The 61,094-nt window shown below is 40.0% G+C and overlaps 5 protein-coding genes and 1 long non-coding RNA gene across 6 annotated transcripts; 5 read left to right on the top strand and 1 right to left on the bottom strand.

Moving 5' to 3' along the window:
• Positions 1–2,280: 2,280 nt before the first annotated feature.
• On the top strand, positions 2,281–10,215 carry vps33a (VPS33A core subunit of CORVET and HOPS complexes). The gene is made up of 13 exons (XM_037778736.1): positions 2,281–2,456; positions 2,660–2,725; positions 3,414–3,541; positions 3,653–3,839; positions 4,067–4,183; positions 4,320–4,494; positions 4,981–5,174; positions 5,982–6,108; positions 6,486–6,553; positions 6,728–6,865; positions 7,606–7,743; positions 7,838–8,006; positions 9,277–10,215. Exons 1-13 carry the CDS (start codon positions 2,355–2,357, stop codon positions 9,468–9,470), a joined length of 1,803 nt encoding a protein of 600 aa, XP_037634664.1. The 5' UTR covers positions 2,281–2,354; the 3' UTR covers positions 9,471–10,215.
• A 99-nt stretch (positions 10,216–10,314) lies between these two features.
• On the top strand, positions 10,315–12,463 carry LOC119493362. The gene is made up of 2 exons (XR_005207951.1): positions 10,315–10,957; positions 11,761–12,463. It is a non-coding gene; the product is annotated as an uncharacterized LOC119493362 (long non-coding RNA).
• Positions 12,464–15,905: 3,442 nt separating this feature from the next.
• On the top strand, positions 15,906–26,614 carry ppp2r2aa (protein phosphatase 2, regulatory subunit B, alpha a). The gene is made up of 10 exons (XM_037778143.1): positions 15,906–16,321; positions 17,273–17,356; positions 19,448–19,545; positions 19,822–19,987; positions 20,170–20,282; positions 21,060–21,237; positions 22,167–22,331; positions 22,770–22,939; positions 23,111–23,202; positions 23,582–26,614. The coding sequence occupies exons 1-10, from the start codon at positions 16,315–16,317 to the stop codon at positions 23,859–23,861; spliced, it is 1,353 nt and encodes a 450-aa protein (XP_037634071.1). The 5' UTR covers positions 15,906–16,314; the 3' UTR covers positions 23,862–26,614.
• A 3,074-nt stretch (positions 26,615–29,688) lies between these two features.
• Positions 29,689–34,314, top strand: bnip3la (BCL2 interacting protein 3 like a). The gene is given in 7 exon segments (XM_037777477.1): positions 29,689–29,727; positions 29,729–29,789; positions 30,928–31,198; positions 31,288–31,369; positions 31,451–31,557; positions 31,649–31,798; positions 32,619–34,314. Coding segments are annotated over 7 exon segments (744 nt in total). The 5' UTR covers positions 29,689–29,703; the 3' UTR covers positions 32,668–34,314.
• Positions 34,315–35,949: 1,635 nt separating this feature from the next.
• Positions 35,950–46,629, top strand: dpysl2a (dihydropyrimidinase like 2a). The gene is made up of 14 exons (XM_037777474.1): positions 35,950–36,296; positions 39,790–39,878; positions 40,032–40,216; positions 40,381–40,545; positions 40,795–40,856; positions 40,991–41,071; positions 41,611–41,679; positions 41,810–41,930; positions 42,035–42,191; positions 42,332–42,473; positions 42,602–42,772; positions 44,170–44,349; positions 44,451–44,649; positions 44,739–46,629. Exons 1-14 carry the CDS (start codon positions 36,255–36,257, stop codon positions 44,828–44,830), a joined length of 1,755 nt encoding a protein of 584 aa, XP_037633402.1. The 5' UTR covers positions 35,950–36,254; the 3' UTR covers positions 44,831–46,629.
• A 2,673-nt stretch (positions 46,630–49,302) lies between these two features.
• adra1aa (adrenoceptor alpha 1Aa) lies at positions 49,303–57,602 on the bottom strand. Its single transcript, XM_037777475.1, has 2 exons — positions 56,520–57,602; positions 49,303–50,163 (listed from the first exon to the last, which is right to left on the bottom strand). Exons 1-2 carry the CDS (start codon positions 57,415–57,417, stop codon positions 49,604–49,606), a joined length of 1,458 nt encoding a protein of 485 aa, XP_037633403.1. The 5' UTR covers positions 57,418–57,602; the 3' UTR covers positions 49,303–49,603.
• Between the last annotated feature and the right edge of the window lie 3,492 nt (positions 57,603–61,094).

The raw sequence follows: 61,094 nt of genomic DNA, 5'->3' as shown, positions 1-61,094 counted from the left end.
TCAGAATCAGTGTTTATTGCCAGGTGTAAAAGGTATACACTAGGAATTTGCTTTGGTTTTGTTGGTGCAAATAAGCAGTATAATAACAAAAGTATAGATAAAAACGTTAGAATAAAATAAGAATAAAAAAAAATGAAAGTCTACCAATATACAATATAAGCTATAAACAAAAATAAACATGATATAAACAGATATTACAAATATTGTTGTTTGCAAACAATCAATACATACACATTACAATAATATATTATTGTTGTTCAAAGTTTTACTGGCATATGAATGCATATGTTTTATGATATTTTCTACTTATTTTTTCTTTTTCAATATTTTAAGAAATATTCTACAATTTGGCAGCAAACACATATAGGCCCACATACCTTTATGTTTCCTATACAATGATAACATTTTGCTGGCAATTCCCTTCCAGTAATATGAGTTGGGTTAATATATTGTTATGTTGCAATTATTTAATTTCCCCCAAAATAACCACTGATATTCTATGCAGCCCTATTGAATCATTTTTTCATAAGATTATGTAGCCTATATTGGCTGTGGTGATTTGTAAATACCATTTATGGCAATTTAACATACACACTACAATAATATATTATTGTTGTTCAAAGTTTTATTGGCATATGAATGCATATGTTTTATGATATTTTCATCTCCTTTTTTCTTTTTCAATAATTTAAGAAATATTTTACTATTTGGCAGCAAACACATATATGCCTACATCTTTATATTTCCTGCATGATAACATTTTGCACTTTCCTTCCAGTAACATGCGTTGGGTTAATATATTGTTTTGTTGCAAATGATTTCATTTCCCAAAAAGAACCACTGATATTCTAACATCAGTGTCTCAATCATGAGAGCATACCTCTCATATCTCCACTTTGATTCTTACTGTGCAGACATTGCGCCATCTAATGGATTGAGTGTTCATTGCACAAAAGAAAGGATGACATGCGCACATTTTGCTTTATTACATCATATATATTTCTGTGTAATATGAGTGGAATCGGTAGATAAAATGCAAACAACACGCTCACTGTCAAAATAATTAGGATTATATATCATTATAGGCAGAGTTTGTAGCTATAGTTATACTGTATGGTTGCCACACCTACACACACAGGAAAAGACTACAGGCGAAGCAAGATGTTAATCCCCTTCTTACTTCCGTATTCGCGTAACGAGCACCCAATACGCATGCGTAGCACGAATTAGCTGCTGCAAGTCAAATGTGGATAGCTAACCTGTTAGTTACTTATAGTTATTAAGTATTTATGATGATTTCGACTGTTGTAAAATAGTGCAAACTTTTTTTTTTTATTGAGAAATTGACATTACAATATGGCATCGTACAGAACAGTCCACAACTACAAGGGAACAAACAAGTCTGGAAATTGGCATACAGTGCATAAGAGTGTGGATGAAGAGAGAGAAAAACAAAACAAACAAACAAACAAACTAAAGTAAGGGAATGTGGGAATAGTGCTAATAAATATATGTATATAAATATGTAAAATTATACATGAAAATAATGATAAATTAAATTAAGGGCTAAAGGGCTGTACCTGCAATTCATATTATTCTGTTACACTAAGAAGTTTTAATGCATTTTTGTTTTATATAAGAAATAAACTCAGAATGAAACACATTAAACCTATAGGTTTCACTTTCATATACTTGGATTTGTGGAAATAACATTTTCCAAGAATGAGAATGTTATTCACCAGAAAGTCATCTTTGTTATTGTCCATGACAAGTCCATAAACAATGTCCTTTTGAGAGAAGTTTCCCAGATGAGAAACTTTTGGGAAAAGCCAGTCATGTATATCAGAAGCCATAAAGCTCCAGAATACATACAATGAAAAAATAAATGATCAGTAGTTTCCGTATCATCACAAGGTCCTTAACTAACATTGAAAGCTTTATAGCATAATTTTTCTTCGTATGTTTCAGACATGAAAAGTAAAAACACAGTTCCTTATGAAAAACATGTAGATTTCAGGAATCTATTTTTTTTATGTATAAAAAACTTTCCAAGAATGATTATGGAATTGATTGCAAGGTCATGTAATGGGATCTTTCACAATTGTACCAAATATAACATTTTTCTTTGTTGGATTAGAAAAAATTACAAATTTAGTGGTCAACCAATAATGCAAATCATCCCAGAAAGCATTAGCAAAAATAGTGCAAACTAACAGGGAGGAAGTGGAAGGATTGGGTTGTATTATGGGGTGGTGAACTATCTTGTTAATGTATCTTCTTTGGTCACGTGATTGAGCTTCAGAGCTGTGGTCACCTGATCTGTTGTGTTGTTAGCTGCTAGTTGATACAGAAACATGGCTGCACATCTGTCCTACGGTAGAGTTAATCTAAACATTTTGAGAGAAGCAGCACGAAAAGAGCTTCGGGAATTTCTGGACAAATGTGCGGGAAGCAAGGTAATAAAACACAAACATAAACATGTAAAACACATGACTGAAACAGCTAGCAGTTAGCTCTACAGACCCATGAATCTGACTGTTCAGCTAACTAGTCTCTGGGAGCTATATCACTGACAGCTAACATTTCTACATATAGATGATTTTCTTTTTTACAAGTCTTGCTACTGATATGCATAACTTTATGTGCCCTTGCTCTTCAGGCCATAGTTTGGGATGAATATCTGACAGGACCTTTTGGACTGATAGCTCAGTACTCTCTACTGAAGGTAAGTACTTTTTCCTGTGCAGTTTTTGTAACTTAAAGGTCCCATATCGTGCTCATTTTCAGGTTCATACTTGTATTTTGTGTTTCTACTAGAACATGTTTACATGCTGTAATGTTAAAAAAACAACTTTATTTTCCTCATACTGCCTGCCTGAATATGCCTGTATTTACCTTCTGTCTGAAACGCTCCGTTTTAGCACATTTTGACGGAATTGCAACAGGATTGCGTTGCTAGGCCACAGCTTGGGTCCATGTGTACTTCCTGTCAGCTGATGACATTCCCATACACTGCAACCAGGAATAAACTGGGACATATTTAAAAATGTTTACGTTTAAAATTGTGTCAAGGGTCTAAATGTTGTATATTTGTGACATCACGAATGGGCAGAAATCCTGACAGCTTGTTTCAAATACAGAGTTTCTGAATACGGGCTGTGTGTATTTCCCTGTGGATTGAGTGTTTTAATACTTTCACAGTATTTATATAGGACTTAAGCCTGCTTTATAATAAAAAAATGAAAATCTCACTTTTTATAATATGGGACCTTTAAAGTAAACCTATAGACAAGACCTAGATAATATCTCAGACGTCAAAGACACAGTAATGTACCATATATTTAACATAGCTTAGATTTTTGTTAATCGTAGATATCAAACACATGTTGTATGTTTATTACTGTGGTTTTCAGGAACATGAAGTGGAAAAGATGTTCACCCTCAAGAGTGGCAGGCTCCCCTCTGCTGACGTCAAAAATATCATCTTCTTTGTTCGTCCCAGGCTGGAGCTCATGGACATCATTGCTGAGAATGTATTCAGGTCTGTTTTATGTGTCTCATTTTCAAGCCCAACAGTTTAAACAGCGTTAAAGGTATTTTGCAAAGCTGTCCACAGTATTTAAAACTTTTGTCCTGCATTGTGCGCCTTCAGCGAGGACAAGATGCATTCGTCTCGAGACTTCCACATTTTGTTCGTGCCTCGGCGGAGCTTGCTGTGTGAGCAGCGGCTGAAGGAGCAGGGTGTGTTGGCCTCTTTCACCAACATCGACGAGTACATCCTGGACCTGATCCCCTATGATGGCGACCTGCTCTCCATGGAGTATGAAAGTGCTTTCAGGGTGTGTGCATCCCAGATACATATCAACCACTCTGCTGCTCTATGACTGAAGTATCTATGTGTTGTTTTGAAGTGAAGATTAGATTTCAAATCACCAGCAGTTCAACCAATATAATGACATTATGATGCTTGTTCTAATTTGTAAGATCTCTTGAATTAAAATGTTCACACTTCATCCAGGTTTATAGCTGTGGTGTATTTCTAAATGTCATGATGTGTCTCTTACAGGAGTGCTACTTAGAAAATGACCAAACAAGCCTTTACCACACCGCCAAAGGCCTCATGACGTTACAGGCGCTGTATGGCACCATTCCACAGATATACGGGAAAGGAGAATGTGCACGGGTGAGTATGGTGCGAGGTGGAATCATTTTTATATGAAAACTGATGATCAGAAAACTGCTAACTTCACATGAACAGGCTCAGCAGTAGCCAGGTGAATGAGTTTGTTTGAGAAAGGAAATCCTCTGCTTGTTCTCAGCATGTTGCCAACATGATGCTGAGGATGAAGAGGGAGTTTGCCGGAAGTCAGAATCAGATCCTGCCTGTGTTCGATACTCTGCTCCTGCTGGACCGTAACGTTGACCTGCTCACCCCGCTGGCCACACAGCTCACCTACGAGGGTCTCATTGACGAGATCTACGGAATCACTAACGGTCAGAATAAACCTTTTTCACTCTTTCTCATTATGTGTGAACGTCAGTCTGATGTGAATGCAGTGATATTTTTATCTTAAGTCTGTATATATTTGTGTTTCTTGAATGTCTGCTTCTTTTCTACAACTACTGATTATTTTCACTGTCGATTATTTACCTGATTAATCGATTAGTTGTTTGGTCTATAAAACGTCAGAAAATTGGGAAAAATGTCCATCAGTGTTTCCCAAAGCCCAAGACGACGTCCTCAAATGTCTTGTTTTGTCCACAACTCAAAGATATTCAGTTTACTGTCATAGAGGAGTAAAGAAACCAGAAAATATTCACATTTAAGAAGCTGGAATCAGAGAATTTTGACTTTTTTTATTTAACTGATTAATCAATTATCAAACCAGTTGGTGATTAATTTAATAACTGACAACTAATCGATTAATCGTTGCAGCTGTAATCTCCCTTCCTTGTTTTTTTTCTCCCTCTGACTCACAGGTTATGTCAAGTTGCCTCCGGAGAAGTTTGCGCAGAAGAAGCAAGGCGAAGCGAGTAAAGATTTACCCACGGAGTCCAAGAAGTTACAGCTCAACTCGGCAGAGGAGCTGTATGCAGAAATACGGGACAAAAACTTCAACGCTGTCGGAGCGGCGCTCAGCAAGAAGGCCAAAATAATTTCCGCAGCCTTTGAGGTTGGTCTTGCCTCATCTTTGTTGCTCTAGCATATTTGCCTGCTCTAAAATGATAAAAGTGTAATGTTTGTTACAAGAAAAAAATGTATGTTGCAATGCCTGGTGCTTCCAGGGAGCTGCATTGGATCACCTCCAGACATCCCAGCTGATCTGATTTTAATCTCTATGGCATTTTACTACAAAGGTCATAACAGAAATCCATGATGTTAGGGAAGTGATGACGATCACCAAGAGATAAGATAAAGTACTAATTGTTCAAGTGGAAAGCTCAACAAGGCCAAACGTATTACCCTTCTCTCATCAGCTCAGAACTCCGGTATATTGACTGCAATACAAACTACATTAAACTACATTACATAGATTGTTGATAAGCAAAAACGTGCACCATCAGAGGTGTTTTAATCCTGAAAAGCAGTGAGCATGAGCAGGCTGCTCATCGCTCCTGTAGACGCTTCCTATTAGAAATGTTTTCAGGAACATAATTGTTTGTGTGTGTATCGTCATGGTTTGGTCTGAAGGGAATTTAAACTAAAATAGTTTGTGTCTGATTTATTTATAGAAAATGATGCTAAACAGTTTTGTCTATTAATATAATTAGATAAAGGAGCAACATCTTCTTAACCTTGTTTTTTGGTACACTTTAATTTAACCTGCTTTACATCTACTTCCATCTACTGATGTGCTGTATGAATGACTTTTTGTGGAAATGAAATTGGATTCCATCATTTCAGTTTTGTTTTTCTGAGCTGCGGGATCAAACATGTTAACGGCTCGGCAAGTAAAGTGATATTTTTTTGTCTTTTTCAGGAGCGCCATAATGCTAAAACCGTGGGAGAAATAAAGCAGTTTGTGTCTCAGTTGCCTCACATGCAGGCAGCTCGAAGCTCGCTGGCCAACCACACTTCTATAGCCGAGCTGATCAAGGACATCACCAGTGCGTAAATAACCCCTTTCTTTCCCACTTAAACTACTTTTCATTTTATTCTGTTTGCATTTTGGCCTGATTCTCACACCGTATTTTCATAATGGCGAAATAAAGCCTAAAACCTACACACAATCTGCATTTTTAATTATCCACCAACTCAAAGTACTGTTTGTAGTGATCATTTAAATCACCCAAAATGACTTACAATGTTTTGGTTGTCTGGAACAGCGTCATAAAACCTACTTTTATCTTTTATTTCTCTTGGTTTTGAGGACTATAGAATCCCACATTGCCCTGTTCTTACAGCATTGTATCTTTAAGGTGTCTTCTAGGTTTGTTAATACATATAATGTGATAAAAAATCTAACTAATGTCTCTTGTTTCAGCCTCTGAGGCCTTCTTTGATAATCTAACAGTGGAGCAGGAGTTTATGACTGGAGTCGACACAGACAAGGTATTGTTCGTCATTTATAATGAGTCTCACATCCCTATGTACAGAGATGTACTGTGGTTTCATCAAATTTTACTACTGCCTTATTGCATTTGTTATTGTTGTTTTGTACCTGGTGCTGATTTTGAATGAGAATTGCTTCACTATAGTTCTGATGAATGTTATTTTTCTATCCAGGTGAACACATATATAGAAGACTGCATTGCCCAAAAGGATCCGCTGATCAAGATTCTGCGTCTGGTGTGTATGCAGTCAGTCTGCAACAACGGCCTCAAGCAGAAAGTGTTTGACTACTACAAGAGGGAGATTCTCCAGGTAAAGTCAGAGACACAAAGATGTGTTTTTGGTTGGTGGTGTCTTCATTGTGCCCATAGAGACAGAGTGCAATGCGTCATATTCTCAAAACCACACCCACCAGAGGGGAAACAATTGGCAGATTTCAGCATGGCAGAGGATTATTTTAGCACCCTGTGTCTTCCAGGGGTGCAGCTGATAACTAAAACATTGATGGATGATGATAAAGATGATGAAGTTAGCTCTTAGCAAGCTATTGTAGTTGCATACTGTCAAAATGCTTTAGCTCAACTTGCAGAAATTGGCCTATAACTGACATTTGGAAAAAAAATGCTTGCTGCATACTGAGTGTCAGGATCCCCCCGTTTTCCCCATTCATCCTGCTCATGCCTAATTTTTGTCTTCTTAAAGGCTCAGTTTGTTTTGGTTCAGCAGCTTATAAAAACACAATTCTGGGTTCTTTACCCTGTTGGTAGTTCATCCCACCACATAGCGGCTTTTAGGCATTTCTCTGCTGTTTGCTAGCAGACAGAATTGACAAGGAGGCACCTTCACGCAATACTAAGTCAATGGAGAGCGACGAGATGTTTTCCCCTCCGGTGTGGGCGGGACTTAAATGCATTCTGTCTCTATACTGTACATTCCTTCTGCATCAACAACAACAAAAAATACAAAGGCTTTTTTCTTCCACTCAATTGTATTAAAAGAAACTTGTAGCTGACTGATTTTTTTTAATAATGCCTTTTTTGTCTTTTGTGAAGACCTATGGTTATGAACACATACTAACCCTGAACAACCTAGAGAAGGCGGGTCTCTTGAAGCCACAGACAAACTCAAGGAATAACTACCCCACTATAAGAAAAACCCTCAAACTGTGGATGGAGGACGCCAATGAACAGGTGCAATATTTATTAAATGAAAAAGTAACTTGAAGGATTAAACCCACTTTTGAGGAGGACCTTGACCTTGATGTGTGTTTTTTGATTCCCTCAGAACCCCAACGACATCTCCTATGTGTACAGCGGCTACGCTCCACTTAGCATCCGACTGACCCAGGTCTTGGCCAGGCCCGGGTGGCGTAGCATCGAAGAGGTGCTGAAGATGCTTCCGGGCCCACACTTTGAGGAGAGACAACAGCTGCCTGCCGGGCTTCACAAGAAACGTAAGGGCCAATGAAAACCACTGTTTACCCTGCTGCTCGCTAAACAGAATAAACGTAAATGACCTCCTGCCTGCTGCGTGTAGATAAGACACAGGCTTTGTTTCTGTTGAGCCAAATGCTGAACAGCAGCAGATTGATGGGACAAAGCTGACAATACCACAGAGCCGCTGTCAGTGTCTGTGTTGGAGAGAAGGCTAGATAAAAAAAACAAAAAACATGCTGTGCTTCATTTGTCAGTGCTTTCCGTCAGTTTTCATCCATCTTTTCATACTGGCAGTAGGAGGCGTTACACCGATGTGAATAATGAATTTCATTACACTCAATTTGAAATGTGCTAATTAGACCAGTGAGTTTGGGCATTAGACACTTGTTTCTACATGCCTGCCTTACATTGGATTTTAAAGGTGATAATAGAGGACTCTAATCTAGGGGGAGGGTGACGGATATATGAGTGTTTTCACGTTTCAAAATATTGTGCTTTAGCAGAATGGTCCTCTTTTGCATTCAGTTGTATTTTGTTAAAGTGAGCGATGGCAGAAGTTTGATGGATTTACCATGTCCGAGTGAAATAAAGGAAAAACAAAATTGTCATGCTCCAAATATCCCTTAATACGATGGCTGAGACCAACGAATTCAAAAGCCACAACGCAAATGCAAAAGCCGGATGTTAACAATGAAACAGGCTGACTATTAATGCTGGCGAACGATTATTAGGCCCGTTGGAGATGAGTCAGGCCTGCGCAGAATCGATCACCGGCGATGCATTCCGGTTAGATTTGTGTCTGACTTGATCCCAACTTGCTCTGACGTCATGCACACACTGGGTAATGATAACCTAACAACATCGAGGCGGCCCTAGTTTTTAGAGCCATGCGCCGCAGATGCTTTCCACCGACAGCAAGAGCCAGGGCATGATGGGAAACGCTTGGCCGTCGACTGATCATAGAGTTGATTGGCTCTTAGTTTTAACCACAAACACCCGGTTTTGTTGAAAATCGTCAGAGCAAGTCGGACACAAATCTAACTAGCATGCATTGTGCGGTGATCGCCGGTGATCGATTCTGCGCAGGCCTGGCTCATCTCAAACGAGTCTAAGAACAGTAATAACAGTCGGCCCATTTCATTGTCACCATCCGTTGTTGCACACTTCCAGCTTTTGTATTCGCGTTGTGGCTTTTCATTCGTTCAACACTTCTCGGACGCCTTTGCTTTTTAGTTAATTTATCTATGACATTTTGTTTGAGACATGCATCTCCTTTTACTTTTACAGGTCAGCAAGGGGAGAACCGAACAACGCTGGTGTTCTTCCTCGGTGGAGTGTCGTATGCAGAAATAGCCGCTCTTCGTTTCCTCTCTCAAATGGAAGACAGCGGGATGGAGTATATTATAGCCACCACAAAACTCCTTAACGGCACTACTTGGGTCAAATCCCTCATGGACCGGCCTGAATCCCAGACCTCCTGAGTCACCTGCATGTACACCTGGCCACATCAAACACCCCATCCATCCATCCATCAGAAAACCTCAGCTGCTGTTTTTTTTATGTCCATTTCGGTGAACTGCAGGTGTTTCATTGATGTCTGTGCAACAACAGGCTCTTTAAAGGTGCCCCGTGGAGTTTTCTTTTCTTCATTCGATGTTACTGACCTGAGCCCTGACAAACATGTTGAATGCATCTCCTTCTTCATAACATTTGAAAAGCTGATTGATAGAATATTTTAAATTGTTCATTGTTATATCCGTGTTTTCTTGCTTGTCTCTGCTGGTGCTTTCTTTGTCCAGTACCATCACCAACTGCAGATCAGTGGAATAGAGTGAAGCCTGCAGCAGGAATGCGTATCACGTCACCTGCGGCCTCATGCATGCGCATAACACAAACAAAACGTTGACCCACTTGTAAAAACTGTGCTCCATAGTGCTTCTAGTGGTCATAACCACCACAGGGTACCTATTTCCAGTCCTTGATTTGCACCCAGACAATATAATATAAAGCTGGTTTAATACCTCTGTTTATCCCTTTGTCCTCTGGCTACATATTGCATCACTGAGGTCATTGCTCTACTGTGGAGCTACTGTAAATATGTATGTATGATTAAAATCTGTGGGATGTTTGAGATGAAGACGCACTTCTTCAGTTTTTTTTAAGGCTTTTGCAGGCAGCTTTCTGTGGCTTTTGCTGGGCTAAAAATAAAGTCTTAACTAACTGAAATCCTTTTTGAATTACTTGAAGCCATTTTGCTTATTGTTTACTAGATAATTTTTCAGAAAGACAAAGCTGATCGTGATCAGGGAGAGCAGATGAAAGGCAGGGATGGGGAGTGTATCCGTCATCAGCGGTCCAGCTCTCTGAAGGAGCAATTAGCGCAGTAACAGGCCTCCCGATCAGCCGATAATGGCCCTGTGCTGTCTGGAGAGCTCAGCCCACGGCAGCCCGTGATTTGACAGCGCAGGATACTGATTGAATTAGGAGGCCATTTGCTCCATGTTCCGGTAGAGGGTTACTGTGCTACAGGAGGGTGTTTGATCTCTGATGCGGTCAATACCGTCTCAGTGCCTTACACTATGAACATAGGGGACCTGCTGACAGCACTCAGATATGTTTGGTGAACTGTTCTTGGGTAAATATATGTCAATTTCCATGTTGATTGGCTACAAGATTTGGAAACTGCTTTGATTCAATGAATTAGAAAATACTTAATTCTGTGAATTTTTGCTTGATGGACAAAATCTTACAACTACAATGTGTTTGTTTGAGGAGCAGGTGCACTGAAGACTTAAACTCCCATTAGATCAATCCCAGGGGATTCAGATCTGTGATCAGTTATTGCTTTTGGCTCCTCCTCTGCTGTAAGGGGTTGAAACGCTCAAGGCAGAAACACACCAACTTGGACTTCAGGGCTGGAAGCACAGGAGCCCACTTTATGATCAGCTCCTGCTCCAACAACACCAAGGTACGATTGGTTTAAGTTTCTTTTACTATATACATTTTGTTTTTACTATATAAATATCTTGAGCTTGTTTGTCATTCATGCATTGATGTTTTAGTTTAGTTTAAGTCCATTAAACCTTTACCAAGAAAAGATATTAACACATTTTTAATAAAACTGACTACATTGTATTAACATAGCATTAATAATAACATTAATAATATCAGCATGATTGTATTGAATATAATGATATTTATTCTGACTCCAACACATGAGCTTGGCTGTAACTTCTTTAGCCCGAGGAATATATAATCTATAATATTTAATATTGTATATTATTCAATGTTACTCGGCAAGCTGCATGTCCTTCAGCTTCAGCATGTCTCCCTAAAAACTACCTGAAGACAGTTTAAGACATCATGGATGCTGATGTTCAATAATCTACTGTATTGTTTGTGACTGTACACAAACACAGCAGATCAATACTGAACCTCTTAGTGCAATTTACAGATAAATTATTAATAGTGGTTTGTGACTCTGCAGCCTCCTCAGCTTCTACAATGCTAGAAAAAAGTCAATTTGCACCTCTAAAATAAATAAACTTGAACACTTTTAATAATACATAAAGCACTAAAAGTATTGCATGGGAACAAAAAACATACATGTCATTTATTTTTATGTTGTCTTTTTGTCTTATTTCATTGAATTACTGAAAGTATTCATACTGTCAGTGTTGTTATGTGCAATGTATGTTTTAATGAACTTTAAGATGGGCCACCGTGGTGAACATTATCTATCTGAAATGTGACAAACGTGTGTGTTTGCAGAATGGGTCGAGGTGAGAACCTGGGACACCTGGCTCAACCTGGTCGCAGGCAGAAGACACAGCAGCAGGAGCCTCTGGACGTGGACCCCTTGTTCATCCGCTTCCTCCGGACATTCAAGGAAGTCCTCAAATTTGTCCTCTTCAGCTACACGGTGCTGTTTGGTGCTTTGCTCCTCGCCAGATGGACCACTTACTTTATGGTGGGAAAGTAAAAAAAAAGAAACTGTTGAAGAATGAGCCTGTTCTCGGACTCTGAGCTCATTAATGAAGTTGATCAGGCAGACCTTCTCTGGATTTGTGGTCTATGCACTTCCTATAAATTATTAATGCTGGAGTGATCATTATTGCTTCCTAATTTGATTCACACTCTGCAGTAGTGCTCATGGCTTATGTGCTTTTTTTTTAATAATCCAAACAGGATTTGTAGGCATATAGAGCAACTCTACAGTGAAACTTAGACAAGCCAATTTGCATCAAATGTGTCTGTTTACAGTGCTTAAATGTGCAATCTAGAACCTGTGATATCTGCGGAGTTGCAAAATGACCACAGTAAAGCTGTATAAAACATGTCTGTGTGGCCTACAAAAACAGTATTGTGTATTCTTGATTGATAAGCTTGAAATCTGCGTTTTTCCTTTGGAAGCACATATAAAAATTTACAAAAATGTTAATGTAAATAAGGAATATAAGCGGTGGCAATGTCAGCTGTTATAGTGACTAATTTGTTGTGAATGAATTGGCGAAACAAAGCTGTCCCTTCTGATGGGATCTTGTGTGTGTCTGCTGGATCTCCAGACGGGCCCCAGGCTCCCAGAGGGCCTGAAGGTTTACTCTATGGGAATTCATTCATAGTAATGTAATAAATTGCAATTTTTTTTGGCAATATTGTATGCACCACAAAAGCACATATAACAGAAATGATTTGGACCTTAAGGAAACACCTGCATCTTATCTTGATGCCCTGTCTTGAAGAGATAAAAATCGACTTTTAAGGCCTTTATTATTTCAGTTGATATTGTGTTTATGGTTTATATTCCTAAATACTTTTGTGATTAGTCAAATTATCAAAAACTGGGGTGCCCCTGCAGATTAGGGGTTAAGATAATGACCATGCCATAAAATCCCCAGTTTGTTGCATCCATCTCTCTACCTTGTTTCCTGTTATCTATCTGCTGGCACGATCTTATTACAGGCATAAAATGCCAAAAATAATTATTAATAATACACACATAATGGACAAAGAGTGGGATTGGGAGAGGGGTGTGTCAATAGACCTTCTTCATGGACATGGAAAGACATTTTGACATGTCATAGTGGGAAAAGCACGGGTGAAAATTAAATGAATTATAGCTGAATTCAGTGATGGACTCAGGCTGTCTGAGGGGCAGTAACGAGAGGTCACCAGCTGTATGCGGTGGGGCACCAGCTCACAGAAAGTTTTATAGCATGTAGGGCAGCCTATTTGGCACTGCATCGTGTTTTCTCGATTTTAAGGCCAGACTAGAGGGCACTTCATTGCATTTTTTCTACAGAAAGGGCACCCTAGAGGGGACCTTGTCATGTTTTATTTACCATGGGGGGGATCCAAAGGGCACATTTGCTGTGGTTTGTTGACATGAGGTCACCAAGGACATCTATGCCGCCTCACTGAGGCCGCCTTTTCAGAGTGGCATCCTCCAAAACGGATGTCCAGCAGGTGCAAAGAAACTGCAGCAGATCCTGAGCTCAGTGGCATTTGCAGGAGGCATCGGAAGTCCTCAGTTTTTTGGGGGTGTTTTACTGGTGCAAACATTAAATTTGATGTTTTAAAAAAGGGAAAAAGTCCAGAGTGCTCAGAAGTTCAAATCAGTGTGATGAAGGTGCTCTTTAGTGGGGTACACAAAGGTTCAAAAAAGGGGGGAGTCCAAAGCACTCTTCTGGCAAAAAATATATAAAGCCTTTATTCAATTGGCTATTTCATGATGAAATGCTAAAAACAATGCTGGTACATGTAAGATTGGGTAACAACCCAGGCGTAGCGGCACAAACAGCCTTCTTCAGGGTGTAACCCTCAGCACACAGCTTTCCCTTTTGTGAGTACACAGACAATTGATGATTGCCATCACCTGAGCAGGAGGCCAATAAACTCTCAGGTGACAAGTGCAAAATGTGGTCACTAGATGGCTCTACAGGATGTCAAGAAAGCAGAGAAAATAATGAAAATAAAATAAGAAACCATAAATATACAGATAACAAGACAGAAAAAAGTAAATAAGTAATAATATATAACCATTTATGGCAACAGTACCAGACCACTTGATGTTTTAATGTGTCAGCAGCAGCACCACAAAAAAATCTACTATATATATTATGAATTATATTTCAATTATATTTAGTTGCCACTTGAATTTAATCTTTTAAGATGTTAAAGGTCCCATATTGTAACAAGTGATATTTTCACGTCTTTTATATTATAAAGCAGGTTTAAGTGATATATAAATACTGAAAAAGTATCAAAACGCTCAATCCACAGATAAATACACACAGCCCGTATTCAGAAATTGCGCGTTTGAAACAAGCCGTTAGGATTTCTGTCCATTTGTGATGTCACAAATCTACAATATTTAGACAATTTCAAAGTTTTAAACGTAAACATTCTAAATGTGTCCCAGTTTATTTCCTGTTGCAGTGTATGTCAATGACATCAGCTGACAGGAAGTAAACATGGGCCCAAGCTGTGTCCTAGCAACACGATTCTGCTGAAATGTGCTAAAACGGAGTGTTTCAGACAGAGGGTAAATACAGGTATATTCAGGTAGACAGTACGAGGAAAATAAAGTTGTTTTTCTAACATTACAGCATGTAAACATGTTCTAGTAGAAACCCAAAATACAAGTATGAACCTGAAAATTAGCATAATATGGGACCTTTAAAAGAAAGTTTTCTAAATTAAACACTTTTGTTGTGTGTGTGTGTGTGTGTGTGTGTGTGTGTGTGTGTGTGCGTGTGTGTGTGTGAAACCCAGAACTAATGCTGTGTGCGCGGGGTTTGTTTGATTTCATTCACTGAAACAATCCATAGTAGTGCAAAGTACAAAGTACAAAAAAATATAACAGATATAAAAATACAAGGAGATGAAGAAAACTGTTAAAATTGAATATAGTGCAGGTCAACAGCTGTGATACATGACTATTTAAAAAAAGTGAATATAGTGCAGAAGAGACTGTTAAAAATTAGTATAGTGCATTATTATCTGTCCTGCAGACCGTCTTCCTTTCCTATTTAGTTGCCACTTGAATTTAATCTTTTAAATGTTAAAAGAAAGTTTTCTGAATTAAACACTTTTGTTGTGTGTGTCTGTGTTAGTGATGTGTAGTCACGAATGAGCCGGTTCTTTGAGCCGGCTCTTTTAAGTGAACGATAAGAGCCGGCTCCCATCCGAGAGAAGTTTTTTTTTTTCCATTTATTCAAGGCAGAATGATAAGATGATATTCTCCACGCCACGGGTACTCCATGCACTGACTGTGACTGAATGTTGTGTTAATGACGTCCGTGCGACCAATCAGGTGATGCCAGACAAGGATCATACGATCAAGCAGGGAGGGGCGGGGTGCACGGCGCGCTGACGGTCTACAGGTACAGAGCAGGAGGAGAGGAGGAGAGAAAGAGAGAGAGGAGTGCGGTGCGTGAATAGCAGACAAGATGAGTGACAGTCGGAAACGAAGCAGCATGTAAAATTATGGTATTCTGGAAATTATAAGGTTTAGTATAATTACATTGAATAATTTAAGTGATATATGCGCACACATACTAATCATAGGTCAAAACAGCTCTAAATTTGGCTGAATTATAAAAAGGCAGAAGTGGTAAAACGAAGAGTCGTTTGGGAGCCGAAAGAGCCGGCTCTTCTTTGGTGAGCTGAGCCAAATGATCTGGCTCACTAAAAAGAGCCGGAATTCCCATCACTAATGTGTGTGTGTGAAACCCAAAACTAACCCTGTGTGCGCGGGGTTAGTTCGATTTCATTCACTGAACCAATCCACACGGGCGGGGATTTAGACATTACAGGGGTTTTCTACAAAAAAAAACAACTTTTAAATGAAAATTAAACGCGCATTAAATCAATGAACCAATGTGGTATCCGGTGAACAGGAAAAAAAAAACAGGTCGCTGACAAATCAGGAGATTAACATGTCATGGTGCAGCCTCACTCACCGCCTCGCTGTCTGATTGCCTGCTGGCTGAAACACCGCCCGCGTTGCGCCATTTTGAAACGCTGGGGAGAGGCAGAGGCGAGGGAAATCTCAAAGTAGAGTGCAAAGTCTAAAAAAAAATCACTACTGAGGAATTATACTTCATTTGCTTTCAACTTGTTTTCGTGCTGTTTATATCAACTGGAGCCGACTGCTTGTGTTCGGTCTTCTGGAGGTACTACCAAGCAAGCACTCCTCTCCTCTCTGGTTGATTCCTCCACACTGCTGCTGCTCCTCTTCGGTCAGAACCAGACCCGGGTCAGACCTGCTCCAGTCCAGTCCAGGGTCCACTACAGAGACACCCTCTGTCTGAGCAGCTCACCATGGCAGGTAAACTACACAGCAAAGCCTGCCAGAGAGTCTGCGGGTTATACTTATTATGATTCAGCTGCTATTAGCCTCAGATGATGGCTCTTGTTGTGGTTAGCCAGAGCAGGCCATAGATGCTAAGATGCTCGCTTTACACTGTGAAAGTGAGAGTTTATCTTCATTAAACATGCTTAAACTATCTCCTGTGCTTTAGGAACATGTTAAGTAAGATACATTATGTAATAAGTAGGAAGTAGAGTGAGGCCTTGTTCTCTTAATACTGTTTTTTAAGCTAAGTTAGCTCCATGCTAACGCGTGTAAAGTTGTCTTTAGTCAAGTCACATTTATTTCTATAGCACATTTAAAACAACATGAGCTGACCAAAGTGCTTTACAGACATAGTGCAGAATAAAAACAGGTCAACAGAGCAGACAAACAATAAAATCACACACATCCACACAGAAACAAAGATAAAATCCATGAGTAACAGACTAATAATGAGCATTATATAAAAGGCCAATTAGTTAGTCATCACAATTCAAGTGCATTCAAAAGCTTAAGGAAAGAGGTGGGTCTTGATTGTGCATGCTTTTTTTTGATGTTTAGGTTTTTAATGCTACACTTTTGTGTGTTTGAGATTTCATGCCATGTTTTATATGAGTGATATGTGCTATTTTAGAGCATTAAGCCTGTTTGCACTGAAGTAAAAGTCAAGTCACATTTATTTCTATAGCACATTTAAAACATGAGCTGACCAAAGTGCTTTACAGACATAGTGCAGAATAAAAACAGATCAACAGTGCAGACAATAAAATCTCACACATCCACAGACAGAGACCAAGGTAAAATCCATGAGTAAAAGATTGTTATAATGAGCATTATATAAAAGGCCAATTAGTTAGTCATCACAATTCAAGTACATTCAAAAGCCAAAGAAAATAGATAGTGTTTTAATGTTTGTGTTGTGTTCAGGAGCCGGTGGTGGTGGTGGGAACAGTGATGTGCAGTGGTGCTTTTCCCAAGTCAAAGGAGCCATAGATGATGATGTAGCTGAAGGTAAGTAGTCCATGTGGTGAACAATTGCTAACCTTTGCTCTCTTGATTGTGCACGCTTGTTTTGTTATGTTAGCTTTTTTGTAATGCAACACCTTTTGTGTTTTGAGATTTCATGCCATGTTCTATATGAGGGATTGCTATTTAAGAGCATTAAAGGTCCCATATTATGCTCATTTTAAGGGTGAGGGGGCAAAGGCCCTGTCACCCTTACTCACCAGCCTAGACCTGGGTACAACCAGTAGAGCCAAGTCAGAGGACATCAGGTTACGCGGTGGCACATAGGGTGTAAGGAGCTCAGTGATGTAGCTTGGTGCCAAACCATGCAGAGCTTTAAAAGTTAATAATAAAATCTTAAAATCAAATTCTAAATTTGACAGGCAATGTTAGCTTTAATGCTACACTTTTGTGTTTGAGACTTCATGCCATGTTCTATGAGTGATAGCTGATTTTAGAGCATTAGCCTGTTTGCACTGAAGTAAAAAGGCTCATTGGTGTGGTACATAGTTAGCTGATAGTCCAGTAGGAGAGTATACAGACTGGTAAAACTTACAAGATTCATCTATGTTTTGCTGCAAAATGTCAGCAGTCACTACTTCTACAATTCCCCCAGAGTGCGTTTGTCCAGTGTGTGTAATGTAATGTTTGCATGCTTAGGAGTGAAATGCATATCAGAATTGAAGAGTGTCAGGTTTTTATCTCTGCAGGACAAGAGTATTTCCTTGACAAGTAGGAAGTTATTGAAGCAGTGTGAGCAGTCAGTCTGCTTTGGTTCAACTTCAAATGTGTTTCACAGTGTGCAATAAAGTCCTACTTTCAGAGGATCTGATCAGCCAAAATAAAACCGTTCCCCCTTAGCTACATCACCATCCAGCCATGCAGATGGTCTTATATTATATGAGACTAATACTGCAAGCCCAGTATAACGGAGGTGAAAGGCATTTTATTTGTGGTGCACAAAGCATCAAGAAATGACATGAAATGGAAACCTTGACAGCAAAAAAAGTTTCCAGAAACACTGTCTTGGTTGCTTAGAATAATCCACATTCATTCAGATGTCATTGCACTACTTTCTACCAAATAGTAGTTCCCACTAGAAACCACGGATGACAATGATGTCCGTGATTATCCTGACTAACCGGAACATTTTTTCTGGAAAGAGGCTTTGCTGTTGCAGAAACCACAAGGGATACATGAGAAAGTCTTTTTGTGATTAGGGTGAACTGACCCTTGCAGTGTTATGGATAACATTAACACAGCTAGAGGAGGATAATTAACGCAAATAAAGTACAACACATTCAAGCCCATGGATTAGGTGATCTTATATATACTGTAGGTTTTGCTTCCTATATGAGCAGAAAAAAGAGAGGTGGATTGTAACCGCCCCTTTTCCCATCGTCCAAAACATGTTTATACAGTACATGACGAACTTATTTGCGTGTAAAGGACGACAGAGTTGTTTACAGTAAGCTTTGCCTGAGAACAAGTATAAATGTGATCCTCTCCTTGTGTCAATACATAGCAGCGGTAAGCAGGCTAAAAACTCAATAATGTAGTAGTAGTTGCAGCTCTGTCACTCTCCCCTCTTCTGCATTATTACAGAGTTTGTATGGAGTCAGGTCGTATCAGGCACTTTGTGTGCTGTGTTAAGAGAGGAACAACACCACAGTCTATATTAAGGATTGTACTAGCTCAGAATAGTGCCAGGACAGCCTGTAAACAGGGATTGATTGTTGTAGGATCTGATGAGAATGCTTCTCTTTGAAATGCTGCAAATTGCAAAGTTAACCCTCCAAAGAGTGTTCGGTAGACTTTTAAATCCATTGCACAGTGTAGTGTGTGTGTATATACATGTATACGTCACTGCTCTGTTGTGTTTTCACCACGGTTCACATGGTTTTCAAGAATTTTGTGCATCATTGAGAGGAAATGAACAGTGGAACCAGGAAAGCCGTGCATATCAGTGCAAAAACATTTTGGCATTGAAAACATTTCAATTTTACACAACAGGCTCCCTACTACAGTAGCAAATTATACTCCTGCACTAAGTTAAAAGCAATTGATGATGTTCTAATTTCTCTACCTTCTTGACAGCTGACATCATATCTACTGTTGAGTTCAACCACTCTGGGGAGCTACTAGCCACTGGAGACAAGGGAGGTCGTGTTGTCATCTTTCAGCAGGAGCCAGAGGTACGTTTTGGTGACTCATGACTAAACTAAATGTGGATAAACAAACAGTGCAAATCTTTGTTTTTCACATTTGATAAATTCATAACTTAGTGAAGCTGGTTGTACATTTTATTGAATTCAGAATTTAAGCCGATGATACTATTTGAAATGCAAATAAACACTGTGGTTTCTGATCATTTGTGAGCTGAAATGCTGACTGTTGCTCTCAGCATAGGTCTATTTCTCACATAATGATACTTGAATTTAACTCTGATTCTGCGGCCTGTCATCGTTTAGAGTAAGAACCAGCCGCAGTGCAGGGGAGAGTACAATGTTTACAGCACCTTCCAGAGCCATGAGCCTGAGTTTGACTACCTGAAAAGCCTTGAGATCGAGGAGAAGATCAACAAGATCCGATGGTTGCCTCAGAAGAACGCAGCACAGTTCCTTCTGTCTACAAATGGTTAGTAAATCGGACTAACTCACTGTAGTAAGTTGGTGATATTTAGTTATTATAAACCATAACGTCTCCATCTGTCTTCTCGGAGACACTATTTGGCAGCAAGTAATCTAAATTTACAGTTTCTTTTTGTTACTGAAGGTGAGTTTTTCATGATGATAATCTGCATTCTCTCTCATCGGCAGACAAAACCATAAAGCTGTGGAAAATTAGTGAGCGTGACAAGAGACCAGAGGGCTACAACTTGAAGGAAGAAGATGGCCGATACAGAGATCTCAATACTGTCACAACACTACGGGTGTGTATAAATTGCTTTATCACTGTCCTAATAATGTCACATATCACATATGTATTGTGTTATTAATTGTTATTATTAATCGTGCTTTTATATGCCATAGTTGACTGTACTATTTGCATTGTAGATTGTGCCCTTAGTGAAGTGTATATACCATTGAGACCAATTGTGTTGCACTATTAAAAGCTTATTAAATTAAATTTGAATTAGTTGAAACAACGGTAGAGCACTGTAGAATTCCTTCACTGTCCGTGAGTTGTCAGTTGCTTTTGATTCATGCAGACATATTGACATGTCTTACCAGCAAAAGCGCATTACTGCACAACAGAAATTAATGTTATTAATGACACCTGTGTTTGACAAGTGAAATTGTCTGCTCTGGAAAAGGTCAATTCAGCTGAAGTTTCACTCCACATTTTCTCCCTGGTCATGTGTGCATCCTCCAGTTTGGGTCACACTGATCTATTTTATTGAATAGTTTCCAAAAATAGACTCAGTTTAACAGACTAGCCTGCTACACTGACGCTAGACTTACTTTCCTTTTGTGTCAGTATTGGTGAAACTTGTGTTTAACCCATCACACTACCAGCACAATCTCAAAAATGGACAAATATAGAATATTTTTAGACTTATCCGGCAACCAGTTTGGGACACTTTTTGTGCCTGTTGGGGGAAAAATCCTTTAAAAATCATAAAAATGTGATGTATAAAATAGAGGACAACATGATTACCACACATTTTCCCTCAAATTAAAGTGATGCTAACCCCGCTCCTCTTCAGGTACCAGTATTCAGGCCCATGGACTTGATGGTGGAAGCCAGCCCTAGACGGGTGTTTGCGAATGCTCACACCTACCATATCAACTCCATCTCAGTCAACAGTGATTGTGAGACGTACCTGTCTGCAGATGACCTGCGCATCAACCTGTGGAATCTGGAGATCACCGATCGCAGCTTCAGTATCCTTTTGGTCTTTTAATTCCATGCAGCCATCATCTGTAGGTCTTGACATAATTCCTCAAAGTTAGCTGGAATTACCTCTCCAGTGGAAGAAAGGCGTGGCATCACAAGACTAATAACAGTACTGGGAAACCTATACAAATATCACCTACGTGTTTCAAGAAAAAAGTGTCAACCCTGTGGTCAATTTTAACCTTACGTTTGCAGGGGTTTACTTTTTTTTTCTGTATATGTACAGTGTGAAATAATGAATGTTATGTCCTGGTTAGTTTATTTCTTTCCTTCGAGGTAGCTCTGACTCACTGTCAGATTGTAATACCCCGCATGCATCTTGTTCCCCTGCCCACCACGCATCAGTCAAATTGGACGCAGTAAGACTGCATCACTCAGTCCCTGTAACATCACTGAAACTCACTGCACCATTTTCTGTTCCATGATAAGTCAGTAAATTAATCAATTCTATTCATTATACAGGCCATACAAATAGTGATTTTTGTGGCTCTGTACTGATGTATTAAAAAAAGTATACCAGCATACCAGACATTAGTAAAAAATTAATTGGTGTCTACTACAGTCATATTTGATTCTACCACTAGATGTCCCCAAAGTAAGGATTTTTCAACTTCTACACAGAGAAACTACAACATATGGTAGTCTACATTTTAAAATGTCAAATTTGTACATTTGATGCCAAAGTAGTTTTAGTGTTTTATTCCTGAACCATATCAACCTCTACAAAAATCTATATTTGCTGACCCATAGCCATGCAAAACCTTTTGGGCCACTAGGAAAATAACAATGGCAGGCTACGTTTGTACTAGTTATATGATTAAAAAAAACATTTTCTTTCATTTTATTTCTTAAGGATTTCTTTTTAAGTTGTGTAAGTGTCTGTTTTGCCCTTTTGACCTTAACCGCACTTCTTCAGATATTGTTGACATTAAGCCAGCCAATATGGAGGAGTTGACGGAGGTGATCACAGCGGCGGAGTTCCACCCCAACCAATGCAACACTTTTGTCTACAGCAGCAGCAAGGGCACCATCCGCTTGTGTGACATGAGGGCGTCAGCACTGTGCGACAACCACGCCAAACGTAAGCCAGTTTCATTCATGCTGTGCCTGCAGGGGGAGCGGTTCAGTTCTGAAGTGTGCCTCTGGTACTCCTAAGGAAACTGGATGATAGACAATAAAACTAGAGTAGGTTACTGAAGTAAATTTCCATGTGCTTGCTTTAGTAGGAAGATGGTGCTTTAAAAGCATATCAAGAGCCTGAAAATCCCTGATTGACCAGTTTCAATAAGTCCAGGGCATTCTACATTTAGAGGAAGTAGGCTTGTAGAAACATGATGTGTATGCTGATATGTTTGCACAGACAGAACACGAGTGCTTCCCTACAGTGACCACACTATTAAAACTGAGTTGTATATGTTGCTGCTTTAAATTGTGTGTGTATAAAATTGTAGCCCGTCATTGCAATTAACAACAGTCAGGCAGGGTATACTAATGACATGCATCCTTTTCTTTTTTTTAGAGTTTGAAGAGCCAGAGGATCCAAACAATCGTTCGTTCTTTTCTGAAATCATCTCATCCATCTCTGATGTGAAGTTCAGCCACAGCGGACGCTACATGATGACCCGCGACTACCTGTCCGTCAAAATCTGGGATCTCAACATGGAGTCCCGGCCAGTAGAGACATATCAGGTCTGTGACGGTTGCCAAGTAATGTTGGAACATCAGTTTCCTTTTTGCAGATTGTAAGGCCTGATATTTATGCGGAAGTCATACACAAAATATTCAGGTGTCTTGCAATGTTATTTTCACTCTTGCCCAACTGTTGATAACTACAACACTTCATCTCTTCCTTTTTAACAGGTGCATGAATATCTCAGGAGTAAATTGTGTTCACTCTATGAGAACGACTGCATCTTTGACAAGTTTGAGTGCTGTTGGAATGGGAACGACAGGTGAGTGTCTAGTCTGTTATGTGTCTATTATATCGGGGTCAAAAATGCCTTTTGGACAACGGTTGTTACCATTGTGAAAGCAAAATTTGCATTTGAGAAAGTGAAAGTCATCATTTTAATATGCATGACGCATGAAAAAGTTTTGTTCTGACCCTTATTTGAGGCAACTGAGCTGGCCAACTACTGGCCTTATCGATTACTGTGGTTATCTGCTCAGTGCAGAGCATAAGGCTGCACATGATTTGGTTTGGTTGGCAGAGGGGTGCTCTTCATATGCTCCTGGTAGTGGTTCATGACATGTTTGGCTTTTTTGAATCATTACCCTTCATTATTTATAATGTGGTTTACTATCACTCACTCACACCTTGTTTCTCCGCAGCGTTGTGATGACCGGTTCCTACAACAACTTCTTCAGGATGTTCGACAGAGGATATCGGCAGGACGTGACCCTAGAGGCGTCGCGGGAGAACAGCAAGCCGCGGTCGGTCCTGAAACCTCGCAAAGTAAGCACGGGTGGGAAGCGCAAAAAGGATGAGATCAGTGTAGACAGTCTGGACTTTAACAAGAAGATCCTCCACACTGCCTGGCATCCTCTGGACAACATCATAGCCGTGGCCACCACCAACAATCTGTACATATTCCAGGAAAAACTGAACTAGCGTTTGTTGAACCACTCAGAATCCCAGTTTCCGCTTCAGCCCCACTGCTCTGATACACAAACAGTATCTGTCTTTGGCTAAGTCCCCAAGTCTTGATATGATCTGCCCTCGGTGACTTTAGTATTGAATGTGACAAGACTTACTCTGTCAACAACAAACAGTGGCATTAACACAGTACATCCAAGCAGGCCATCACATGGATATTTTCCATGTGTGTGACGAATATAAACATGCAGGGTTTGTAGATCCGAGTCCAGAATTTGGGATTTAGTTTCATGGATTTTCTCCATTAGGAGCCCTCTGATGACTAAGCTACTCCACTACATCCCAAACCAAAGGGAAAATGTGTTAAATACACGTTTGACTAGTTTGTTTCATTATTCTTTTGTGCCATTGTGACATGATTCATTTGTATGTCATAGCTACCACTTGTTAAGATTTTGTCTCTACCATGTTTTATTAGTTTGAATAGGAAATTATTTCTACTGTTTCGACGTCTTTCTGTCACCAAGTTCCTTTTCGTGCTGGCCTGAGACACCGCTCATACAAGCTGTCAACACTTCATATTTGCCCCCAAGTATTTGTCAAGTTGCCAAGTTCACCCACCACTTCTTTTCCTATTGTACAGTATGGTTATGCTGTTAAAGGACTATTCTCGTGTTTTATCATGTTTTAGCTCATTCTCTACGAATAGCGTATAATTTACATTACTGCTAACCTTTGTCCACAGCGTACCAGTATTTATTAGATGGTTTACATTACTTTCTCTACAGTATGAAAGTCAACTTATTGAAACTGTATTCCATCACAGTGAACTTGCTGTCTTTGATTAAGCCAAAATAATTGTTCGTTGATAAAATACTGTAACATCTCACATGAAAAGCCAGTTCAAATCTGCCTTTTTAATGCAGGAAACAATGAAATGAATCCATGTTTCTTCTGGAATAGAGTTTCCGATACAATAGCTTATAAATGCATTGGTTTTAAAATCAGACTAAATGTTCACTGAGATTCATCTCAAGCAAGTTTCAAGCCTGTAAGTTGGTTTTCATTGTGTATTGAAAAGGCTACATTTAGGAAAATGGTTAGCAGTAATGTATATAATTAATGGCCAAAAACATAAACACCAGTGTAGTCATTTTAACATGGTCACAGGAACTGCGTGCACACACACACAATCGTCAGGTATTGTGGTTTCGGGAGTTGAATGAGGGCTAATCATGCCAAAGTAACCAGTCCTGTACACTCTAAAGTTATATTCATTTAAAGCTGTCTTGTAGACAAGGTGTGGTTATGTGTGGACCGCCATGTAAAGCTCAGGACGAAAGCTTGTATAGGTGGAAGGGGCATAATGGCGTGATGTAGCCTAATTCTCTCGTGGTCAGTGGCACCAAAATTGAGCGCCGCTGCCAGCTCTCCCCACAAAGCCTGTCGTGTTGTTGCCGAGTGATTGATCGCTTTAATCTCTGGATCTAGTTTCTGTTTTTTTTTTATGATGTTTTGTACTGTACCTGATGATAAAAGAAGAATAATCACTATAGCTGATTTATTTTTGTATAAATTAAGGCAATAGGATTACAGTCTGATCACTGTAGTTTCTTTAGCTGTCTATCTCGGACTGATTGTAGATGGAGGGTCGCCTGATCCGGTGACCTTTTTGTCATGACTTTGGGACAGTTTGTTCATACTGGCGGGTATTTCTTTAAAAGCTAGAGACTTTTTTGTGACAGCAAGGGGAGTGTGATGCTCACATTGGATGTCCAAAGAAAAGTACTTTCAGGTGTCAGTACCTCTGTAGTCGTAAGCACTATAAGTTTTTTTTTTTGTTTTTTTTTTTATTTGGCTGACTAACTGACTGAACTTATTTGGATGATTCAGAGTTAGAGTTAATTTTAATCTTTAACGTTATGTTTTTTTGTGCCATGGTTTTTGTTCATGAATCATTTTTGCTCGCTGTGAAAGAATAGGCCCCTTGTGGGTCTAAATGGGAAAGACATTTTAATCAACATGTAATGTTAAAACTGTTAAATCCAGTTCTCTCTAAAAGCTAGTCAAGTCCGTTGACTAGGCAGAGTTACTGATTTTAAATTATTGTATGAAATGTCTTCTCTCTCTCTTGTGATGCAGGAGAATACAGACTTGATTATTGAAAAAGGAGAATTTGTGAAGCACTTGGTTTGCAGATTGATTGTTGTACAGAAGCGGTCATTAATGACTGTACTGACATGGGGGGGTAAAAAAATACTTTAAAAAAAATTAACTCTGCTGTTTCTCTGCTACACTTTCGTTTGCTCACACGCTGCCAATTCTCTTCTGGAGCAACCAGGCTGATTATAGCACAGTTTTCCACTTCATTAAAATGACATTTTGATGACAGATTAAGCCATTGAATCACTGGTCCACTGGATCATATTTATGTAAGTTAATGTGTCACTCCTACCACCAAAATAACCACCCATCTTCACACGGTGGTGTTAAGCTACTGTTGAGTGTCGCTCTCTCAGGGCCTCTGGGTAATGTCTTCTTCTAATGAGACACTTTGCTAATCTCTTTTTTTAAATTTTGCAACCTTTTTTGGAAAAAAAAAAAAATGTTTCTTTCGTGTCTGATGCAAGGTTGTGTGAGGGTCATTCAAGTTATTTGCCTCTTCATATGTATGAACCTGTATAACGTGGCACCTTTGTCCCATTCCACGGTCAAGGATGATCCAATCAACCGGAGAGTTGTCCATTCAAAATATGAGATCAGTGTTATCATATTGTCCTGTCATTCATTAAAAGAAAACATTCACTCACTCACTCTCTGTTACTCTAAACCTGCTGGAAGATGTGAGAAATGTTTGAAAGTACAAAAAAAATCTGTATAAAAATGATATTAGATAAAAAAATTGGCAAGTTTTCTTTAAAAAAAAAAACTGCAGAGGTCGTCATTTCGCAAACTGTAAGTGTGTCGGAGCGTTATTGAAACAACAGTCACTGACATTCATAAAAAATAAACAACTAACCAATAATCTTTACTTTCCCCTCATATTGTCTTCATAGCTATCGTTCACGGCTATGGTTTAAACCACAAAGACGTTGAGAACCCTAATGCCTTTCTTATAGCATTAAGAAGAAATAAGATAATCAAGTATGTTTCTTGAACTTTCTGGCGTGCCAGACAGGAGACTGCTCAGGGGAATTTACCGCTGCTCTGTGATCAAAACCTTGTACCTTCAAAAGAAAATAAAAAAATAAATAAGCAGCTTTTCAGGACTTTTATTAAAAACTGCCTTATTTACAGGTAGATCATATACACCTTTTTGAAATTCAAGTTGCTCTAATGGTTTTTGAACATGAGCCTTGGGTCAGCAAAACTCGCTCTACATACAAAGATCATGAAATCTCAAGGAAACGGCCTAAATTGGAGTTCTTAGGTTTTTCCACTTGAAGCAGCATTATATATACATGTCTAATGTATCACAGGAGTTAAAACAAAATGCACTTTTTATTTTTGTGAATTTCATTAATTTGTATGTTTTTGTTAATTTCTTTCAAGGGGGCTCTTGAATAACGATTGTAAGAGAGTTTTGGGGGAGGGGGGGGGACTACAAATGGTTCATTGTACAGCTATGTTTGTCTTTGTCAAATGGAATAAAGTACAATTTAGATGAAAAGTAATAAAGAAACCTGAATTCTGAATAAAATGACCAAACTGCTTCATGGTTTGTGTGTGGAAGAGAATGTGCTGTAAATGTGAAATGGTCACATCAATAGAGCCTTGATCAGGATGATTTGTTATTGTAGAGTTTTGCATTATGAAACTAAGCCTAACATACTGTTTTTAAATCCCCAAAAAATATTTCAAAACATGGCTAGGCTTATTTTAGGCCCATTTCATCACCGAGGCAGAGTTCCTGCAGACAAAATATTTCCAAATCCCTGCAGTGGTGCCAGACAGTGCTGCTCTTACTCAAATGATTGTCTGAAAATGTATTTACTCTGATCACGATGACTTCCATCCAATTCATAATACACTAACAAGACCCTTTAATGGAACTGAAGGAGCGGTGATGTATACTAGACCCATCATCTACAAATCTACAGGAAACACAACTAATGGAAATGCCTGCCTCCCAACATTAAAGGGACTGTTTGTAAGAATCAGAAATGCTTGTTAACAGCGACACCTGTGGCCGTTAAGTCAACGAAAGTCCGCGTCGGGCTCGAGCTTGTGCTCGCTCTACATAGACATGAACGAGCATCGCTCAAAACAGTGAGGCGACACACGTCAGCTAAAACCACAATATCACTCTATATTGCACCTGCTTGGCAGTAATGTTAGCTGACCGGACGAAAGTCTCTCCATGAATCACTGCTGATCCTAGTGTTGGCTTTTCCTGCTTCAGCCTCCCGACCGCGGTCGGAGGGAACAGGGGAGACACCGGCACCTGGTCGGAGACGATAACGTTTCTCGCTGTGGAGCCCCGTCACTTCACAAGACACGGGAAACCTCTGTTAGTCTGGAGGAGCTGCAGCATTTATTTCTGCACAAACATCCACTGTACATTCACTAGATATTCTCAGAGCTAAACTAACTCTTCTGCAGTGTGTAGTGTGCGTGCATGCACATGAGGTGGAGCGAGCTGAATGAAGGCAAGCAGGCAGAGGAGCAGAGCACAGCAGAGACTGAAGACCAAGACTACGGTCTCCCCCACGTACTCCGACCGCGACCAACACTGTTTTGCAAGACGGGCTTCACTAGATATAACTGTGGTGTTTCCGTGTAGTTAGTGTTGGAGTCTGAGTCTGAACAGCGTAGCCACACGCAAACGCGCATGGGACAACGACCTGGATTGATTTATACGTGTAAGAAGTTACAAACAGTCCCTTTAATAGTTAAGTCCAGTCACTTATTTGAAGAGCCTTAGTAGAATAGAATAGAAAGCTTTATTGTCATCGTATTAAATACAAGAGATTCACAGTGGCCACTTCTGGTTAGTGCTTTAAAACAAATACTTGACAAGACTAAACGAGGCAGATAAAACATATAACAGGTAAAACACACAGTTATAAAGCAAATAAAACAGGTAAAGTAGATGTAATAAATAAATATAAACAGAAGTGTTACAGTAGAGGTATAAAATATAAAATAGATGTAATGTAAACAGAGGTAATTGCACTTGTAAAATAGGTAGGGTAGATGTAATAAATAAAATGCAAACAAAGGTAGTTGCACTTGAGGTGTATATTGCATCAATCAATCAGCTATCCTCAAACATCAGCTAGTGATGGAGAGCATGTACTATGTTCGTTCATAAATACTATCAAACTTTGAGACTTATTTCTTTATCACATTATTATTGCATAAATGACACATAAAGATTGTTATCCAATCAAATCCAAATTTATTTATAAAGCACATTTAAAACCAACAAAAGTTGACCAAAGTGCTGTACATAAAAACATAAAAACATAAAAACAACACAATAAAACACTAAGACCAACTTAAAACCAAACACTAAAATAATAAAAAGCATTAAGACCAATAGGAAAGGAAAAGTTATAACCCAACATGTATTATAAAAATTAAAAAACAAATATTGCCCATCACTGATCTAAGGTCTGCCTATTATCATTCTGGACTTTGGACAGATAAATACTATCAAACTTTTGGACTTATTTCTTTATCACATTATAATTATTGCATAAATGACACTAAAGATTGTTATAACCCAACATGTATAATAAAAATGAAATAACAAATACTGCCCATCACTGATCTAGGGTCTGCCTCTAGTCTTTTATCTGTCTGGACTTTGGACAGATCCGCGCATGCGCATATCTTAGTCAGTCTGCGTGTCATGTTGATGAATGCTAAACCTGGTAGTCAACATGTCCACCGCTGCTGCTGCTCCACAAAACAATAACGAAGAGCCCGGGCTTCACGGTACGTACCGACACACACTTCTCCCGTGACCCACGGTACAAAGGCTACTTCAGCTATCCTTAACGAGTGTGTGTGGTTTAGAGAATTACCGTGTAATGAAGGGTTTTATTGTAAAAGTTACCATCGGGCTACAGTATTTCCTCTTCTTCTGGGAGGGGATGTTATGTCGACGTCACCGCGAAGCTAGCCAATAGCGTTCTGACAAATGTTTGATTGACGTGAAGGGCGGCCAATCACGTACAAGAGTCGGCGGTGGGCGGGCTCTAAGCCAAAAAGGAAAACAAGTTTGGGACAAAAGGAAATGAAATGTTACATTTATTTGAGGCTATTTAATTTTTTTTTTTCTAATTATACCTCACATCACTCTCACTCCTTATGTAGCCAAGTCTCCTTATTATTCACAGTCTTTTTAACTAAAAAATAAATGCTAAAGGAAGACAATGGTAAGATGTTAGCTCAAGTGCCTGCAGAATAACAGCTCTGAAAACACTTAAAACTGGCCTAAGGTGTGTCCAGTGCTTGAATAAACATATTATGTAATGTTTGCACAGACAGAAAAGCAGGACAGTGCGCTTTATATGCATGAATAACATCACAGCTGGAACAGCGACATGCCTGGGCAAAATTGTCTCACACTGCACTCTGCAGTTATGCAAGACCTCACATGAGAGCAGCATTGATGACATACTGGTCTGGTCTGTAGATGTGCCATCGCTCATGCAATACGTGCGTCGTCGAAAAACATAAATTATATATTATTTTTAGCACAGCCTAAAACTGGGGAAAAACACATCTCGTGCTATATCATATGGTCCACATTGTGTGCTAACCATAGCCTGCTGGCTATAAGAGATATTACATAACGCCCTCCTGTCTGGGAAGAAAAAATATGCAAGCTGCTTTATGGGGCAGTGGCACACAAAGAAATGCATGCAATGATATCATGGATGCAGTGCACAAACCAGTTCATTTGGATGCATAGTGTCTGTGCAGGAAATGTAGGTCAGCTGTTTCCATTTGAAAAGAGACAGAGATGTGTGTGTGTGTGTGTGTGTGTGTGTGTGTACAATCTGCTGTGAGGTTTTAACCACAACAAGTTTAATTTCCCTTCCCTCTTTTTGACCTTTGTGTTACCAAGGCTCTTGGGTAGAGCTGGAGCTGAATGGGAACACAGGGGCCCAGGGCGTGCAGACCAACCAGCCAATGGACCCCGCTGCAGACGAAATAAACGCAAATGCTGGCATGAGTGAAACTCTGCAGACCTTGGAAGTGGTGCCCGAGAGTGATGAAACCCTGATCGGAGGACTAGAGCATGTGCCGTCGTCCTCCTCGATCCACAATGGAGACATGGAAAAGATCCTCCTGGATGCACAGCATGAATCAAGCCAGAGTAGCTCCTCCTGTGATAGGTAGGACTAAAGGCCATTATTATGCGCTTTAAAGCACAGATTTTTGTTGTTGCAAGTTTGTTTTTTTTCATCCCAATATGTTGACTCAGTCCTCACAGGCCACCAAGTCCAGATCAGGATGAGGGTCAGATAACTTTTGACGTGGAGATGTCCAGCCCAAGAGATAGTCAGGTAAAAAAAACAAGTTCAAAACCCTTTCCAAGTCTTTTCATATGACCCTTAAACCTAATTACTTTACCTTTATATTTGCAGTCAGAGGACGATGGTCCAGAGAAGGACAGAGAGGAAGACATCCTTATGAACAAAGAAGTAGACTGGGTCGCTGACTGGTCCAGCAGACCGGAAAACATTCCTCCAAAGTAAGCTCATTTCCAGAATCATTCACTAATAATAGCGGTTCAAGATATTGTTTCCTTTTGCATTAATTGGTTGTTTATTTAATCCTCACAGGGAGTTCCACTTCAGGCACCCCCGACGTTCAGTATCTCTCAGTATGAGAAAGAGTGGAGTCATGAAGAAAGGTGGCATCTTCTCAGCTGAATTCCTCAAAGTCTTCATCCCTTCCTTACTCATCTCACACATCCTCGCTCTTGGCCTCGGGTAAGTCTGAATTCATGCAGTTCTATCTTCATGCAGGGATATAATGCAAAGCCTGCATTGAAAAAGGTACATTTTCTCAATCTGCACCTTTGTTTTGTACTTGCCTGTGCCAGTTTGGTATTTTAGTGACTCACCATGGTCAGCACAGGCTGTCATTGTCAATTTATTAGTGCACTATTATTTTGGTGTCCAAGATTACTGCAATTTATCTATCTGATGCCTGTCTGCTCAGACCTGGGCCTCATTTATAACACAGACTAACCTGGATATTTATGAAAATGTGTACCTTAAAGAGGACCTATTATGCTTTTGTGCTTTTCCTTTAGTGTGTTATATAGTTTTTTTGTGCATGTAAAAGGTCCCAAAGTCCACGCCAAAGGGAGTTACTCTTCCCCACACTCTTCCTCGCGAATTTCCTGAAACGCCTTGATTGAAGTCCTGCCTTTTGTTCTGTAACATGGTGATGTCACCAAGTAACACATTTGCATAATACCTGCCTAGCAGCTAGTTTGGCACGCCCTCAAACTAAGCTAGTTAGAGCGGAGCTGGAGCAGAGTCTGAAGAGTTTGGTTTGGTTGACCAATCACAACAGTGGGCCAGCTGACCAATCAGAGCGGACTGGGCTTTTCGGGAGGTGCACCTGAAAATTAGCATAATAGTTCGTCTTTAATTTTAATTGATCAACTGATATGTATTGATGCCTTTATTTCACTACTACATCCTTAGTGTCAGCATTGTCATTTTTCCAAAATGTTTGTTTGTATGCATTATCTATTTTTTCTTAATGCAATTTTGGGATTTTTTTTTTCTTTCTTTCTAGGGTGTACATTGGGAAGAGAATTGCCACAGCCTCCACCAGCTCCTACTGAATAGAAGATGAAGCAGTGCCTGGATGTTCTCCTGTCTCCAAGTCTCTCAACCATCCTCCTGTAGTCAAGCTGTCTCCCTCTGCATCTATTGTACGCCCACATTTCCCTTCCAATCAGCATTGAATTCTGTCACATTGTAGATGTAGTTATAGTTATACACATGACGTAATGTGGTTGCACTCCATCACATTTTGACACACAGGGCAACATTGTACCCAGCAGCTGTCACCGACTTGAATCCAGTAGATGACAGACCCTGTTAGAGCTGCAAAATATTAGTCATCCTGTTCAACTCGAAAAATATGTGACAAAGGATTTGACGTCAGGTGGCTTCAGGGGTTGAAGTTTTCTCTATTTGTTTTGATGTTATGTCATGAGGAATCTGGCCTTCTCCCAAGCTGCATCTCCGCACTGGTGTCCCAGTCGGCAGAGTGTACGTACCAAAAATATGCGCCATTATCCACAACACAAACAAATTGGATTGGCTCTGGGAACAGAGGGGACATTTATCGCCTTAACTTTTTCAGCTAAACATTCAAGGTGCAGTTATTGGGGAGGGAGGGGGACAAATGATGCTGCACAGTGGGATTAGTTTTTAAATCCCACACATTTTTGAGAATAGAAGTTGTATCATGTTGACTCCTGAGGGTTTCTTTTGAAAGCTTTGGTTTTTTTTGAAGGTTGGAAAGCTTAAACATTGATATGCAGCTCCAAATTTTTACAGTGGGGTTGATTGAGTATGTTATGATAGTGGAACTCCGAAGGCGGATGGCAATTTACCAGGCCATATGCTATTTTTATTTCTTTTTGCCTACATATCTTCTTTAACATAATATAGAAGCGATGGCAAAGTGCCAAATTTGTATCTTTCACCACCGCACATTGGTGATTTATCTTAGACTGATTTTTTGATTTTCTGATATGTTTAGGTATTTAAAGATATACATAGATGTGAAAACTAATTTAAGCTGTGATCTGCCCCATGTAATAGACACCTTTTGACATTGTATACTTTGTTTATACATTGATATTAATGCATATTATATCATTGTTATTACATAGCATTGTGGCAGTGTACGTAATGTGTTTTTGCTGTTGTTTAATCGCTGAAGCGTCAGTGGCAGAAACCACCACAGAGGAAGGTATTTCCAGGGGCCTCATTGAAGAGTGTTATCTGGCTTTTATGTAGATTACACTGTGCAAATATTTCAATACAATAAACAGTGTCCGGTGTGTGTAGAACTTCCAGAAAAACTAGAGGAGCATTTCCTGAAGAAAATGCATGTGACTTCTGTATATTGATGCTGATTGGATGACTGGATGATTCTTCTGTCAGTGTTTATAAATGGATGACATTATAGAGTCATATGAAAAATCATTCACCATAATGTACAGTATTGGTTTGAAAGTGCTCCACATGCATTTAGGCTTTAATGCATTATGTAACTCATACTAATTCATAAACTGTACATGTCATCATAACAGGCGTATGTGCAGTTAATCAGTGTGCAATACAGAACATTTTGAATAAAGTTTGTACTGTACACAGCGGCTGAGATATAAATACAAAGAGAGTGGATAGAGACCTTAATGCATTATTTAAGTCATAATATCTAATAAAATATCATCATAGTGAGCAGCAATGAGCATTTATGTTTTGAATGGACTTTGTACTGAATACAGAGGCTGAGATACAGTATATAGCATATATGGAAGTTAATTAATTTACATTTCGACATGATTCACACAGAAGAAATAGTACAGAATAATAAGAAATATGAAAGATAATGTGTGTGATTGCTGCATGTGGTAGGTTTTCGAAAAAGGCTAGATCACACCTCAGCCCTCACTTTCTCCTGGCTGGACAATTCAGGTGTCACCACTCCTATATCCTCTTCTAAATTCATGTCCTTCCCTTTTAATTTAGGTGAGGTTTAAACTCCTCTTCCCTTAACTCCTGTGGTAACCACGCTATGTTAATAGTTAAATATTTTATATAATATATATAGGATATATGAAATAGCTGCATGCATTTGTAACCTTCTTTTAACCCAGGAAAGATTTACTGAGAGCAATAACAGTTATACTCTTACACATCTGGAAGCTGCCCGGTACAACCAGCGTGGGCCACTGAGGTAGTAGCTACATATATATATATATATATTTTAAAGTTTATTTAAGGTTAAAGGAATACATACACATACTTGTAAAGGGACATACAGACAGCAGCAACAACATACTATACAAACAAAAAAAGAAACATAAGAAAAAGAAAAAGAAAAGGTACTACCCATTGTAATAGTGTCAAGAGATACGTTCATATTCATATACATACAACCAACCTCATATATAGATATATATACATACAGTATATACATATGTCTATATCTACACGTGCATTCATATACATATCCACTTAGACACATTTATTCGCTTACACAATTATCTATTCTTTTAAACAGACAAAAAAAGGCATATTTACATCACTTTAGTTGACATTTATCAACATTATTTATTTATTAATTTTGTTTAACTCCAATCCTCACCCCGACTCAAAGTATCCCACCCACACTGAAAAATGATATTCTGTTCTTTATTTCTATTAACATCCTTCTCCAGAACCCACTGATGTTTCAAAAACATTTTGAAACGTTCAGTGTTTAATTGTTGTCTTTTTATAGCTTTAAATATCAAAGCTTTCTTCATCATAATGATGATGTTGTTCAGGTTTTTCCTTTTTCATCATCCCTTAAATCACATCAAACATAATAGATAAAGGACAACTGTAGACTGAGATCCACTTTTCAACTTTAATCCAAAATAATGCAACTTCCTTACAATACCAAAATAAATAATAATAATAATAATAATAAATTGGACTTATATAGCGCCTTTCAGAAACCCAAGGACGCTTTACAAAGGGGGCACACAAAATCATGCTGATAAATAACACAGAGGAGAAATAGCTAAGTAATTAAAAGAGTGATGTGAAGGAAGAGTCAGCTGACATCATAGGCCTTGATGAACAGGTGGTGTTTCAGGTGTTTTTTAAAAGTGTCTAGGGATGAAGCATTTCTTATTTAATTATTATTATTTAAAAAATGAATGTCTGTCTCCTCTTCCTCCCCGAGGGATAATAATTGCAACCTAATTATTTTATTCCCCCAAGAAGCTGACACAGTAAACAAGTGACCTGTTTCCCCCCATCTATCTGCTGATGATAACTCATCAAAGAAACATGGAGCTATAGCTGAGCAGGGCGGGGCTAGTGCGCATGCGCGGTACCTCTTTTTTGTGGCCCTTCTCTTCTTGGTGCTTGTTGCCTGGTCTTCAGGGGACCTTTTCTAACAGTAAATCCAAGGATAGGAAGATATAACCACTCATTTGATATCATCTGTCAGGCTGCACATTGCAAACCTTGCTTACTATCGACAGAAATAGTCAGATATCAGTCAGGGCGTCGACTGGCCACCACAGCAGAGAGCATCCATTCATCCTTTCATTGGAGCAGCTGAGGTGTTCAGTGCAGCTAAGCTAAGAGGCAGCAAAGGGGACAAGCTGTGTGCAAAGAGGGATTTTCTGCAAACATGTCGGGTTACCAAGGAAAGAAGAATATTCCACGAATTACAGTGAGTAGTGTTGCATTATTTGGAAAACATATATTGCATTTATGCCTTTGGGTTGTGGTGCTTTTTATGGTGTAATGTGCTGCAGGATTAGCCTGAAAGCTAGCCAACGCTTAGCTTAGCTGTCGTGTCCATTCATTACATACACTGATGCTGTCAACCTGCAGCTTTCAGCTCCACAGACACTGAGAAGAGCCTCCTGGGATGAACAATGATAATCAAGACAGTGGGTTTGAGATTTTTCCTCATGTGGAGTTTAGGTAGTGTTTTTCCTATGCAATGCAATTTATTGCTCCTTTAGCTGATATTAGTAGCTGCTATAGCTCTCCTCCTCAGCCTCCCTGTCAGCATCCTGCATGCAGGCAAATCAGATATGTCAAATATCCAATTTCTAACACAGAATCAGGGTTGAATAACCCAATCATAGCTGCAGCATTGATGATTTAATCCTCCACAAAAAGACTGAAGAGGGCAAGATTGTGAGAGGATGGAGGATGAAAGATGCCAGAGAAGGAACCTGCATGCAGGATGCTGACAGGGAGGCTGAGGAGGAGAGCTATGGTAGCTACTAATGGCAGCTAAAGAAGCAATAAATAAATGCATTGCATAGAAAAATACTACCTAAGCTCCACATGAGGAAAGGCCCTTTAATACTGTGCTTTCTGGTTGGAAAGATGCACCACAAAAAGCAAATCAGACATGTCAAATTTCCAATTTCTAACATAGAATCAGGGTTAAATAACCCAACTATAGCTGCAGCATTGATGATTTAATCCTCCAAAAAAAAGACAGAAGAGGGCAAGATTGTGAGAGGATGGAGGATGAAAGATGCCAGAGAAGGAACCTGCACCCTTTTGTGGTGCATCTTTCCAACCAGAAAGCACAGTATTAAAGGGCCTTTCCTCATGTGGAGCCTAGGTAGTGTTTTTCTATGCAATGCATTTATTTATGGCTCCTTTAGCTGCCATTGGTAGCTGCTATAGCTCTCCTCCTCAGTCTCCCTGTTAGCATCCTGCATGCAGGGTGCAGGTTCCTTCTCTGGCATCTTTCATCCTTCTCATCCTCTCACAATCTTGCCCTCTTCAGTCATTTTTTGGAGGATTAAATCATCAATGCTGCAGCTATGGTTGGGTTATTTAACCCTTATTCTGTGTTAGAAATTGGGAATTTGACATGTCTGATTTGCTTTTGTGGTGCATCTTTCCAACCAGAAAGCACAGTATTAAAGGGCCTTTCCTCATGTGGAGCTTAGGTAGTGCTTTTCTATGCAATTTAATGTATTGCCCCTTTAGCTGGCATTAGAAGCTGCTATAACTCTCCTCCTCAGTCTCCCTGTCAGCATCCCTGCAGGGTGTGCAGGGTGTAGGTTTCCTTCTCTGGCATCTTTCATCCTCCATCCTCTGACAATTTTGCCCTCTTCAGTCTTTTTTTAGAGGATTAAATCATCAATGCTGCATCTATGGTTGGGTTATTTAACCCTAGCTCTCAGTCTCCCTGTCAGCATCCCTGCAGGGTGTGCAGGGGTGTAGTTAACAGGTTTCTTCTCTGGCATCTTCCATCCTCCATCCTCTGACAATCTTACAGCACAGTATTAAAGGGCCTACAGTAAAGGATGCCGTGATAGTTGAAAGAAGTAAAACCTCTTTTGTAAAAGTAGGTCATTGGACAGCACCCATCCAAAACCTTTTTTTTTTTTTCCCCCTAAGCTTTCATCATGCAGCTGTGGTAGCCCGTGTGTGCTGATGCATATAGACACAGCGCATACACATAAGTTTGATTATTTAATAGCACCAGACTGTCTTGTGAAATGTATTGGCTCGGTTGTCAGGTCTTAAACCTAGACAGCCCTGACATCCCAGACACTACATGCACGCATGCAGAGCTCCCCAGACACCACTTATTAGTTTGGAATAAAGCAGATAGTTTCACTCCTCAGAGCTTCCAACAAAACACCAAAATTAGGCTTTGTCCCTGAACAACAGTAACTGAATTCATTCAAACATACAGTCGTATCTAGCGCCACCATAGTACCACCACACAGTCAGTTTATCGGTTAGCACAATGATAGAAACATAGTCATTATTTTGAGGATTGATTCATTTTATTAGTCAATTTAAACAATATAGTCATAATGAGCATACTTCTCTCTTGTTTCTTATTATTTTTTATAATAAGACTGATAGCCATTCATTCATCGACATATGTTTTATTGAACATTTAAACAAAATAGTAAAAAATAGTAGAAAAATACACAAACTGAGCCATACATTGATGCAATAATGATGATAATGCTGTAAAAGCCACACATATTCTATTAATCGTGATCATAAGTGCACTGTCTCATGTTTATTAACTGCTTGCTTGTTAATCTTTTGTTGTATTACATGAAATAATGTTTTATTCATGCAGATTGTTTAGTTGGTCCACTTCATCTGTAACATACACTCAGTTGCCAGTTGTATTAGATACACATACCTAGCTAAAACTAATGCAGTCTGATAATAATAATAATAGTCCTGCGATAAATTCTACCTTCATGAAGGTTGTAATATTAAAGAGGTGTTTATACAACTGTATTTTCCTTTTGGAGGATGTAGTTTGTGGTGCAACTGAATTGAATTGCATTATACTGATGGTGTTTCTATTATTTTGTCTACCCCATTTATATAATTGAGTTTTTTACAGCATAGAAGTGCATATATAATATATATATATTTTTTTTACATAATGAAAAATTTATTTTGGGAGTTCACAATGAAAGCCATTTTGGACTAAGACATAACATATCAGTGCGCCTGTCACAGAGAGAGGACATAGGTTATATGACCCACTTACATGAGAGTTATGGGCTCATGTCAATACGGGCATGACTTGCATACCTAATGCATCCCCACTGTCCGTTTCCATCCACTCTGGACTTTATAAACTGAGTGTTTCCTGCTGTGAGGTTGGCAGTAAACCACTTTTGTCTTCATTAGCTCTCCCGACTGTCCTCAGAGACCCCTGGATGCCTGCAGAGGAGAAGTAGGCCAGCCTAGTACGCTCTCCTTTCATCGCATACAGGTCGAGTTAATTGTGCCACTCAAGAGTTTGTGCTCTTACTCGAGGGGTTTGATCAAGACTGGCTCCCTCCCTTCAAATGAGGTGTATATTATGTGTGAACAGGATATCCCTAGTCATAGTTTCCACAGGATGACGGTATGGATTGATCTATGGTTTGTATGAGCGATGTGGCGAACTATTAGCAACTTCAGCAGCATTTTTTTCTGCTTCAAGAAAAGTCTAAGGAAATACATTGAGCTAAATGACTCACTGAAGTTGTGCCAAGGTTATTTCCTATTTAAATAAGCCATTTGTCTTTGAAATCGGTCAAATTTAATGTTGAATTATGGAATAGATGGATTAACAGAGATGATTTCTTGCTCTTTTACTCAGCAGGAGGCTAGATCATTTTGTGGTTTATGGATAATGTGAAATTCTGTCTCCTCCTTTTCAGAGTGACCGTCTCCTCATCAAAGGAGCAAAGATAGTGAACGATGATCAGTCATTCTTGGCTGATATCTACATGGAGGATGGAGTCATCAAGTAAGTTTTGATTTGAAGATTAACGGTACCCATTAACAGAATGAAATATTTCATTGTATCTTCAAGGGGGCCGCCTGTTACTTTGATTCTTTGTCTCAGTTTGATCATGTTTCCTTCATTCATTTCTGTGTCTTTCCTTTCATTTGTCTTCAGGCAACTAGGCGACAACCTCATCGTTCCCGGGGGAGTTAAGATCATAGAGGCTCATGGGAGAATGGTGATGCCTGGGGGTATTGACGTGCACACCCGATTCCAGATGCCCGACCGAGGCATGGTGGCAGCGGACGACTTCTACCAGGGCACCAAGGCGGCCTTGGCTGGAGGGACCACTATGATCAGTATGTTTTATATCACACACTGGTTTTCAACCACCTTTAAAGCACAGTGACACTGTTTCTGGTATTATAACATTGCAGATGCGCATGCCGTCAAGCGTATGATTTGATTATGCAGTCTGCTTGTGTGCACATTAAATCCAACCTGCTTGTTTGTGTTTTTATAGTCGACCACGTGGTGCCGGAGCCTGGCGTCAGCCTGGTCGCAGCTTTCAAACAGTGGAGGGAGTGGGCTGACAGCAAGTCCTGCTGCGACTACTCTCTGCATGTGGACATCACTGAGTGGAACACAGGCACTCAGGAAGAGATGGAGACTCTAGTGAAGGATCATGGTATGCAGTCAGACTAAAAATCACCGACTTACCCGCCACTTTCGCTGCTACAGAAGTGTTTCTCAGGCATTATAAGGGGGGATATTAGTCAACCACTTTTCACAGACCATAAAACAGTAACTAAATGTTTCTGCTTTGTAATTTTGATCCTTTTGATTTTACTTTTCTCCTTCGCTCTGGGTTTTTCCCTCTTTTGCTCTCTTTATTCCACCTTTTGGCTGTCTTCTCTCATAAGTTTTCTATCTTCAGGTGTCAACTCTTTCCTGGTCTATTTGGCTTATAAGGATGTTTTCCAACTTTCTGACTCTGAGGTATGCTCGGCTTCTGATTGATATTAGCGAGCTCTACAGCTGTCTGTCATAAGCATATGCTTTTGATGCTGTTAGATATCTTTGGGCTAGACGACTGCCCTACGAGCTGACCTGTCTGTATCATTTTCTTTTAGATCTACGAGGTCTTCAGTGTCATCAGAGACCTTGGAGCCATTGCACAGGTGCATGCTGAGAATGGAGACATCATTGCAGAGGTAACAGAACTGCGGATAAAGTCTGTCACGTCTCAGCTGTAAGGAGTGTGATGGAAATTTTCATATCTGCTGTACACACTTCAAGACCCCCGAGGAGTAGGACAAGTTACCATGTACCTTTAGAGAATCTCAGGGCCTCACATCTAGCAGACCTTGTCACCATAAGTAAGCATTAAAACAGTGACCCGACAGTTCTGTCTTCTGACAGATAACCTCTGTAAACAACAGACGGCTGAAGTACTTGCTCAATGTCAGGGGACCGGTCATGACAAGACCGATGAGATGTCTTGTGATGATCTGTTGTCTGTGAAGAGGCTGTTCTGTGCTGACTTAAGGATAATGATTCACTTTACTATCTTTCCATGACTCTGCACTTATCTGTGTGTTACGTATTAGTATCCATCTGCAGATGCTTTTTATTAAATTTACTTGAAAGACAAGTTGTGACCTTGGCTTGTGTCTTGTTTTAACAGAAACTGCCACCACAGCAGTGATTGCCATTTTGGATTATAATGTTCTTGTGTGGATTTTATTTTTAGGAGCAGAGACGTATTCTCGAGCTGGGCATCTCTGGCCCCGAAGGCCACGTGCTTAGCCGCCCAGAGGAGGTAAGACGGAGGACTGACTTCTCAATAACTGTAGCCAGAAGAGAAATGGTTTTGTGTTAATGTACTTTTAAAATCAAAAACCCAGGATACAGTATAGGCTACTGATGAATGTGACTTTGTGTGTCTGCAGGTGGAGGCCGAGGCAGTCAATCGCTCCGTCACCATAGCCAATCAGACCAACTGTCCCCTCTACATCACCAAGGTGATGAGCAAGAGTGCTGCTGATGTCATTGCTCTCGCCAGGAAAAGGGGTAAGAAGAGATGTTTTAAACTTTTTCTTTAGTACATCTGTATCTTTGTCTGTCTGGCTCCCACTTTTTTTCTTGCGCTGACATCATCCTGTCTACTCCTGTAGGTGCCGTGGTTTACGGAGAGCCCATATCTGCCAGCTTGGGCACAGATGGTACCCATTACTGGAGCAAGAACTGGGCCAAGGCAGCAACCTATGTCACCTCTCCACCGCTCAGTCCCGATCCCACCACCCCGGACTACCTTAACTCTCTGTTGTCATGGTAGGTGCTCTGTGTCAGGACCTAACGACAGCTGGAGAACAATTTGACATGTGTCACTGCTGTGTGCTGCAATTTATTTTTACCCAGCTATATATATATATATATATATTCTTAGTCTTCTTGCTTTCTTTCTTTCCTAGTGGGGACTTGCAGGTGACTGGTAGTGCTCACTGCACTTTCCACACTTCTCAGCGTGCAATAGGCAAAGATAACTTCACCCTAATCCCAGAGGGCACCAACGGCACCGAGGAGAGGATGTCCCTGATCTGGGACAAATGTGTGGTGAGCTCGATGCGACCCACTTTTCACGCATTCCTAAAAAATCCTATCACAAAGCCCTCGAGAGCAAATTACCTTGTAATCCTTTGAACATGTTGAGATGCATGTATGTGATGTTGTTGTCCTAAAAGGTGACTGGCAAGATGGATGAGAACCAGTTTGTGGCGGTGACCAGCACGAACGCAGCCAAGATCTTCAACCTGTTCCCCCGCAAGGGCCGCATCGCCGTGGGGTCTGATGCTGACTTGGTGCTGTGGGACCCAGACGTCACTAAGATCATCTCAGCTAAGAGCCACAACCTGGTCAGATGGTTACTTTGCCTGTCTCGATTCTCATTCACAATGTCTTAAATCATTTATGTGTCCTAGAGATGTTGAGACCTTATATTTAAGATTGTTCGTGGTGGCCTGCAATGCACCTTGTGTTTTATATAACATGCTAAAGCAGCTATGAACAGAGTTGCAGTGGCTTTAAAAGGTAACTTCTGCAGGGTCAACAATGGGAGCACACAATCTGGGTGAAAATTAGCTTTAAGAATACTATTTACAGTGCAAACACTGTAGTTTAACCAGTTAAAAAAAAAGGTAAACTTACTCAGGGTTCAAACCTCAAAGGGCTAGAACCCTATTGAGTTTGTGCTGTTTTTTTAATTTATTTTATTTTTGCCACCTGTGAGATGGAATGAGCTAGAAACATGAAACTTGGCCAAGTAACTGGATATGATGTGCAAATGCTTCCCAAGAAATATAATCCCAATTGGCCACATGGTGGTGCTATAATTAATGACCCAAAACATGATTTTGGAAAGGCCACCTGAGTCCGATTGACTTGAAATTTGACACACTTCTACATCTCAATGTGCTCTACAAAAAAAGCTTCTTGGTCTATTGAGGCCATCTTGATGGATATTTTGCTAATTTGCATAATCTGAAAAACAGTAATATAAATACAACTTTTTGGATTTCGACTCTATCAACACCAAATTATGTATTCAGTCTTGTGGGACTGAGATACACATTTCTATTATAAATGAGTACATTTCGTCGAAAAACATGGCCTCTATCAACTTTGCAAAGGGCGGGGCTCAGCAGGAAACGAGACAAAACTCAAGTTGTTTTTGAGTAATCCTGATTAAACTCGATGGAAACATATTGTACTAAGACCTGAACGCACATACAGAGTGTCGTTAAAATCCGATAAAGTTGGACGAATTGGTGGGACTTTGAGCGTGTAATTCTTAAAATGCTGTATCCATTGTAATGATGAAACACGTGTGTGATTGGTCTCACTCCTTAAACGAGGATTAAACTAGCCAAAGTGACATTGCTCAGCTTTGTATAGTCCGAAAACTGCTTAATCTGCTGGCAGCTTTCATTTTGGAAATTGAGCTGCTTCTTCCTGTTGACCTAGAAATGGTTTGAACCCGGGATTGACGCTTGCGGCTATATTTTATTTATTATTATTATGTAATGTAACAGTATCCCGTGGGAGCAGGTAAAACAACAATTTCCAGATGACCTGCTACATGATATCCAAGTCTTCTTCTTTATTTATCATAGTTATCTAGAAGAAAAACATGTATCAGAAAAAAACTGTTGGGGTATAAAACTGCATTATTCATGCTTGTAATTGGGCACACAATGCCTACCATCGACTCTGTGTTTTCGTTGTCTCCTGATCAAATCTCTTCTTTTCCCAGGCTGTGGAGTACAACATCTTTGAGGGCACAGAAGTGCGCGGAGGTCCTGTGGTGGTGATCAGCCAGGGCAAGATTGTATTGGAGGAGGACAGCCTCCACCCCACGGAGGGCTGCGGGCGCTACATCAGCCGCAAACCCTTCTCTGACCACGTTTACAAGAGGATAAAGGCTCGCAGCAGGGTGAGTTCTGATCGCAGGTAGTCGCACCTCTGAGCAGGCGCTAGGCGGTGGCTGGTGGACTACACAGCTTGTGGTCTGATGAACTGGCCTGTATGTTTTAGCTCACAGAGCTGCGCGGAGTGCCCAGGGGCCAGTACGACGGGCCGGTGTGTGAGGTGACTGTGACTCCCAAGGTGATGTCCACAGTCTCCTCAGTGAAGACTTCCCCTGCCAAGCAGCAGCAGCAACAGCAGCAGCAGCAGCAGCAGATCACCCCTCAGCCAATGCGCAACCTTCACCAGTCTGGCTTCAGTCTGTCTGGTGAGTGGAAACACACATTTCCTTCCGGACAGTTGGCCTTGTTAACAACAATAAGTTATACAGCATTATATCTTGATTTCTTTTTTTAGGTGCCCAAGTTGATGACAACATTCCTCGTCGCAACACTCAACGCATCGTGGCTCCCCCTGGCGGAAAAGCCAACATCACCAACCTCGGCTAAGCTCTTTCCTCCACAGAGCCGGGGGTGCAGCCCAACACGGGACCAGAGGTCACTCTCACTGCTGTCGCATCACACCTGGTCACCTCCGTCTCCCTCTGCACCCCACCCACAAACACTTCATCCATTCTTATTCACACACTACCACGATGTCACTTCATGCAAAAAAAAAAGAAAAGAAAGCACTATTCCATTTTGTTTCATCTTTCCTGCCATATTCCATTAACAAGGAAGGGATCAAGTGAATTGAAGCAGCCTTTTTGCTGTTTTTAAGCTCAGTTTGATTATTGATGACGTTAATTTGTTTACATTTTTTTTGTATAATTTTTGCTGTACATGTTTGAGCTGTTTAGTTGTCCTCTTGGCTCAGAAAGTTGACAGAAAAAGAAGCGGTCAGTGTCATGAGGCGGGCATTTTTAGAAACTGCAGGTGTTTACAAATTTTTCTTAATGCGCCGTACATTTCCCAAATAGAAGTTAGAAAGCGCTGGTGGTCGTGTTACTGTGCCACCTTCAGGTGAAAGTAAAGCCGTTTTCCATGTTGTAACAGTTTTACACTGTAAGATTGCTGTTTTAGCCACAAAAAAAATTCTAAATACTAACCATGAAAGATGAGATTGTAGAATATGGATTCTGCATCTCATAACACCTAATTGTATCTTAATATTGCAGTATTTGATTTGTTGTGTAGGTACTGTATACAGCAGAACAGTTCACTTTGGTCTTCCGTTTGTGTTATAGTTGAACTTTCTTCACTTTTTTAAAATTGATGTTTTTTATCACGTTAAGTCATTCTGGAAAGCGCCGACTGCACTGAAAGGAAGAGAAAGGGTATTTTTGAGTTAAAGCACTCATTCAACGACTGGCACATAACATTTAGTCTGAGAAACATGAACCTTTTCCCTCATTTCACCACTAATTATTTTGCCTCATGTTTGTTAAAAGGCTGTCAGGGCAACAAGCTTCCAATAATCAGACCAGTATATATTGTTGAGGATACAGACAGACACTTAGGAGAAGCTAGATGGGAGGTTTCCCCGACAACCTCTCTGCACCCGGTGCTATATGACCATTGCTGTATATGTGCAGATGATGTCCTCGCCCACACAGCACTCACCATTCATCTACCCAGTTTTGACAGAGTTTGTTTTGCACCTGTAACAATCCAAATGATAAAAAAAAAATGTACGTGAGCTTGCAACTTTTTATTTGTGTTGGATATGTCTGTATGTTTAGGATACTACTTGCCTGCCTGTTCTGTAAGATATTGACAGCACACTGTATCTATGAAGGCTCTTCAAAGAACCAGGATCTTTGAGACCTGATGAAAAATGCTTCAGTATGTATATGAAACCCTTCACAGTGTGTTGATGATGTTCTCGGTGTTAGTGTCGTGAATGAAATTATCAGATATCCAGTTTTCTCCTCTCTTACCTGCCCAACGCTGTCGACACCAGATCCACTCGAGGTAGTTCCTGTATTCACCAAACCTCAGTTTCACGGCACTGTATGCGGCCATACTGTAAAACACTGGATAATTTCTTCCTCATTGCCTTGTCAAGTGTAGGTTTTGTATGCCAAGCTATAATGTGAAGTGATTTACATTTTGGGGGAAGTGTCTTGGTGATGGTTATTGAGTTGTGATGTTGAGCACTGTTGTTGCCCCTCTCCCAGCAAGTGTGATACTCTCTCGGTCATGTATGTTTTGTAGGATACCAGGGTTTTTGGGGGGGAAATCATCGGTCGTGTCAGCATTCGACCCTATCTGTGTTGACTTCAGTGGATTAAAATAATAAAATTAAAGTTATGGTACTGACTTTTTATTATTATATATATATGAACAAGTTAACCATACAGAATCTAAATGAAACACCTATAATTTATTGATAATTTCATAGTAACTATTCCTGGAAATAACTATTTGGTAATTATTATGGGGAACAAAGGGCTAATATTCATAAACATTTAGATTTAGTTAATTTTACATGTTTGCTCGTTCAGCTGACCTACTGCACAATGATGATGAAAGTACATTTACTCAAGTACTGTACATAAGTACAGTTCTGAGGGACTTGTACTTGTGTATTTTCCATGTTCCTCTACTCCTCTACATTTCATTTCATTTATCTGACAGCTGTAGATACTGTTTTTTGCAGTTTGAGATTTTACAAATACAACATTTGATGACCTTATAAAATACAATGTATTGTTATAGTACTATAATGCTTGTATCCAGTAGTTAAACTTTAGAAATTAAATATATTTGCACGTTTAGAAATTTAAGATTTTTCAATGTAAGGTGTAGATCTAAATTCTAACTTTTTTTGTGGAAAAAAACATCAGACACAAATAGATATATCTTAATATTTTTGTTCTTTAATGCGCATAGGGCTAATTTTTGGGAGTTTTAAGTAAAGGCTCTGAATCTTCCTTCCACTCCTGATTAAAAAATCATATGAGCAATTAATTGTAAATGAATTAATTAGAAGTGTACCAACTGAGCACTGTCTCCAGTGTCCTTATAATAAAAATGCAATCCTTTCCAGGAACCTTCTTAAGAATGTACAGACATAAAAAAAAAACTAAAACTATTTGACATATAAATATCAATTTCAAACTTTGGAAATCAGCTATTTGGTTGAGTCACACCACATCCCAGCAGTGGATGGAATAACTGCAGCGAGGCATTGAGACACTAGGTGGAGGCACAGACAGCTTCAGAGCAGCATTATGTTGTTTGACACTTCACCCACAGGGAGCTTGCCTGTAATAAATGAACTGAGCAAGACAACGTCACAGTGAAATGCCCACATCAGCTTCAGCTGAATGACTAGTGAAGTCCCCACCGGCTGTTTGACAGTTGTCCAATTAGGACTTAACATGATGAGCGCACTGATTAAAACAGCAGAGGGGAATCCTGTAATGTCGACATCTTCACAGCCGAGAGAGAAAACAAAAAGCATCATGAAGACTTTAAGCCCTCCTGGGAAAAGTGTGCAAACATGAGTCACCAGCAGTACTTTTCAATCCACTGAGACCCAGACACCACCATTATGACTCCAGAACTGATTTGTCATCACTACAATTACATCGTCACGAGCATTAATATAGAACTATAAGCATTCGTGATTAATTTTATTCCCCTTTAGAGTCAATGATTGTGAGCTTAATGATTCATCGCCTATCAGAATATTAAAAGAATACTGAGGGAATATACACTCATTGATCATTTTTTACCAAGAATACATTTACTGGTGAAACACATGGGGGGTGTTCTTGCTCTGTTCAAGTCTATATCTGACCCCTGCGAGGCTGCAGATCTAATTATGGTATTCATTACAGCTATTGCATTTGAAAGGTGATATATCTTTATAAAGCGTGGCACACAGGTATTCATAGGCTGAGGTTTTGTTCGTAATGCCACCACAGAGAAAGAGAGAGACAATAGAGTGAGTGGTGAATTAGGCCATCTGTACCATCTGTAGTTTATTGCTGCGGTTGGTGGCTTCCCCTCCTAATGGCATCTGTGCAGAGGTGGTGTGATTTACGGGTTCACAGACATGCCAGTCAATGACAACGCGGACACAGACAAGCACTCTCGCTGCATCGCCGGTTGCCTCCCCTGTGGGAAAGCAGTCGACTCTACTCCTACTGCACTTAACACGCGACTGCTTCTCTTCCCTCCTCGCACTCGCAGTAGGAGTACATCTTGGTACTAGAGGAGGAGGAGATAAATCAATAGAGTTGGCATGGTTTGCCCTTTGATGCCTCTGCGTAAACAGAGAGACGCTTTGCAGTCTTCAACACACAGTCAGTTTTGAACCTTCGCACTGGTAAACAGCACCCACACTCTTACGAAGGTCGAGATAAAGACTTTGCATGTGGGTGGCAACTAAAAAAAGTACCGAAACAAGCCTGAGAGAAGAATGTCTGAGACTATGTATGACTGAACTTGACATCTCTAAATCTGGTGGATTTTTTTAAGAGGCTTGTGGGCCGGTCAGGATTGAGGTCAGCAACCACAAGGTCAGTTAAAATTCCACAGAAGTATATTAAGACATCCATTTGGCACTGCTCGGAGGTACATGAATTTGTAGGAATGTGGATAGATGAGCTGGACGGTTTCAGGGGCTATGTATTCAGTGAATCATCCAAAAAAAACACAACAAAATGTCCTCATGAATCCCTTCGTAGGAATATGTCATACAAATTTATTGTAATGTGACATGGGAGTACGCGAGGTCCCTCGGTTTTTACTGTGTACGGAGCAGTACACAAACAACATTTTGACATTAACAGGAATAGCATTAGGCAAACCTCGGAGACAACAGGAGCACCACTGACCAGCATTTTTGAAACATTTGGTAAAATCATGCAATATATAAAACTTTCCCGCTTACATTTTTATACACTGCTCTTCTGTCATATAAAATATGTAAACATTTTGTAATCTGTACTTGCAGGACCTTTTTTCAAACACTTCTTTCTACAAAATTTGCTTTATTTTCATCTCTCCCATGCTGTATTCTGCGGTAGTTAGTGTTTAGAAAGCTAAAAAGCCATCTTCTTAAAGGGGTAAAATAAAGTGCATGATAAATATAGATATTTATTTTTCTTACATCCAGGAATGATCACAAAATGAAACGGAGACTTTATATTTTAAATTTCAAAGCAGCCACCATTCCAACACAGCTCATCCAACAGAGCAAAAGTAGATATATTATCATCTGTGACCTTGAAAGGAGAGTCATGACTAATGGATGAAGGATTATAGTGGCTATACAGGCTCTCCTTTTTCTGACAGGGACAGTTGGTGGATTTTAATGGTGGGAAGGTTTCCGACAGGAGGTGGCTGGGCGCACTCTGACTCCTGCGGGGGAGTCCCACTACTGAGGACGCAGCAGCAGGTCCGACGGAAGCTTTTACTGCAGAGTTTGGCCACTTTGTCCCTGCTCGTCTCTGCCGGTCCAGATTCGCCCGTGGGGCCTCCAGTAAAGGGCCTCCACTCCCTGCTGTCCCTGGAGGACGGGGTTCTGGACAGGGCCATGGAGGAGGAAGCGCTTAGCCGACAGGGAGCCCCCCTGCTGTCCAGTCCCAGAGTGAGGGGCTGGCCGTGACCCTGTGCTTGACACTGTCCTGCACTCAGATGATGATGTTGATGGTGTGGTCTGGGGTTCTTTCTCAGACAGTGAACTCCGAGTAAACTCTGGAAGGCTTTCTTAAACTCCTGGTTGGAGCACGGGTAGATTATGGGGTTGATGCAGCTGTTGAAGTAACCGAGCCAGAAGGTGATCTTGAAGACGGTGTCCGAAGGTCTGTATGCGGGAAAGATGGAGCCTGTAGGCATACAAGGGTTTACGTCAACACTACAACAGAAGGAATGACAATATCCAAACTGAACTGAAAGAGTCATGATACGATACGATACGATACGATACGATACGATACGACACGACACGACATGATATGACACGACATGATACGACACGATATGATATGACATGATACGAAACGATACGATACGATACGATACGATACGATACGATACGATACGATACGATACGACACGACACGACATGATACGACACGATATGATACGAAGCGATGCGATGCGATGCGATGCGATGCGATGCGATGCGATGCGATGCGATGCGATGCAATGCGATACGATACGATACGATACGATATCAAATCATATCGTATCGAATCGTAGACGCAGGTGTGTGTCAACAAAAAAATTAGAACACCCATCCAACAATTATTAAGATATTTCAGTCTGGACCAAAGTGGTAAACTGACCGAACAACACATTAACACATGGCCTGCAACAACTGAGAGAAACATATAATTGCTATGATTTACATCCTCTTAATTTGACTAATAGTGTAATGTAGTTCCGACTAAAAAAAAAACCTCCCTACTTTCCATTAAGGTGATGGATTTTATTCAAATTGGCAGCATAAATTGTGCTGCTTGTGATTCACAGCAGAAAGCGTGAGTGGGATCCTAAATGAAGAAGCTGAGAAAGTGGCTTAACTGGCACATTATATGCAGTCCTGTTAGTCACTGTAAATATGACTCTTCACATATCCAGTGACTACATTAGATTAATTAAATCTATCTACTGTATCTATCTATCTACTGTATCTATCTATCTATCTATCTATCTACTGTATCTATCTCTCTATTTCTCTATCTCTCTATCTATCTATCTATCTATCTATCTATCTATCTATCCATCTATCCCATAGAGGTAAGGGGAGAAACTGTCTTGTGAAATGCTTTATTGGATGGGCTGTTACAGACGGTTAAACGTGGGTTGTTGACAAATGAGACCGTGATATAGAGATGGATAGAAAGAAGAGGTGGAAAGAGCCTGAGAGAAAATTATTTTCAGCCTGGCTCCAGCTCATACGTTTTATCCCCAGCTGTGACAAAAAGAACAATTCTTTTATTACATTGAAGACCTACTAGAAAAACAAGAAGGGTATTGCAGCTGTTTGATAAACATATTGTTGTCCAAAATCAATAAAACATCGCTGGCTGTTGTTCGTATGAAAACTGTTGCTGTCAATTAAAGCACAACGTGTTTTGGGTTGACAAATTTCTATGACAGCTTGGCTGACGAACCCTATGAAGAACTGTTGGATGTCCTGCAAAATGCTGTGTGGTCTGTCTATTAAAAAGACATGTGTGAAATAAGACTTACAGTTTTTCTCATTGACTTTTGCTTTTTTTTTCAAAACAGTAAGTTCAAATCTCTTACCAATTAGTTTGTTGTTCACAATAGATTATAATTTCTCATTCATTCAAGCAAATTGCATGTGTTTTGGCACATGTGCAAAAGAGTAAGCACAATAATCACTTGCACATGTATATAACTTTACATGAAAGATCAAAGGTGAATTTTCTGTTCACAGTACATGTAACACATTGTTACATGTGCTGTATACATACAAATGTACAAATCCTTTTTCTGTGCACTACAGTAGGCCTATTGACTTTCAGTAAACTTTGACCTCTGTGGAATGTAATCTAAACAGCTCAGTGCGATACACGACAGCATCCAGCTGGATATAACTGGCATTGTTGTGCAGTACAGTAAGCAGTCATTGTCAAAAAAAATTAGATCAAAACAGAGATTTGTATATAAGAAACATTTCCAAGGTTGATGGTGAAAAAAACATTTTGACCAGTACGGCTCACACGATAACAAAACAACTTTTCATTTTGGTGGTGTTGGCCAACTTACTGACACAATAACTAGGTTTAGAGGCATGAATGAAGTGTTTTGGGTGAGTTACTACCTTTTGCAGACATGCAATAGAGTTGTGATGTCCCATCAAATCGTTGTGACAACTGCACTTAAAGTTTAGAGAAAGTTAAGACTCTTTTGAAAAATTTGCCAAAGCGAATGAGAAAACCTGTATTTGACTTTTGGCCACTCTTGGGTAGCAGAACAAAACACTACATGGAAATATTTCCACCTAATAGTTGTTGTGGTGAACGTGTTAGCAAACAGTTTTCTTTTTTATTCATATTATATATTTTTATCATATTCTATTTATTTTCTATTTACACGTAATAAAGATCCTTATTTTATTTGACTTTTTCCTCATCACTGATTGGCTCTTGTTTTCACCCTTTGACACCCCTCATTAACCTGATTAAGTTCACCTGATCACTCCTTATTTAAAGATTGCACTCCCTTTCACTCCCCTTTTTTCATTTTCACATGAAGTGACAGGCTAGTAAGATGAGTTTCTTATTCTATATGTCAATGTTAGTTTCAGATATACCAGTCCATTTGTGCTCCCTTTAAGTTCATAAATGCAACTACGTGAGTTCTGGAGAAAATCAACTTTGTTCAGATGAAAATTCCTGACTTTTTCCTATGCATTCTGATCAGATGCCCATGATGATGGTCAATTTATCTTTCTGAACCTCCTAATTACAGTTTTTCTCATTCGCTTTGGCTCAATTCTCGAAAGAGGATTATTTCTTTCAAAACGACGACCTCAAATCTCTGAACACTTAGTTTGTTGTTGACAACAGATTAGTTGGGCACCGGTCGAGGCAGATGGCCGCCCACCCTGCAGAGCCTGGTTCTGCTCTAGGTTTCTACCCGTTAAACAGGAAGCTTTTCCATGGCCATAGCGCGTTGCAATGCTCTTGGTGGGATCTCTTGTTGGGTCTCTAAACTATAGAGTACGGTCTAAGACCTGCTCTATATATAAAGCGTCTCGAGATAACTTCTGTTATGATTTGATGCAATATAAAAATAAATTGAATTGAATTGAATTGAATTAGAATTTCTCATTCATTCAAGCAAATTGCACGTGTTTTGGCACGCGTGTGCTAAAGAGTAAGTCTACAATTTGCACAATAACCACTTGCACATGTCTTGCTGATCAAAACTGATGAGTTGACTCTGAAATTGTCGTCCTCTTCTAAACAACTTCTAAACATTCTTTCATCGTTTGAGCCGTCACATGCAAAATGATCCATTCAATTATCAACATCTGTCAGACGTATATTCCATAAATGTCTATGACTTGGTGTTACATAATGTGAGGAGGTACAATTAGGTGTTTTTTACTTGGATGTCATTTTGTGGCAATTTTTCTGTTCACTGTATATACAGTAACTTTACATGAAAGATTACTGTAAAGGGGAATTTTCTGATTACAGTGCATGTAGGCCTAACATATTGCTGTATCAAATCAAAAAAGCTCAGAGTGGTATACAACAGCATTCAGCTAGACAAAACTGACATTCTTGTATCGTACAGTAAGCAGTCAGTGTCAACTAAAAAATAGAACAAAACAGAGATTGACTGCTATGGTGAAAAAACATCTAAACATTTTGACCAGTACGGCTCACACGATGACAAAACAACTTTTCATTTTGGTGGCGTTGGTCAACTTACTGACACAATAACTAGGTTTAGAAGCATGAAGTGTTTTGGGTGAGTTACTACCTTTTGCAGAAATGCAATAGAGTTATGATGTCCCGTCAAACAGTTGTGACGATTGCACTTACAGTTTAGAGAAAGTTAAGACTGTTTCGAAAAATGATCCAAAGCGATTGAGAAAAACTGTAACATCGTACATCCTTCAGATAAAACACTAGCATTCATTTTGAATAGTTTACGTCCACCTGTCTCCACCAACTCCTGAGAGAAATATCTGATATAGCAGCTCCACTATGATCACCAGCTGACTCCATCTGTCTGCTATTTAGTGCTACACATGCAGTGTATAGGCTATAGTGGGGTTGTTAGCTGAAAACAGCTGTGGCCTAAAATGACGTTGATGAGAACAGTAACATTGCAGGCTGTAAAACCAAAATTATCATCTGATAGATGCTGAGCTGCTTAGTAGAGTGGAGGGGAATTGCAGATGTGGGTGATTATTATCTGTGGGTTCGTCCCTATGAGTGACCCCTGTCACATTTGACCCATTGTTCATGTAAAAATGTTGATTAGTGCAGCTTTAAAAAGACACGTAACACCAACTGAAAACCTTTTTTTAATCTCTTTTTAACCCTCCTGCTGTGATGTAACGGTGTACTCCAGGGTGTGTCAGTACACTGTGACATCACTTATTACGTATGGTTACATGTGCAACAGAGCACATTTCTGACACACCTAGAGGTAAACCGTTCAACCACAGGGTGCTGAAACACGGCCTGTTTCTTTTTCTTTTTTAAATAATGACCCAATTAAGTTATTCTTTAAATTAGCAATGGCTTGCTTTACACATCTTTATAGTCCCTGAGAAGGACTTCTGAAATGTCAAGGAGAGAAGAGGATAATCCCCAAACAAACACAGAGCTGAAACAACTCATCTTTTTTTTTGACGTGATCAAATTCCCACGATTAATTTTCCTCAAAATGTTTATTTCAATAAACCAAATCAGACAATCGTGACATATCCAGCTCTACGCGTCAATACCAGACCATTGCCTGCTGATTCACTGATAAATCCTTGTTGTTGTTTCATTGTCCAGAGACTTATGTGGCAGCAGTATGCGGTCAGACGCCAGCATTAGTAAGGGAGCAATGGTAAGCTGAGGCTTTTCCTCATTTCCCAGTCAGGAAAGGAAAAAGCCGAATAGCATCTATATTTACAGGCATGAGAGCATGGAATACATAAAAAACCCAGAGGGATTTGAGGGTTTTGTCACATCTCATATATACTTGGTTCAGATTTCCTTCTCACATTCTCTCCATATTAACACCGGCATGTATAGTTGCAAAGCCGTGTGAATTCCCCTCAAGCTCACTTCCGGGACAGTCGTGAAGGGAACATCAAATAAGGTCTGACATCAATGTGATAGCTTTATCTGTCAGGCCTCTGGACTGGCATTGTGATGAAGTGAGTTGCAGACATAAGGGAGAGAGGAAGGAGCAGAGAAATGACTTCATTCAAAGATCTGTGTCTGAAATATATGTTGGTCTGAAGTGCTGTGCTTTTGCTTACATACAGGGGAGCACTGGAGGCTGTCAGATGTCTAAAAGTTTTATTGCGCCTATTTATAGAACGTCTACCTGGCGGAGTCGAAGCATTTACTACGCTGCTCCAGAGGCCACAAGGCTCGCCTGGATGATAGTAAATTCCGTGTGTGTGCGACCACAGAGGAGCAATTCAATTAACATCATCAGACTCGCCACCAGCACTTAAAAAGCTGTCAGCGGAATGAATCAATGAATGGATCTGTAAAATGAATTAACACACAAGTTAAATAGCTTTCTATAGAAGTGGTCTGACTCATATGTGTGCATATGAGTCAGATGATTAAATAATATATGAATAATATATAAAAAGTCAAACCAGTTGTGCTGTGCATCTTTAAAGGAATCGTGACATTGTGGGAAACATGCATATTGTCTTTGTTACCGAGACGAGAGTTGGATGAGTATACCACTCTCATATCTGTCCGTTCAATATGAATCTGGAGACAGTTAGCCTCTAAAGCTCACTAAGGACTCTAGGAAGTTAGGCTACTGCGCACAGCCAAGAAATAGTTCGTCACACAACCCCCCACAAAACCACAACTTGTTGTTTTTACTAACCAGCTCTAATTAATTTGTGAGAATTAGAAGTGCTGATAGGTGGATTATTTCACCTTTAGAGATAACCAGACTATCTTTTTCCAGTCTTTATGCTAAACTAAGTTAACCCGGTACTGGCTGTAGCTTCATATTTACTGTATTTACTGTCATGAGTCGTATCAATCTACTCATCTAACTCTCAGCAAGAAAGCGAATAAGCTTCTCTCCCAAAATGTTGAATTATTCCTTTAACATTCATCATGTAGCCTAAAGTAATGACTGACGTAAAAGTGATATTGTTATCATATTGATTGTTTCATTAAAGGTGCTGAATTCTAAATTTAGAGCGTTTCCATTGCCTCCACATGGCTCTCAACATGGCGACGGCTGAACCGGTGGCTAGCAGCTAACTGTGGTAACAGCTCGAGCAGTGCAAACAACGGCAACAGTGCTGACAGTGTTAATCTCTGGGGGTGATTGGGGGCCAAAGGTTGGGTGCAGGAAGACATTACTTCACTATATCTTTATCAAATAGTTGTTTGCCGCTTAATGAATTTCTCTGAATTTCAATTGTTGCTTTGCCCAGACAATTGCTACAGAGATCATCTTAAATCACATACAAGATGAACATACTCACCGATGGGTAGCGCCAGGAAAAAGGGCAGCCAGCACAACACGAAGCAGCCGACCACAATGCCCAAGGTCTTGGCGGCCTTCTTCTCACGTGAGAACTTGAGCAGTCGCAGGGCGAAATGTGTGCGGCTGCGCAGCGCCTCGTCCTCTAACACAGTCGTGTTGCCTCTGTGTATCCTGAGTATCACACACTCTGAATCGGACTTCTCTGTTTTTTGGCCCTCCCTGAGGCCCCGGCTCTCCCTGTGCGCTACCACATAAACCCGACAGTACATGGCCAGAATGATGGCCAGAGGGAGGTAGAAAGAGCCCACAGCAGAGAAGATAGCGTAGGCCGGCTCCTCTGTGATCTTGCAGATGGATTCGTCCTCAGGTTCTGGCTCTTTCCAGCCAAACAAAGGTCCAATAGATATGACTATAGACAGCACCCACAGCAGCATCACCGCCAGCAGCGCCCTGTGTTTTGTCATTATGGTTGGGTAGCGAAGAGGGTAACTGACCCCGATGTAGCGGTCAACAGAGATCACGCAGAGGCTCATGATGGAGGCGGTGCAGCAGAGCACATCCACAGCTGCCCAAACATTGCAAAAGGCCCGTCCAAACACCCAACGATCCACAATCTCAAAAATGGCAGAGAAGGGTAATACAGTGGAGCTCAGCAGCAAATCCGCCACCGCCAGATTAACTATGAAATAATGCGTGACTGTCCGCAGGTGTCGATGGCAAACCACCGAGAGGATTACCAGGATGTTTCCCACAATTCCAAACACAATGAAGCCGCCAAGCACCAGGCCTAAAACCACAGCCTTGACCACGTTGAGCTCCGGGACTAAAACCTGGCTGCAGTTGGAGCAGTTTTGCGTCAGAGGAGCTGGGGTCATATTGTCCAGCACAGGAACCATCTGTTCCCAATACTAAGCTGATGTTTCGACACTGTCCCGCGCAGCAAAGGTGGACTGTAACGCTCACCTTTTTTATTTTGTGTCACGAGTAAAGGGACATAAGGGCATTCTCATAAAAACCCATTAGAGTAATGATCACATTAAGTCTGTCTTGTCACAACATCATTTGAATGATGATGCCTCTGGCAAATGAGCCATTACGCCTGGCAATGCATCAAGAAAAATAAAACTACAGGATGCATGCAGAAACACTGAGAGAGAAGTATAATATATGCAGACTACTGTGCTGAAATCAGGTAATCCATCTTGGAAATTTTAGTGATGTTAAAACTGGCTGTGATTATGCAGCTGGTATAAAAACGCTGTTAGAAAAGCACAACAGATGGGATACACATATGGGTGTACACATCTAGAAAAATCTTTGCACGTTCGTTGAACCAAAAAACTGCAGTTTGGGAACAAAAGTCCTTAAAAGTCTTAAAAATTGAGGTCAGAACCCACTTGTTTGGGTAAAATGGTGGGTGAGCAGTAGTTGACATCCAGGCTTTTCCTGTTGAACCCTGCTGCAGATTCAGCTTCAACAGCAACAGTATGCAGCGCCTTTGAAAAGAAAGACAGAAGAATCTGCTTTGAGAAAATTGACACATCCATCACATACAGAAAAAACTCAAACGCATTCATCCATTCTTTTGTGTATTGTTTCATTTTTGCAGGTGTTTTCCGTGTTACGATGACTCAAATGTATCAAGACTGTGCGGCTTTGAGTCACAGTTGCTGTCAAATCAATGTTACCATCGCCTCATCTTTGCACTTTATCGACTATGTGAGGTTGAGGAATAAAGAAGCCGATTTCAGGACCGGTTGCCTTTTCCACAGAATCATCTGGGAACTAAAAACTCTAGATGGCATTGAGCCAAACCAGAATAGCTGGAGAGTCAACAATGCAACAGCCTCAGTCACAAGACCTTATGTGTATTTCAATGCCATTTTGTGGCGCTAATATGATCTTCAACTGACCTACACCAAGAAAAGCCTGGCCTCGTTCTTAATCCGTCCTCTAGACAAATCAATATCACCCTGTGAACTCTTTACCCCTTTATACATTAAATATAAAGCTACAGCCAGCAGGCAATTAACTTAGTTTAGCATAAAGACTGGAAACAGTTAGCCTGGGTCCGTCCAAACGTAACAAAATCTGCCTATTAGAACCTTTGGACGGAGCCATGCTAGCAGTTTCCCCCTGCTTTCAGTCTTTATGCTAAGCTAAGCTAATTGCCTGCTGGCTCTTATAGCCCTGGTCAGTTTTGGTAAACAAACCAGATATAATGTGTTAATTACTAGAGCTGCAAAGATTAATCGATTAATCAAATGGTCAACTATTAATCGCCAACCATTAATCGAATTTGAGTGCTTTTTTTCAGCAAAAAAAATCCAAATTCTCTGATTCCAGCTGCTTAAATGTGAATATTTTCTGGTTTATTTACTCCTCTATGACAGTAAACTGAATATTTTTGAGTTGTGGACAAAACAAGACATTTGAGGACGTCATCTTGGGCTTTAGGAAACAATGATCGACATTTTTCACCGTTTTCTGATATTTTATAGACCAATCAACTAATCGATTAATAAACTGCAACTGTAGACTCCTGATAGTACATAGTTGTTTTTTCTGCTTTGCTTTCTATAATGGCTATACGGTACAATCTCATTTCATTTAATAGGCATTTACTAGGCAGTTTCCATTGTATTATATAAAATGAAAAATGCTCAGTTGGATTTTTTGCTCCTCCAACAGTGTTGATTTTGACCCGATTCGCTCCCTCTGACTTTGATGCATCGAATTAATTTCATTTTGAATGCTCCGTCCTTTGACTCCAAAACAAATGTCTTCATTCCATGCAAATGTCCTCCACTTTGACAGATGTGAAATTAATCTTGTCTGAGCAGATTACTGACATTTTGTAATGTGGGTGTTCCTTACCTAAACGTGGATTAGATGGGACTAAAAAAAGTAGTGCAGCCATGTTGACGATTTTGGGATTTTGGTAAGCTGCTTTATTTGGGACTAAATTAAAAGTTCGACTGAGTTGCCCTCTTTTCTACTGAGCGTGCTTCCTATCCATCTATCCATCTATCCATCTATCCATCTATCCATCTATCTATCTATCCATCCATCTATCCATCTATCCATCTATCTATTTAAATATCTATCTATCTATCTATCTATCTATCTATCTATCCATCTATCTATCTATCTATCTATCTATCTATCTATCTATCTATCTATCCATCTATCTATCTATCTATCTATCTATCCATCCATCTATCTAGACTGTGCAAAGACAACAGTGAGGACACGTCTTCAGCCCTCTCCCCTCCTCCATTGCTCCTCGCCACACTACTCCATGTAATCACTGGCTGACCTTTTCCTCTGTGCCCCGCAGACCTCTGCTCCTCACCGGATGTACACCTGTTTAACATCTTTAATGGAGGTTTATGTCTCTGGGTTCTAGCTGCTGGCACGGTGCGGCAAAAGCCTGCGCCCAGCAGCACATCATCATAACGCAGCACCTGAGAGCTTCTCTCGCCCACTCAAGCAGAGGAAGGAGGTGGACGGGCTGTGGTGCCTCTAATGCAATTATGAAAGTAAGAGTTACATGTTTATCCGCAAGAGCTCATTACACCGTCTTCATTTTGCACTGGGGAAAAGATTGAGTTACCTCAGCTTAAAACATTAAGTGTCCCTGCTGCATTCAAATTGTTTTGTTACTGTTATATTAAACGTACTGTGTTACAATGAACTGGAGAGAATAAGCTTGATGGATTTACTGTAAGACACGCTCAGTCATACTGACTGAACCCACATATTGCTCTTCTCTTTATTCTCTCAGTGCTAAACAGGCAGATGTTTATGTCGATGCCAGTAATAAGATGTACTGTAGATACATTTGTGGTGACTTTATTACATTAAAACATGAAGAATATATGAGTAGAGATTGAAATGGTTATCTCTTACTAAGTTTTAAAGTTTGAATCTAATCGTCATGTTTATCTTATTTTCATTTTTATCAGAGGGAATGTGTTCACACTTGAAGAAAGACTTGACCCAATTGCATGTTGGGAAGATTTCCAATGACAAAACCTAATTTGATTAATTCTTGCAGCTCATATACTTTATAATCACAAGACTTAAACTCTTAATTAAAACCATTAATTTGGGGGTAAATTAAAGCTTATATTACAAAGGGGTTCCTGATAACAGACCTTTTGATATCACTAAATCGCAATGCAAGCTCTAGGAGTATTGGATTTCAATTGGGATGCATTCATCCAGGTGCAGTAAAGTAATGTACACTGGTGAGGCTCGTTCCCAGCATCGATCTGTTTAATATTCATGCAGAGTAACACACATCGACAGTGGGTGTTTCCCGGTGAAAGAGCAAGGTGTAGTGAGGGGCGACCGAACCAATGAGCAGCTGTAATGAAGTAGCTGGACGCAGATTGCTCCAAGACATGAGGCAGTAATTTGTCTTTACTTTACAAGCATGTTTCACCCAGCAGAATAATCATTAAGTGTGTGTTCTTGGCTGTTTCCCGGGCAGACAGACACTCAATTTTGTGTTGATGTGTGTCTGCTGCTGAGGTTTTCGACAGGAATCCACAATAATGTTGAGGAC

Source organism: Sebastes umbrosus, chromosome 8, assembly GCF_015220745.1.
Source record: "Sebastes umbrosus isolate fSebUmb1 chromosome 8, fSebUmb1.pri, whole genome shotgun sequence".
Classification (NCBI taxonomy): Eukaryota; Metazoa; Chordata; class Actinopteri; order Perciformes; family Sebastidae; genus Sebastes; species Sebastes umbrosus.
Note: the sequence above shows the minus strand (reverse complement) of the source record. Positions and strands in the feature narration are given on the sequence as shown.

Coding starts and splice junctions, on each gene's coding strand:
- ppp2r2aa (XM_037778143.1), top strand. Junction 17,357..19,447: donor AGATGATGATGTAGCTGAAG/GTAAGTAGTCCA, acceptor CCTTCTTGACAG/CTGACATCATATCTACTGTT. Junction 20,283..21,059: donor ATACTGTCACAACACTACGG/GTGTGTATAAAT, acceptor GCTCCTCTTCAG/GTACCAGTATTCAGGCCCAT.
- vps33a (XM_037778736.1), top strand. CDS start 2,355: ATGGCTGCACATCTGTCCTACGGTAGAGTTAATCTAAACATTTTGAGA. Junction 2,726..3,413: donor CTCAGTACTCTCTACTGAAG/GTAAGTACTTTT, acceptor TGTGGTTTTCAG/GAACATGAAGTGGAAAAGAT. Junction 6,554..6,727: donor CTGGAGTCGACACAGACAAG/GTATTGTTCGTC, acceptor TTTTCTATCCAG/GTGAACACATATATAGAAGA.
- dpysl2a (XM_037777474.1), top strand. CDS start 36,255: ATGTCGGGTTACCAAGGAAAGAAGAATATTCCACGAATTACA. Junction 36,297..39,789: donor AGAATATTCCACGAATTACA/GTGAGTAGTGTT, acceptor CCTCCTTTTCAG/AGTGACCGTCTCCTCATCAA. Junction 42,192..42,331: donor CTTAACTCTCTGTTGTCATG/GTAGGTGCTCTG, acceptor TTTCTTTCCTAG/TGGGGACTTGCAGGTGACTG.
- adra1aa (XM_037777475.1), bottom strand. CDS start 57,417: ATGGTTCCTGTGCTGGACAATATGACCCCAGCTCCTCTGACGCAAAAC. Junction 50,164..56,519: donor TTTCCTGGCGCTACCCATCG/GTGAGTATGTTC, acceptor GTATGCCTACAG/GCTCCATCTTTCCCGCATAC.